The sequence below is a fragment of the Triturus cristatus genome, chromosome 3_2, assembly GCF_964204655.1.
Source record: "Triturus cristatus chromosome 3_2, aTriCri1.1, whole genome shotgun sequence".
NCBI lineage: Eukaryota > Metazoa > Chordata > Amphibia > Caudata > Salamandridae > Triturus > Triturus cristatus.
Genome location: NC_140584.1, coordinates 1125564898 through 1125636986, shown reverse-complemented (window position 1 = coordinate 1125636986; position 72089 = coordinate 1125564898).

Below are 72089 nucleotides of genomic sequence, written 5' to 3'. Positions count from 1 at the left end.
CACTAGTAGTACAGTGCATACACGTACGGGTATGCACTAGTAGTACACGTACCTGTATGTGTACTACTAGTGCGTACCCGTACATGTACTATCTTAGTACACGTACGGGTACACACTAGTAGTACATGTACGGTGCATGCACTAGTAGTACAGTGCGTACATGTACGTGTACGCACTAGTAGTACACGTACCCGTATGTGTACTACAAGTGCGTACCCGTACGTGTACTACCTTAGTACACGTACCGGTATGCACTAGTAGTACACGTAGCTGTATGTGTACTACTAGTGCGTACCCGTACATGTACTATCTTAGTACACGTACGGGTACACACTAGTAGTACATGTACGGTGCATGCACTAGTAGTACAGTGCGTACATGTACGTGTACGCACTAGTAGTACACGTACCCGTATGTGTACTACAAGTGCGTACCCGTACGTGTACTACCTTAGTACACGTATGTGTATGCACTAGTAGTACACATACCCGTACGTGTACTACTAGTGCGTACCCGTACGTGTACTAAGGTAGTACACGTACGGGTATGCACTAGTAGTACACGTACGGTGCATGCACTAGTAGTACAGTGCGTACCCATAAGTGTACTCATTTCACATGCTTACAATGGTAATACAGGCGTACACATGACAGGAAAGGAGGGCTACGAGTCGCATATGGATGTCCATCAAGTACTTGTCATTGCATACTTACATGTGCAGGCCCTAGGTGTGTTAGCCAGTGATATTGCCCAGGTCATCTCATCTAGTTGCACAATTGATGTGTGATGACCTGTGGACACATGTCATGTGTGATGGGGCACTATGTGGCACACATCACCTTGCCACTTGTGTGTCTGTAGTCCAACTGTGTCATGCACAGCAGCAGTGGGATGGCACAGTAATCAACACCCGCACCTGTCTCCTGATGCCAGGGACAGGGACACCCTATCAACTGACAGGTCTCGATCACCGTGCCCCTTTGGGACTATGTCAGGTGTGTGTCATGTGTTCCCATGAGCTTGATGTCAGTGTCCCATCAACTGCATCTGCTGTTGGTGCATCCAACAGGGGTCTGTGTGGAGATGGGCATGGAACACATCTACGCACACCATGCCACATGTGGATTTCCACGGCTGTAGGGTCTGTGTGCATCGTGCATCATATATTCCCAGTCAGACATGTGTGCGTTGTCTCAATGGCTGTGTTTTTTAGTTGTCACGTGTACCCCTTCATCGCAATGTGTTTGATATGTACATTTGACATTCCATGTGACCTGTGCGTGTGCCTTGCAGTCAGCTGTCTGGATGAGATGAAATCCTTCCAATGCAGCTATGTGGATGTGTGTCACTCTGGTGATATCTCTGGCTGTTCACTCAGACTGGCCCAAAGCTCATTTCAGGGCATGTCATGTAGACTTGACAATCAACAGGTGTATCTGGCTTTTTGTAGGAGTGCCAGCAAGCTTGCATATGTGTCCTGGATGTATTGCACACACCCGACTCCATAGTTACCTGATATGTATTAGCAGTGTAGCATGTGCTATGTTCATTGACATTGATGTTGGCCGACTGTGGAAATATGGATTTTTCTGGTCAGTTATGTCCCCTATCTTGGACCCCAACGGTTCTATGCGCATGTTACAAGTACATGTATGTTCCCTCCAGTTCCAGTTATGAAGACGCAAATACATGTGCGTCCACCGTTAACATGTCCTCTTTCAGATCCGCCATGAATGGGCCGGATACTCCATTCCTAAGTACGAAAGGCCACCGGCTTTATATGGTTCACTTATGCCATTTTACAGTCCAGGCAAGTAGGCCCTGATTCTGTCATCAAGCTTTTCTGCCTTCTGCCTCTGAAAGCTCCAGTCTGAGCCTGCATCTGTGACCATGAACTTTGTCTCATCCTCTGCGCGGCTCACAGTGCCTGACATCAGCTTGCTGCCGGCCAAGAACTGTATTTCACCTTCGAAATTATCTGCTCCGTTCCCTGCCCAATGCATTCCTGTCTAGTAGTTTAAGTAAACATTCTGCCAGCTACCGAGCAGAGGCCCGGCTTCTCTGTCTTTATACAAGTAATTCATAGCCCTATTACCATGGAAGACTTCTGCCCTCGCATCTAGTGTAGACACTTAGACGCTTGTACACGCACTAACAGTCAGTATAGTCAGTATAGAATAAGATTCTACTCTAAGAGACCTCTCTTTTGGATAACATAGTTCTTTAAACATAGGATGTTAGATATGATTTGGGATTAGGTTGACTTGACCCTCCAGACATCTGTCGCCACATGTAGAGCTAAATGTCAAGTCCCCTTCACCCCCTAGTCGCACGTCAATCACACGTCATGCTGCTGTGCGCGCATTTCTGCCAAGTATTTCTGCTGACATTGCGAAATTCTTTCATGGAACCACCCTATTATGACATCACATCTGATGACGTACTTTAGTCACACCCAGTTACACCTACTTTTGCTACGTATGTATGTTTTATCCACACTATCAATTGTTACGCCTCTCGCATTTGCTTCACTGTAATGCCTATTGTATAAAAGTAATTACTTATCAATAAATTATGTACTTCACTTCCTGAGCCTCCGTGGTGATGGAACCTGGAGTCCACGATTTCGAAATCGTCCATTGGAATAAAGCCCGTTCCTAACCTCTAATACCACGGATTCTGCCTCTTATTTATTGAGCTATTTTTATTATGTTCTGTATCAAATTAAGTCCCGGTAATTAAATTATTTACCACATGAATGGCGCCCGAATAGGGACACTTTCTCATCTCACGCGCCGGCGGTGCGTTGCAGGCCCGGTCTCCTGCCACAGCTGGACGGACAACAACGCGTACCAGCAGGATTTCCTGTATCTCCCTCCGGTCAAGCGGGGGCGACTGAGGCTGCGATCAACACCCAGACGAGGCGGTGAGAAGTGCGAAGTATCCCGACCAGAGCCTAGCTGAGAGAGCAAGATCCGAGGTATACAGAGGCCCACCAGGTTTCCGATGTCCCGAAGTGTCCGAAGTTTTCGAGTCGAGTCGAGTCCGGTCCAGTTCAGTTCAGTTCCGTTCCGAGGCCTTCCGTTCCGAGCTACCCGGTGAGTACCATTACTGGGGAGGCGTTCTGGCGTGCACATAAGTTGTGCCGATCCAGACGGGTTTGGGTACACAAATCCGGTCTGCACTGTTTTAGCAGTGTATCTGTACTGTTTAGCAGTATATCTAGTATATCAAGTATATAAATTCAGAATAATTCAGTTAATGTCGAGAATTATGTTTTGTGATTAAGTTTTCTTAGATCGTCATCTTCATTGTTGCTCGTTTAAAATGTTAAATGTTAAATGTATTAATACGTCCTGCATATTGTGGTGTGAATGACTGTTCATTATCGTGGTTTATTGTATTAAGTTTGTTCAAGACCAAGTATCAGACCAGCTCTCAATATGCCGCTCTTTTCGAAACTAAGACAGATCACAACTAGAAAAGGGGTACTCGAAGAAGCTGTTCCCATTCCTCCTAGGGACACTCCAGGGTACTTCATGTATCATAAACACGGCTTAGACGCTATATTATTTCTTGACCTATGGGTAGACTACACTAAGGAATTACCAGAAAGTCAGAGGTGGCCCGCAGCTGGGACCTGGGATGCAGATTGCATCGTGAAAGTAGAGGAAGAATTATGGAAAAGGAAAGCCAGACAGTCACAGAAAGACGCCATTGAATTATGGCGTAAAGAATCGTATAGACGGACAGAAAAAGCACGTAGACAGGAAGAGAAGAGTAAAGAGAATTCAAATAAAGTCCGAGAAAATCTATTAATTGAAGAAGGTACACGAGTGAAATCAGAACAAGTAGACAGACAAAGAAATGCCCTTATGAAGGGTATGTATCCCCTTCTGGCCGAGGGATTACCTAAGGCTACTCCGGGGATACCAAAAGACTTGCCACCCCCATTATTTCAAATAAAAGTACATCTTTAGGGGCGTCCTAGAACCGCAGAAGATGTTTTTCTTTCCTCATATTTAGATGACGCAGCTCCCGAGTATGCTAACCCCGCCCCACATAGACCGTCGGCCGGGTTCTACGAATCCTTTCACGCCCGATACTCCAGACGGGGCTACTGGAGGTGCTACCAACATTTTTTCTACGCCACCCAGAGTAAATAAACTTACTTTTCAAGAGTCAGCACATCCACGTACCCCCAAACTCATAAATTCCCGCACGCTTAAGGAACTTCTTATAGATTGTAGATATGACCCTGTGCCCGGCAAAGAGGACGAAATGATCATGGCATCATTACGTATCAGACGAGCCGCGGTGTATTTAGGGAAGTTACCAGGAATGACTGTGCATCTAGATAATATATATCATTATGTCCAAACAGGGCGAGATTCTGAAAGTATTAACAGAGCTATGGAATACCAGAAAGTGGAGATACAGGGGGAACTGTTACGTTTCCTCATAAATTGCGTAATCAGAAATCAAGACCGACCGGGGGTAGATCCGGAAATAATGCAAACTCTTACCAGATGGAGCCAGAATATATCAGAAGGGAGACATGATAGGCAAAAATGTATAATAGCCATGTGCAGAAAGATCCGTAAAGAAATAGAACGCCTACACGAAGAAAGATTAGCGGTAGACCAGTTTGAACAAAACGAGGAGGAGGAAGGATCAGGACCGTCCACAGGACAGTCAGAAACCATAGCCTATGTAGGTAGAGGAAGATCTTGTAATAGTACTAGATGTTTTACTGACCCGATACGTCCGATATGTCCAGATAATAACAGGAATTTCCAAACACCTATAATAAATATGAGGTCCCCCGAGCATTCGTTCCAAGCCGCTGACAAATTACTGCGAGAACGAAGGGGTTATCATTTACTCGATTCTATGGATGAACAAGAATTAGCCAGGTCAGCCGTTCATTGGGTTGACAGTCCCGGAAAATATGGTGATGATACAGTAGCACACACATTTTTGAACCTCACCCCAGATGAACAGCGTTTAGCTGGGATTTATATGATTCAACAACTTCTTATACTATATAAAAGCCAACATTCAGATCCTGGTCCCTTACCTGATATATTGACTGAATTACTCACGAATAGATGGAGAGGTTCAGGTACTAAGTTAATTAAGGAAATACTAGAATCCAGAAAGCAGTACATTCTTTTTGTATGTCCAGAACATGTTTCACTGCCCATCAAGGAAAGACCGATGTATTACATGGACAGACAGAATCCCTTACGAGAAGTACACCCAATAAAGGGCGAGGACAATCAGTTTAAACGTGTATATGTATATACGCCCATATCGAAAATAGAATTGTTAGAAATGAAGAAAGTGGTACCCAGTCATGACAAAGACCCAGCGGGTTTCCACCGAGAAATTAAAGACATGTTACTCATGGGAGAGTATACCTATCCCGACATTATGACAATATTAAAGGTATTAATGCCTGCTGGCATTTATGAAAAACTTAAGGAAAAAAAGTGGGAGGTAGGAGACCAAAAGATAGATTGGACAGCATTAGAAAATGAAGAAAAGGCCCGAGGTCCAGGTTCGGGGCTTGGGGACAAAACTAAAGCACTACCAGGTTTACTAGTACAGGTACTGCCACGTTTATTAACTACGAAAAAGGAAGACTGGGGTGCAATCTCAGCCTGTAAACAAAAGCAAGATGAAGACACTAGTGATTTCTATGCCCGATTCGAAAAATGTTTTGGTATAAATAGTGGTATAAAAGCAAGTAGCGAGTCATACCCACATCTGTTTGTGACAAAATTAGTTGAAAATTCCTTGCCCCAAGTGAAGAATAGAGTATTAAAATTCGAGAGTACCTGGCAAGGTAATACCCCATCACAAATGTTACAAATGTTACAGTATCATTACAATAGAATTAGAGAAGAACAAGAACATGAACAAAGACGCATGAAAAACACAAAAATGAAAATGCTAGTCTCCCAGACAGTTCCAGCTGAAGGTCATAAAAAGGGTACGACACAGTCCGGTGATTCAGCAGGACCTGTAAAAGGGACATGCAACTATTGTAAACAACCAGGTCATTACATACACGATTGCCCAGTCTTGAAGCGTAATATCGCCACAGGTAAAACACAAGAAAGACCACGGCCACCTAGACAGGATCAGAATGAACAAGGAGCATCGCAGCATGCACAGTCCATGCCAGCTCCACAACAGTCTATACAGTTTGTGCCAGCTGCACCAGCGCTGCCGGCTGCTGCCACACAAACCACGACACGACAGCTGTACCAGACCGCACAGTATGACTATCCTGATTATCAACGATACGCATGAACCAGCCTAGAGAGGGAAGTTGACTTACCCCTTATCGAGGTCCCTGTAGACCAAGAAGGACCTTATGTACATAGTGAATTATTAGGTCAAGATAGAAAATTTTTACTTGATACAGGGGCAAGTCGAACAACTATAAAACGTAGTGAAGTTCCAGGGGCACCCCTCTCAGGCTCACAGAATATTTCCCTTGGTTTTTCAGGAAAACCTATTGTTAATGAAGTATCACAGCCTCTTCCACTTACGATAGGACCCTTGACCAGAACTACAGATTTATTGCTTACTAAATCATGTCCAGAAAACTTGTTAGGTATAAAAACACTGAAGGCTCTAGGAGCTATAATATGTTGTTCTCCGGAAGGAGTAAGATTGTTTTTACATGATTTCAAAGGTCACTATGTGTCTCGAGATATGGATTCCCGACTGCAGACTTTACCCACACATTTATGGGCACAAGGCCCTACAGATGTTGGTTGCATGAACATTACACCATATCGAGTCACACTGAAGGCAGGAGTGGTACTACCACGAATGCGACAATATAAGTTACCCCCAGATGCTGTAATGGCTTTACTGCAAATCATTGACGAGCTTATTGGCCAAGGAGTGGTTGTGGAGACCGACTCCAATGTATGTAATTCACCGATAATTCCGATTCTTAAACGAACTGATCCAAAGGCTCCCCCAGTATATCGATTGGTTATTGATCTGCGCGAATTAAATAAATGTATTGTACCACAATACCCCGTAGTTCCAGACATCTCTTCATTACTGACAGCTATTGATTCCGAAGCAACATTCTTTACTGTAATTGATCTCAAGAATGCCTTTTTCAGCGTCCCAATAGATCCAGAAAGTCAATACTTGTTCGGATTCAGTTTAAATGGACGTAGCTTTAAATTCACACGCGCACCTCAAGGATTTACAGAAAGCCCCAGCATCTATAGCCAAGCACTGAAACGAGAACTTGACAGTATACACATGCCAGTCAACACTGCTCTGCTTCAATATGTCGATGATCTGCTGATCACCGCCCGAAGCGAACCTGAATGTGAAAAAGCATCACTGACGGTTTTACAAGTTCTAGCCGCAAAGGGACACAAGGTGTCCCCTTCTAAGCTGCAATTCTGTGTCCAGCGAGTTATTTACCTTGGTCACTCGCTGTCCAAGGAGGGAAGGCAGCTTACACCAGATCGCATCCAGCTAATTGCAAATATGCCAATACCCAAGACACAAAAGGAGGTGCAGGCTTTCATAGGCCTCACTTCATATTGTAGGCAGTGGATCCCTCAGTATGCATTTCTAGCAAAACCACTCATTAAATTAACAACACAGGAGGCAGCCATATCGACTGTCCTCCCTTGGACTCAGGAACACACACTAGCTTTTGAAAGCTTAAAGAAAGCTCTATGCCAAGCACCTGTTTTAGCAACACCATGTTACAGAAAACATTTTACACTCTTTGTTACAGAATGAGAAGGTACTGCCTTGTCAGTACTCACACAGGAACAAGCAGGATCACACAAACCGTGTGCTTATTTTTCTAGTACATTAGATCCCGTAGCTCAGGCTCTGCCTGCGTGCCTGAAATCAGTGGCAGCGACAGCTTTAGCAATCAGACAAAGCGATGCCATAGTGTTAGGACATCTATTGACAGTCCAAGTACCACATGCAGTAGAGGTTCTTGTGAATCGAACGCAAACACAACATTTGACTATAGCGCGACTTACAGGTTACGAATTAACATTGTTTCAGCCACATATAGAAATCAGACGTTGTAGCACATTGAATCCTGCCACACTTTTACCTGTAAACGGAACAGACCCACTAGCTCATGACTGTATTGAAGTTATTACAATAACGACGAAACCCAGACAAGACTTGACAGATGTCCCATTGTCAGATCCAGACCTGACGTTGTATGTAGATGGTTCATGTATGAGAACAGGTACAGGAGAGTTAGTGGCCGCTTATGCAGTCACAACAGACACTGAAATTATTGAAACAAAGTGTATAAATACCTTGTCCGCTCAAGCAGCAGAGCTCATCGCTCTGACACAAGCCTGTATTCAAGCCACAAATAAAAGAGTCAACATATACACTGATTCACGTTATGCATTCGGAGTTGTACATGACTTCGGCGTGCTGTGGCGAGAGAGAGGTTATTTAACTTCTCACGGTGCTCACATTCAGCACGGACCCCTTATTCATGCCTTATTAGATGCAATACATTTACCCACTGCAATATCGATTATGAAATGCAAAGCTCATACGAAAGTTACTGATATCATTTCCCAAGGCAATGATCTAGCTGACAGAACAGCTAAACAGACTGCTCAAACTCAAACATCCGACATGACAAAGACAATAGTCCAGACACCAACACATTGCATGATGGTTAAGGATCCCGCTCTTGATGTAATGGACATACAGACACATGCTACTCCAGACGAAATAAGGAAATGGACTGAATTAGGAGGGATCCAAACGGATCAAGGATGGATGACGAAGGAAAAATCTGTGTGGTTCCTTCCTGATTCAATGGTCCAAGTCATTATTAACACTGTCCATAGTCCAGCACATCTAGGAGAAAAAGCTATGCTGGACAGCATTCAACACATTTGGTTCAACAAACATTTACGAGCAGCAGCCAAACAAAAAGTTCGTACCTGTATGATCTGTTGTCAGTTCAACCCAGGAAAAAGCATTCCCGTAGAGCAGGGTGGATTTCAGCCTCCTGATCACCCTTTTGAAATTCTCCAGATGGATTATATCCAGATGGAACGATGTCGAGGATTCAAATATGTTCTCGTAGTTGTCTGTGCTCTTTCCCGTTGGACAGAGGCATACCCGGTTTCAGATTACACTGCCCCGACTACTGCCAAACAGTTAGTTCGAGAATTCTTCCCACGATACGGTTTACCACGTGCTGTCTACTCAGATAACGGCCAGCCGTTCTCATCCGAACTAATGAAACATGTTTCACTTTTGTTAGGCTATCAGTGGAAATTCCACTGTGTCCGACACCCCGAGGCAGCAGGTCTCGTGGAAAGACATAATCAGACCCTGAAAATTAGATTGTCCAAAATATGCAGGGAGAAAGGTGTCGACTGGGTAGTAGCATTACCAGTTGCACTCTTTTACATGAGAATGGTAGCACACTCTCGAACAGGGCTATCCCCGTATGAGGTGATCTTTGGCAGACCACCAAATATGTGGGGGACGCCTATACCACGTAAAATAACTGATATTGACTGTAATATGCTGACAGACTATTTGGCTTCCTTGATGTCTGCACTACAATCTTGTCGTTCACAGGTAGCTGCAGCCTTTCCTGACAACACTGAGGTGAAACCCCATGACGTAGTTCCGGGGGACCTGGTCTTGGTGAGGAACTTTGATCGAAAGACTCAGCTGGATCCTAGGTGGAGGTCGCCGCAACTGGTCTTGCTCACCACAAGGACAGCCGTGAAGATCGAAGGCAGGAAAGGCTGGGTACATTCAAGTCATATCAAGAAATTTTATGGACTACCATCGGATGTAAAAACCACACCTCGCGTGTCTTCACCCATTGACTCAAAACTTCCTTTGGTTGACTCAAGTAGTCACGAACAATATAAACTAAAACTCAGATCTAACCAGTCGGGCAATTTGATTGTTTAAGTCCTCTCCAAGGTGAAGCGGTTGAATTTGTCTCTGACATGTATCCCTTAGATCTGAATAGAGAAAGAACCCGAAAAATGTTGAAACGACATGCATACTGTAAATCACTGCGTAGTCATTGCACAGTGACGTTATTGATTTTGTTTTTCCTAAGTCTTTTAATAATTACTGCAAGTATATTGTTGCACATATGTTATCCTATTTTTAGACATGTTTATAATGTTACTGCTGAACATTCTTTTAGTGAATTACCTCCGCATGAATTGTCATACAGATTTGCGCTGCGCAATAACACTTTTATTAGTATGTTACATCATTCCCATCAGGTTAGCAATGCTACAAATTGTTGGATATGTGGCTGACTCCCTCCCTATCAGAACTATAAAGGAATTCTACCTCTTTTTCCATACCCGTTCACACACAACGGCTCCTGTGGAGCATGGTTTAGTTTACTTAATTCCCAAGATTCGAACTCCGCAGTTTATCAAGACAACGGGGTATGGGGAAATCTGAACTTAGTTTTACTTAAAGTCTGCCACCCCAACAAGGAGGGACTTCCCAAAAGAACAGGAACTGATCTAGAAAATGAAGTATATGGATTAGGTAATTTTACGCTTAATCTCCTGATCTTGAATGTCGAATCCGAAGCTAATCCAAGTTTGCCCGCCATGTCAGTATTTCCAGTAAAAGGTGAATTATGTGTAAGAAAGAATGGTTCCATACATATGGGCCATAGTAGATGCACCATTGTAATAGAATTCAGTGATCAAGGCAAGTCGACATTTAGAGCTTCCCGCCATTCCTATTTTATATGTGGTCAGACGGCATATGTACGTTTGCCTCTAGACTGGGATGGTACCTGCTACATTGGATTCCTTTTGCCACCTGTTTTTCTAGCTCCTCCTGATTATCACAGAAATACTCATTTAGTACACAATAGAGAAAGGAGAGATCTCCCAATAGTCGATTACACTGAAACAGCATGGGAAAAATACACAGATTTCAATAAAGGTCTCTTTCCCTATATAGGTACCGTTACTAATAGTAAGCTGATACGTAGATTAACTAGAACCCTTAAAGCAGTAGTGAACGAAACTATTTCCGCCTTAGGCAATTTAACAGAAGAGCAGTCTGCTATGCGGATTGTTGTACTTCAAAATCGTCTTGTCCTTGACGTCATCCTGGCCGATAGGGGCGGAGCTTGTAGGGTCATCGGATCAAGTTGTTGCGTATTCATACCAGAAAATTCGCCATCTGTATATAAAGCTATAACGCGCCTTCATAAGATTGTGAGCCAGATACACCAGAATCAAGGCACTTGGACTTGGTCCGGGTGGTTTTGGAGCGTGTTATCAGCCTGGGGATGGAGAGTTCTATCCTTCCTAGGTATTGGCCTTCTCATACTATTCAGTTGCTGCTTATGCCTACAATGTGGACCAGCGATTTGTGGTCTGTGTGCCACATCGTGTATTCCACCACCAAGATTTCGTTCGTCCCAGAAGAAAAAAGAAGAACAAATGATGCTATATGAACAGATCAATGGATTGATGAAGATTGATATCTCTTGACGGGCAAGTAGGGGACAAGGAGGGAATGTGGAAATATGGATTTTTCTGGTCAGTTATGTCCCCTATCTTGGACCCCAACGGTTCTATGCGCATGTTACAAGTACATGTATGTTCCCTCCAGTTCCAGTTATGAAGACGCAAATACATGTGCGTCCACCGTTAACATGTCCTCTTTCAGATCCGCCATGAATGGGCCGGATACTCCATTCCTAAGTACGAAAGGCCACCGGCTTTATATGGTTCACTTATGCCATTTTACAGTCCAGGCAAGTAGGCCCTGATTCTGTCATCAAGCTTTTCTGCCTTCTGCCTCTGAAAGCTCCAGTCTGAGCCTGCATCTGTGACCATGAACTTTGTCTCATCCTCTGCGCGGCTCACAGTGCCTGACATCAGCTTGCTGCCTGCCAAGAACTGTATTTCACCTTCGAAATTATCTGCTCCGTTCCCTGCCCAATGCATTCCTGTCTAGTAGTTTAAGTAAACATTCTGCCAGCTACCGAGCAGAGGCCCGGCTTCTCTGTCTTTATACAAGTAATTCATAGCCCTATTACCATGGAAGACTTCTGCCCTCGCATCTAGTGTAGACACTTAGACGCTTGTACACGCACTAACAGTCAGTATAGTCAGTATAGAATAAGATTCTACTCTAAGAGACCTCTCTTTTGGATAACATAGTTCTTTAAACATAGGATGTTAGATATGATTTGGGATTAGGTTGACTTGACCCTCCAGACATCTGTCGCCACATGTAGAGCTAAATGTCAAGTCCCCTACACCCCCTAGTCGCACGTCAATCACACGTCATGCTGCTGTGCGCGCATTTCTGCCAAGTATTTCTGCTGACATTGCGAAATTCTTTCATGGAACCACCCTATTATGACATCACATCTGATGACGTACTTTAGTCACACCCAGTTACACCTACTTTTGCTACGTATGTATGTTTTATCCACACTATCAATTGTTACGCCTCTCGCATTTGCTTCACTGTAATGCCTATTGTATAAAAGTAATTACTTATCAATAAATTATGTACTTCACTTCCTGAGCCTCCGTGGTGATGGAACCTGGAGTCCACGATTTCGAAATCGTCCATTGGAATAAAGCCCGTTCCTAACCTCTAATACCACGGATTCTGCCTCTTATTTATTGAGCTATTTTTATTATGTTCTGTATCAAATTAAGTCCCGGTAATTAAATTATTTACCACACGACTCTTAATCTTTATTCATCAAAACAATGTCTTGCAGGGCACCACCTGTCCCAAGACTAATGCCAGACTTGGGTGCCATGAGGGAACGTGCCTGCATCCGACGTTACAGATTCACTCAACAGTTGATTGAGGACTTGACCGACAGGCTTGCACCACACCTCCAGCTGACAGCCCTACATTTTTTTGCCACAGGTACCTTTCAATTCACCATAGCTGATGTTGGTGGCATGTCACAGACAATGTTCAGTCGTGTCCTGCGTGATGTTTTAGCAGCCATGTTGGAGCACATTGATGAATTCATCACATTTCCTACTCCTGAGGAGTTGACAGATGCCCTGGGAGGGATGCCCCATGTCATTGGGTCCATTAATGGAACACATGTGGCTTTGGTACCACCACAGGAACAAGCCTATCGCAATAGAAACATTACCACTCGATAAATGCCGTTGTGGTGTGTCTTGCTAACATGCTGATTTCCCATGTCTGTGCACGTTTTCCAGGATCAGCACACGATGCCTACATCATGAGACGTAGCAGGGTGCCACAAATGATGCTGCGGCTGCACAACGAACGAGCATGTCTTGTTGGTGGGTATATTCTGTTTGCCCTGTGTGTTGCATTATCTTTGGCTCTTACGGCATTTCCTGACCCTGTTTTTTACATGATGTTTCCATATATGGGACTCTGGATATCCCAACATGCCATGGCTAATGACACCTCTCCGCAACCCAAGAACAGCTGCAGATGACAGGTACAACGATGCACATGGGCAGACCAGGCGGGTCCCTCCCTTATGCCCCGGAGAAGGTCTGCCGAATCTTCCTTGTGTGCTGCATGCTGCACAACATGGCAGTTGAGAAGGCAGTTCCATTCATCCTGGATCCGGATGAGCAGGAACATCCACCCGTGGAGGATCAAGGGCTTGCTCATGAGGCTAGTGATGATGAGGAGGAGGAGGAGGATATCAGGAGTCAGCTCATACGCAACTTCTTCTCATAATGGTGAGTCACTGGGTATGAGTCTGCAAGCTTGTAGCATTGAGTGGCATGTGTTGCAATATGTGTGTCCAGCTGACTGAATGCAAAGTGACTTAGATGTGTGTTCTGATGTGTCACTAGAGTGATGATGTCATGCCACACAGTTTTGCAGAGAGACATTCTTTGAAATTTGCATGTGTCAAACATTGTTCATGTTTGGTAAATGTCCATGTGTGCGGTGAGAATTGTTTTAGGTGACTTCTTGTGTGTCTATCATTCCCAGGTATTTAGCGCCTGTCCACCTGCTATTCCTCATGAGGATTGCAACATGTGCTGAATCAGCGTTCCTTGCACGGACATGTGGAAATGTCAGTCTTGGTAAGGTTTGCAGCAAGGATTTTTTGTGGTGTTACGGGTTTGGAATGTGTGGGGACTGCTTTTGTGCATGTTGTGGTACCATGCATACATGTCTTCTCACCATGGAGCATATAACATGTAGCATCACTCCCATGACATGATAGTCACCCTTCTTGACAGTCATCTGTAGTGGAGTGTGGCGTCTGATGAAGGCATCAATGTGTGTAAACCTTGCCTCTGAAACGTTGCAGATGCTACGGGTGGACATAGTGGGGGACATCACAACAACAGGCTCCATGAGGAATTGCAGCCTCTCTCCGTGTGCAGCAGGATGTGTTTGGCTCATCCCCTTAACTTGTGTGCCAGTTCATTGGGATTGACATCATCCGTGTTGTGAAGGGGGTGTCCAGCGTATGTCCCACATGTTCTGTCAACTGACCTGTGAGTCTGTTAATATGGATGCATATCCCTTTGTGTGTGTATGTGGAATACAGGTGTTCAGCACAATCCAAAGTGCCTCATCTCTGTCACTGCAGCTCTCTTGACAGTTTGTATGCGTCATCTATGGCATAATTGTCAAAGATTGAGCATCTGTGTGTATGTGTACTTTGGCAACATGCATGCAGTGCTTTATGGCTAATGATCTCTATTGTGCATGAAGTACCTTGTTGGGTATGTATTTGTGCAGCTTGCTCCCCACAATGGGACGTGAACGCCTGCTGATGGTGTGTCTCCTTTGCGCATCTCCGCATTTTGGGGCCTGATCCAGTGGCTGTAATTTTTGGTGATTGTTCATAAATTTTCTCGTAGTGACCCATGAGTGACCTGACACTCCTTCCTTTACATACACCTGCTGCACTGTGCCTTTCAGACCATGTCTATGTGCTACTTTTTGCTTAATTTCTAACCCCTTTTGCCTGCTGCTGCCTCGCCTGCAGCACTGACCCACCGAGTGCCCTGATTCTGCAACCCCCACGCCTCTGAAATGCTCTGCCCTTCCCCCTCCACCCATTCGAAATGCAGGCAGCAGCTTTTCTGTGCCACTGTAGCCCCAGCACCGTGCCAAAGGCAGGTACGTGTGCGCCTGCAACATGCACAGTGCACGACCCTCTAGTCTTTGCATGACCCATGTCACACAACAGGCTCATGCTGCAGCCACTCTCCAAGCAATGTCATCATGACAATCATCCTCCTGCTATCAGGCAACCCCTAAGCACACACACAACACCTTCGCATGCTGAGTGTGCTACTCCAACTGACTACACAGCGCTGCCCAGCCTACAAAACCCTGTCAGAACAACCAGGTAATGTGCCTCCTACTCCACACTCGCTCCGTCCACCAGCACGCCATTGGACTCTGTTACCTCCTCAACACGACAGCCCCACACATCACCTTCATGACAGTAACCTGGACAAAAGCATCCTCAGCACATGACGTCTTCATTGCCATCACACACGGATACAAGACCACCCGCAGGGACGGCAATACCAGTCCCTGGGGATGAATTGCTATTTATTCACAAGTACACCCTCAGAGCCACAAATCCGGGTTTGCAGCAACTCCATGGCAACCCTCAGTGTAACACTCCTCTACAGATCTGCAGGACTACATCCACTATTCCGCTAAGCCATCAACACGTACATCTGCACGCACGCCCTAATCTCCACGGGCTACATGTGGCTGTGTGCCTGTAACTTTTTGCTGGAGGGGAACAACACCACCATCCATCATTGGTCCATCAACATTTGACTCCACGTCTCCGACAAGCAACACACTGCACCACACCCTGCTACCGATCCCCCAAAGATGCTTGATGTAAGTCACCACAGACAAGCTGTGTAGGACACTCAAAACAACACCCCCGCCACACCCTGCAACCTCACGCACTGGATCAGCAACTGATCCAACAATCTTGCCACATTGACGGATTTTCCTGTGAAGCACAACAACAGTTCACACACCTGGGACAAGGCAGATCTACAGGACTCTTACAGACTTAACCGGACTCTTGTGCAAACCTTGCAACACAAAGAGCCATCATTTGCCTTACAGCCCTGGAAAACACCACACACAGCCATCACCATATCATCAGCAAGGACAAGTGGAGATCCTTCAGATAGTGCAGAGACACCCAAACACACGACATCAAGGAGCTCATCAGCATTGTGAGTGAACTGACAGCAGATCTCCATCCAAGACACCCCAGCATTGCAAGGCAGATCACATCCCTTGCAACTTTGTACCACTGCAAGCTCATGGGCATACACGACGGCCTTGGCACACAGACGCAGACAGCACTATTATCTGCAGGACAAACCCCCATCAGTTTATTGTCCCCCATCAGCAGCAATGACACAACCTGGCTCATTGCAACATACACTCTGGCTCTCCATCAGGCCCCTTCCCACACAACATCTAAACCACATCTTTCCACATCGTTGAAGCCCACGTCCTGCGTGTCATGAATGTCTCCTTTGAATTAGCCACATTCCATGGGTGCAGGAGGCAGGCAGAGACCCAGGCCCTTCTTAGACAACGGACAGCAGTACCTCAGGATCTCCTGGTACATCACCCTGCTTCCCTACCCAGGAAATGTCATCAGGAAGACACTCAACAAGCAAATGACAATTTTCCTCCATGCAACCTTCTCCAGGCAACCGGCACCAGACCATCTTCCACAAAAATCACACCACTGCAACCGTCAGCATTGCCACCACCAATGACAACTTTGCCATGCTCAACAATGGTAAGGCCACCACCCTTGACCTCTCAATGGCATTCTACACCATGTGCTAAAACACTGTCAGCTCACACATCTCCAACACTGGTATCCAGAGGAGGGCCCAGGGTTAAATCAAAAAAGTCGCTCACCAGCAAGGCCCAGGGAGTCTGCCTCCACCCTGCAACATGTACTACACTGGGGTCATCTGGCCCATGCCACAGGGCTAATCTCTCAGCGTGACGATCTTCACTGTCTCCATGACCCCCCTGTCCACCATCACATGCGCACACAACCTCATCATCATCTCGTATGCCATTGACACCCAGATGCTCCTCCAACTCACCAAAGACCCAGCCATTGCCAGATCAAAACTTCAAGAAGGTATGAGATCCGTTGAGGAATGGCTGAACATCAGCCACCTGAGGCTGGACTTGGACAGGACAGAAGTCATCATCTGAGGATGTCCCCTTACAGCTGGCTCAACTCCTTGTGTCCCACTGGTCTGTGCACCGCACCAGCACCCAGTGGTCACGCACGCAAGCTGGTGTTCATCATGGACCCATCGCTGACAATTACCATGTAACTCTGTATCTCATACTGCAACACCACCCATATGCTGCAAATGACCCACAGATGGATCCACTCCAAGGCAAGACCGTTCGTCCCCCTAGTCCACGACACCAGCCGGCTCAACTACAGCACCGTCCTCTACGGAGAACAACAGCAAAACTGCAGGAGAAGTTGTCCACATCCTGGGTGCATCTGCACACCTCATCTGCAACATCCCCCACCCCAGCCCCATCACCATCCACCTGAGATAGGTACAATGGCTCACTGTGTGCCGCAGGATCACCTTCAGACTCCTCAACCTCACTCAGGAGGCAGTCCACAACCCCAGACCCAACACCGACCTTGGATGTCTGTCATCCAACACCCCGTTGGCCCAACTTCATGCAGCCCACCTTGCCCTGGCCACCATTCATCACATCCACATAAAAACTGCATGCAGGAGATAGTTCTCCCACCTCGCCAAACAGACCTGGTACTCTCTCCCCGGGCACATCAACATGACCCATGACCTCTACACCTTCATGATACTCTTCCAAATTGGTCTGTCTGAGCAGTATTGCAAGCCCCCCCTCAGCATCTTGAGGCCATCACGGGTGAGTATTGGGCTCCATGTCTGTATTTTGTGATACATTGTGACCCATGTGTGTTCTCGACCGGACTCAGATCCAAGTGTAGGGATGGCTGGAGTTTGTTCCACACTCAAGCATACTTCGACATATCCCCACATGTATGTTGTGTAATCATGCTAAATGACTGTAACATAAAATTTCATGTCTTAATTTTTACTTTAAAGCTCTGGGGCGTGATTTGTGAACAGAAAAAGGTGCTATGTAGGGACCATAGAATCCAAAGTTCACAGGGGGAGATGGGATTCTTGGCATTTGAAGTCATCATAGTCCAGACCACAGAGTCAGGAGCCTCAAAGATTGACAAGGTCAAAATCTTCCATGTGCAGGCGAAGCTGACAGGCTGTGCACGAGTGCGAGTATCAAGAGTCACTGGATCTGTCCACAGTGAGGGTTGGTACTAAAATCCCTGCCCCACAGAATCGCGCAGGGGACCAGTGAGCCCGCTATTCGCCACACCTCAGGAAAGAACTGGGGGTCATCAACATTGGCCCATATACTGAGAGAAACTTAATCGCTGGCCATGTAATTTATCAGAAAGCAAATCATAGCCACCCTGTGAGTTGCGTATAATACGCCACACGTGCCAGGGCGGACCCTTGCGGATAATATTAGCAATACCACGGGCATAGTTGGAGTAGCACGCCACATGTCGTTTTCCCACCCAGTCCATCCGCAACCACACCTGGGTACTCTCTTTGAGATATAGCTCCTGCAGGAAGCAGATGTCCCGGAAGTATCTCTGCAGGTATTGCAGGACGTCACACATTGCACGGATCATCTAGGCTCTGGACATTTCAGGTTAAAACTTTAATTGACAGCATGGGTAATGAGGGTTTAGTGCGGGTTGTTCCTAGCGCCTAATAATCAATCGCCAGCTGTGTTAGCCTGTAACTGCACGCTGAGTGGCTCTAAGGAAAAAACAGGAAGAACATTGAGCAGCCAAGGGGCTGCAAACATCAGCAACATACATGCCGACTCCGCACTTCCCACTATAGCCCTCTAATTGGGTCAAGTTCCCCCAATCCACACTCCTTGCAACACCCAACAGTGAACTAGATGGAGTCTCCAGGGACTCCTTCTGTAAGGGCGATCTTGAGGTCCGGCTCTCTCCCACCCAGTGAACAGCAGGGTGGCTAGAGGGAGCATTCACAAGGGTACCCAGGCCTGCTAGGTAGCTGCATCAGGAATGTCAGATGTCTATGGCCACTACCAGCTCTGCCACCATAGTTAAAGATATGGACGCTAGATCATCACGTGCCCCAGGGGGGCTCCATCTTACCGGAATCAGCAGAACTGGACATGTGGTCCAGCAAGATGATCCTCTCGAATAGATCAAACTGCGGTCAATAGTCAGTCAGACTGTCTCCCTCACACGTCCAGTGAGCTGCTGCACATATGAGAGTCTAAGGCCTAACCTTGGCAGCAGTCCTGGGGTCGAAGAAGGTGTGAGTCTTCCCTAGGTGAAGTATCTGCAGCTTGCCAGAGTAAAGCAGGGAGTACTTGGTGTCATTACATTAAAGGGTACGCTTGACTGGTAGAAAGTCTCTCCTAGCGGCCTTCACCTCCATTGTGAAGTCCGGAAAAATAAACACTTTGTTTCCCTGGTAATGAAGCAGTCATCGCTCACTCACTAGGCTTAAGACTACGTCTTGGTTTCTATACTTTTGTAGGTGGGCTATGATGGGTCGGGCTGGTGATCCTGGGGGGGGCTCTGCCTAAGGGACCTGTGTGCCCACTCCACAGTGAACATAGCAGAGAGTGCCTCCCAAAAGAGCGCTTGTAGTATCTCTTCTACTAAGTCCTCAATTCTGTTGGTCGCTGTTGACTTGAGTATCCCAAGGATTCGAAAGTTGTATACCCTCAAGCGAGTATCCAGGTCCTCATTCTTATTGCGGATACCCTCTAGCACCTTCTCCATGCTCAGGAGCTTCACCCTGTCTGCGGAGGGCCCATCTTCCATCATGTTCATTGTGATTATCCACTTTTTCTTTGAGGCAGTCAAACCTTTCCACAATGAGGTCTATTTTAGTGTAAATGGCAGTTAGGCTCTGCTTCAAGTCTAGGAACATAGAGTGAATATCCGCCTCCGGTAGTGGGCCATCTCCTCTGCTCTGGCCCAGCAAGGAGTCATCAGTAGAGGGGTCCATCGTGCACTCCTGCCTAAGGTTCTCAAAGGATAGTTTAAGCTTGTCATACGTCTGTTCTCCCCATTGTGCACCCAGCTAGGTGCTCCAGGCACTAGCCGTGCCCACCAGTCAGTTGCTGGTCCGGGCTCTCGCCCGTTGCCATGTCCAGCCTCTTTCCCACTCACAGTTGGCAAGGGGGACAAGCAGCCCTCACCCTTCATGCCACGTGAAAACACAGCCCAGTAAGGCGGTCAGTCAAGACTAAAGCAGCATGGCACGAAATGAGAGCCAGTCCCAAGACTCCAGACCCTTCATCATCCCGACTTCTCCAGGGGGCATGAGCAGGCCAATACACCATGTAGTGTTGATAGAAATTAGCAGGGTCACTGATTTGAGCCCATTCTATGCGAGCTCCATCATCTCCAGATAATTGCCAAGTCTGAAGGCCAAGGCCAATCACAAATTTAATGGGATGTGGAGCCAACGGCACCTAGGAGCCTGAAGATGAATGAAGCACAAGAGTCCAAAGCATTCAAGAGGCCGGCAGTACAATGGCCAGCAGGTGGTAGGGCCCACAGTGTTTGTTGCAGTGCTCACTATGCATTTTTAACATACGGAGGTACCTCGGCTATAAACAAGCAAGGTCTCCTGACATGCCATATCTTGGAATACCACCGGACCATCCTGCTTTTTACTCTCCCATCCCTTACTGCGTTTGACTACCTGGGACCAGCTTGGAGGTACTGTCTCATATGTAAATTTCCACTGGTACCTATCAATTTGTGACAAAAGAGCAGGCAGCAGTGTGTATTCAAGTAGCCTGTCCCCAGAGGATCTGGTGAACAGAAGGGAGGAGAAAAAGCTGAGACTAGAGCTTGCAAAGGTTAACAGGGAGCAGGCACTTGTCAAGAATGAAAAGGAGCAGGCTCTTTCAAAACTGGAGAAGGAGCAGAGCCCTGTTGGATTGGAGAGAGAGCAAGTCCTAGAAGAGAAAATGCTGGCAATGGAGGAAAGTAAGATGGCCCATGAGCTTGGCCTCAGTGAGCGGCATTTTAAAGACCTCTAAGTGGGGTCCAGCAACATTATTGGTGGCATCATACCTTCAGTGTCTTCAAATGAGTCCAGATTTCATATCTCAGAAGATAGGGGACTAAAACGTTATTTATTATGTTATTGGTTCATGTTAAATATATAGATGTGTCTGGTAGTATGGTGTTATAAGCAATGTTAATATTCATTTTACGAATAAATATTTATTATGTTTTACTAATGAGTTTGTATTTTATACCTAACTCCTTTAGTGTGCACTACCTTCTCCTATTTGGTTTTGATCAGAGTGGGAACAGTGAATGTTAACTCTTTAGTGTCCAACACCTGTCTCCAAATGGTTTGGATTAGAGTGGGAATAGTAAATGTGCCATCTTTAGTGTTTAACACCATGCCCTAAATGGTTTAGATTGGAGTGGGGACAGCAAATATTAGCCTTTTAGTGTCTAACACCTTGTCCAAAATAGGTTACGTTGAACTAGGAATAGGTAATGTGACCCCTTTAGTGTTTAACACTTCTCCCAAAATGATTCTCATCGCAATTGGCAGGGGAAATATAACCCTTTTAGTGTCCAATACTTTTGTTAATGTTTGTGTATGCAGTAGGGGTAGGTAATATAACTGAATTATTGTCCAAGATTTTCAGAAAAATAATTCACATAGGAGCTAGTTGTGCCATAATAATATTTAGATGGTTTCATGATAGCACCACATAGGGGTCTATTATGATGTAGGGTGTATCGCCACCGCCCGCATGGCAGGGCGATCCGACCTGCATCATACTCCGCCTGCCACCCATTTCCCCCCGCCACATTAGTATGGCGGGGGTACCCCGGCGGATGGAAAGACCATCCGCCGGTTTTCCACCGGCCGACCAGTCGACCGGGCGGAAAAGGGGCTGGATATGGTGGCGGTGCCTGCTAGACACCGCCATCCATATTAGCATGGGCAGCGGTGCAGGCCTTACCATGGCGGAGACCCCGCAATGGAAAGCCAGGCAGAGTCTGCTTTTGGGGGCCCATTGCAGGCCCCCAGGGTATGGGGGTGTGGGGTTCACATGGGGGGGTACCTATGGTATCCCCCTACATTGTCATGGACAAGGTGGCAGGCACTGCACGGTGCCTGTCACCTTGTGCATGACAATGCATAACGTGCATTCTCATCATTCTGGCGGGCGGTGCTGTGAGTACCGCCTACCACAATGCTGGGAATTGAGGATGCCACCGCCACGGTGGCATCCTAATTACCGGTGCGGGACCGCTGCACCACTGGCGGCCGGTCCCAGCACCACTAGGGTGGCAGGTGGACGAAAAGGCCCCATAGTTTGGAATTTGTTTCTTAAAATTATTTAATTTATGTATATTCATTGTTTAACCTATATAATTGTACTTGTACCAAAAAGTTATATCAACAATATTTTAATCTAATTTTAGCACTAAATTAACCATGTAAATAATATTTAAACAGTTTTGTGTTCTGTACGTTTTTCTGTAATTGTTTTACATTTTTTAAAACAATAATGAAAAGTTAAAATATCATAGCCTTTAAATAAACACATTAGTATTAAAAAATATCCATTCACATAATATCAACCACATTAATATCGCCAAAAGAATTCCAAAACAGTTTTTGTTATTGATACTATTAAAAACTTATATTTATAACATCAATATTTTTGATGTTGTTGTATGTATTTTTCTCAGCTGAGAATATAAAACCAATAACGATATTGATTTTTCAATATTTTTGTGAAGCATTAGTCTGGTCATCCATACTGTGTCATTGATCCCCCAGGGCCATTACTTGAACATAGGGGAGGGGGGAGCGCGGTCCCCTCCCTGAGCCTTAATAGGTCCCGGGAACCCTATCCACCGCGGTGACTGCCATGAAATAGGAGATGAGTCTCACGGGCCCCTCCCCCCGAGCCTATTGTGACTCCAGGAATTGATCCCCAGGGGCCTGTATTTCTGTTTTTTCAAACAGCAACTTGGGGGCCACAGGGGGAGCACCGTGCCCCCATGTCCCCTGCAAGTGTCTTGCAGTCTGCAGGAGCCGGCATTGCTCCCACTCAATGGGAGTACCTAGTTTTTGTGGGCTCTCACCAAATTAGAGCAATGTGTTTTTCTGCCTGCGGTACCAGGTGCAGGGAAACGAATGTCTGACAGAATATTAACGGACAGAAAATCGACCTATAAAAATATCGACACAGAAAAATATAAGTCCAAAATATCGAAGTCCAATCTGCATAATGGTAACTACAAAAATATCAAAAAAAAAATTTCGTTGTCAAAAATATTGATGATAAAAATATCATTTAAAAAAAAATGTTTTAATAATAATGTAAAATTAAGTAAATAATACATAAAATTAAAAAGAATATAGTCAAAAATATTAAAACATATTTAAAAATGATAACTAACAGATATAGGGGCCGATTCCGATCCTGTAAAAAGGCCATACGAATAGTCGTACGGAGCGTTTTCTCCGTACGACTCGTACCAGGTAAACTCATTCTACAACCTAGGAAGTACGATTCGTACAGAAAGCCTTTTTCTGTACGAATCGTACAAAAGATCGTACAGCAAAAAAATGCCCACGATTCCGATCCGGAACTGCTTGTAGGCGATGTTCGTACGTATTTCACCAGCGTTTTCCGGCCCAGCAAGTATGATTCGTCCCTACGTCACTCCGTACGGCTCTTTTTTTACTGGAGCCAAACACAGCCGGAAAAGCAGAGTCCGGCGCGAACCGCTACGCCACGGAGCCCCGGTACCACACGTACCCCTAGGCGCAATGACAACAGTGGTACGGACCGTACCCGCGCATGAATGCGTAGGTACCGTGCGTACCATACGTACCCCTACGGCAGCATGACAACAGTGGTACGGACTGTACCCACGCATTAATACGTGGGTACGGTGCGTACCCCTACGGCCCCATGAGTACTCAGGTACGGACCGTACCCCCGCATACATGCGTGGGTACGGTGCGTACCCCTACGGCCCCATGAGTACTCAGGTACGGACCGTACCCACGCATACATGCGTGGGTATGGTCTGTACCACACGTACCCCATTACGGCAGCAGGAAAATTTGGATACAAGGCATACACACGCCAGGAATGTGGGCATAGAGGACTGGCCCAGCATGTCACCTCCAAATTGTTGTGTGTGTAGGTCCTGGCCAGCAGTGTACAGCTCCAAGGGGGTGCGTGGGTGGGTGCAGAGGCCTCCCAGCAGTGTCCAGACATATGAGGGGTGGGTGCAGATGACTCCCAGCAGTGGACAGAGATATGAGGGGTGGGTGCAGAGGACTGCCAGCAGTGCCCAGACATATGAGGGGTGGGTGCAGAGGACTCCCAGCAGTGCCCAGACATATGAGGGGTGGGTGCAGAGGACTCCCAGCAGTGGACAGACATATGAGGGGTGGGTGCATATCACTACCAGCAGTTGACAGACATATGAGGGGTGGGTGCATATCACTACCAGCAGTTGGCAGACATATGAGGGGTGGGTGCAAAGGACTCCCAGCAGTGCCCAGACATATGAGGGGTGGGTGCAGAGGACTCCCAGCAGTGCCAAGACATATGAGGGGTGGGTGCATATCACTACAGCAGTGGACAGACATATAAGGGGTGGGTGCAGAGGACTCCCAGCAGTGCCCAGACATATGAGGGGTGGGTGCAGAGGACTCCCAGCAGTGGACAAACATATGATTGAGGCACAATTCTTAGTCGCTTGGACTACTGTAACGCCTTGCTGCTTGCCTCACCTGCATATTTGATTCAGAGACTTCAACGGATCCAGGCAGCTGCCGCAAAACTCGCCCTTCTGAGACTGCGTTCCTCTTCTAGCACTAGGGCTTTGTCCGAACTACATTGGCTGCCCGTGCATCAGAGAATTTTGTTTAAATCTCTGTGTGTAGCTTTTAAGGCTCTTCATGGCTTTGGCCCTATACCGCTGCAAAATCTTTTCAGATGGTATATTCCAACGCGCATGCTGCGCTCCTCTTCAGCTAGGCTGGCCCTGACTCCTAAAACAACGAGAGCCACCCTGGGAGGTCGTGCCTTCAGCACTGCGGCTGCACGTTTATGGAATAGCCTCCCTGTGGAGCTACGACTGGTTCAGGATCTGACCCTCTTCCGCAGACAGCTGAAAACCTGGCTGTTCCCCAGAGCCTAATTCTCAGCCTCCCCTCCGCTCTTCCTTCACTCTGTCTTTCAGCGCCAGGATGCCCGTAGGGTTGCAGTGTGCTTTACAAATATAAATACATACATACATACATGAGGGGTGGGTGCAGTGGTCTCCCAGCAGTGCCCAGACATATGAGGGGTGGGTGCAGAGGACTCCCAGCTGTGGACAGACATATGAGGGTGGGTACAGAGGACTCCCAGCAGTGCCCAGACATATGAGGGGTGGGTGCAGAGGACTCCCAGCAGTGCCCAGATATATGAGGGGTGGGTGCAGAGGACTCCCAGCAGTGTACAGACATATGAAGGGTGGGTGCATATCACTACCAGCAGTGGACAGACATATGAGGGGTGGGTGCAGAGGACTACCAGCGGTGGACAGACATATGAGGGGTGGGTGCAGAGGACTCCCGGCAGTGCCCAGACATATGAGGGGTGGGTGCAGAGGACTCCCAGCAGTGCCCAGACATATGAGGGGTGGGTGCATATCACTACCAGCAGTTGACAGACATATGAGGGGTGGGTGCAGAGGACTCCCAGCAGTGTCCTGACATATGAGGGGTGGGTTCAGAGGAGTCCCAGCAGTGTCCAGACATATGAGGGGTGGGTGCAGAGGACTACCAGCAGTGCCCCACTCCCAGGAGGATGGATGTCATTCACACACTGCATGACACACCACATGTGGGTGTGAGGACATACAACACATGCATACCCACCCATGGCGGTTCCCCCCACAATACACACCCTGATTTCATGCCAACAGACTGTATAGTCATGAAAATGCATACCAAAATAAGTTAGCCAAGGGGAACACACACTGTCACGCACCTCACAAGAGTGATAGGAATCCAGGTGCTGGTCCAGCCACCCAGATGTTGTCTCTCATGTAAGGAATAGGGTTTACTGCGACTAGATACAATGCCCACAATTGTGAGTCAGTTGCCCAAATACCCTGCATTACACGTGCCATTTCTGTGTTAGGCCATGATTACACACATGTATAGTCCTGAAAAGGGGCAATTGGTCCCTGATGCCATTCCTACATACACAAAACACAAGTACAGTGATTGGCAAGGATGGCACAGACGATTCAGCAGGAGACATCAGTTAGCATGCATGGCCATTGTTGAAGGGATCCGTCACCAACAAAGGATATGTTGACACAGGTCAGCACAACAATTCTGCAACTGTTTGCAGGGAACATGTCAGGTGCCACAGAGGAAGGAACACTCCTTGGGACAATGTCTCACAATCCAAAGGAACACACACTACCAATTAATATTTTCAGAGACATTGTGATGGCACACAGATACCATGGTCCACCTCATGACCATCATACTAAAACATTTCTCAGAATCCTAACACATTACCAGAACACCAACTTCATGGGCCTCATCACCAACATCAAGTACCTGAAATGCAATAGTGTTGAAACTAAATGAAAAGGCTTTATTCAGCACACCAAAAAAAAATTGTAAGAAGACACTATTTACAAAGGGCAATGGCCAGTCCATAGTTCGAGTCCAAGGGTGGGCGTATGCGACTGTGTCCACCCCTACCTTGCCTGCACAAAGTCACCTCAAGGTTTGTCGACCGGGGGGGGCATCATCAGTGGGAGTACCAGGCACCGCAGGGACAGGAGTGGGTTGGGTAGGTGTGGTGGGTGCAGGGCTGGACGTATCCACCACAGGGGGTGGGGCAGCGCCAAATGTGGTGGTAAGCAGCTCGCTGCGCACTGCTGCCAGGGTGTCCAGAGGAATCCTTGCACCAGAAGGACACCAGGGCCAACGGAGGGAGGGGTGTCCGAGGGATGGGGTGCAGTGCTCTCGGGGGAGGTGGTGGACATGGGGGCGAACTCAACTCCCCTGGCCGGAGACTTCCTCAACCGCTTGCGGGGCGGTGTCACAGTGGCGCTGAGGGACAGACTAGCCATGTAGGTCTCTTTGGGTGACATTTTGGCAGGGGAGCTAAGGGGAGTGGATTTGGAGGAAGTGGGTCGTGAGGACTGCAGACTCTGACTTTGGCTGCATGTCTGCCGTTTGCCCCCAGACCCTGTGGGTGTGACTACATCCCCCTGAGTGTGCGTGCCAGGAGGTGTGCGCTGTGCCTTAGTTGGGGGTGTGCTGGATGTGTCTGTTGTGGTGTGTGCCTGTGACTGTCTGTGTGTGCTTTATACAGGCATGGGAGAGGGCAGTGTGGATGGATCCGGGCTGGGGGGGACGGAGCGCCTCAGGAGAGACACTGCTTCCGTCAGTGATGAGTCCATGGACCGCAGAAACCTGCGTTGCTCAGTCATCGTTGATGACATGCCCTCCACGAACGACACCAACTGTGTGAGCAGTCTAGTGTGTTCATGGAGGACATGCAGCATCGATGCCTGACCAACCTGCAACTGGTGCAGTGTGTCCACAGACTCTTCACTGAGGGCAACAGGGGTGACAGGGGCAGGGGCTGCGGTGCCTGGTCCGAAGGAGACACGGTGGGACCCTGCACGGACAGAAGGGACAGGAGCAACTGGGAGGGAGGAGATGGCAATGGAGGAGGCGGGTACAGATGGTGGGATGCTGCCAGATGTTGTTGCATCCTCTGCCTCCTCAAGGATGTCAGCCTGGGACCTGTCGGTGTCGTACATGCTCTCGCCTCCGGACAGGTCCTCTGACTGACTCCCTTCGCCCTTCGTACCACTGTCTCCTGCTGACTTTACAGCACTGGTGGCACCGTCGCTGGGTCCCTCTTCAAGGTCCTTACAGGTGTCTCCCTCGCTTGTGGATGATGATGCTGTGGGCAAGAAGAAGAAACCAGAAAGCATCAGTCACCTGAATACATCTGACACATGAGCACAAGAACAATTGGTCACAGTGCATATCAGGCAATGCATCATGAGTAACAGCTGGATTACTCCGCACATATGTAAGCCCTGTACTGCCCAGTTGGTAGACCCACCATGCCACTTTGACACCAGGAAACTCAATACACAAAAGGCCACAACTTGAATGAGAAATACACTGAGAAGCTAGTGTCTGTGAACCGGTGAGCACAGCAATACAATGAAGTCATGACACCTCTTGTTTACCCTGAAATAAACAGGAGTGGTGCACTCAAGGTAAACTAACACACCGCAATACTCAAGGTGTCACCACACTCAGAGACCTGTAAGTCCCTTGGAACACAAAACAAAGAAATGTTGGTACCTTGGGACTCACAATACTTTAACCAATCTACATGTTTGGGATGTGCCAGTTGGCCATTTCGTGAAAAGAACACTGATGTGCCTGCATGCAAGATGTTGCACAAGGCAGTGCACACAAAAGTACATTGACACTGTCATTGAAGAAGCTGGCACCTTTTCGGAGGAGCCACTGTTAGAAATAGATGGTGTTGCAGAAAGTACATATACATGGGCCCACGGAGGTCTTGACGTCTTGACACTCGTTAGTTTGTATCACCGACAACTAATAAGTTTCACAAAATCAAGACCACCGTGGGAACATGTATATGGAGAATCTGCAACACCATTTATTTATAACAGTGGCTTCTTTGAAAAGGTGCCAGCTTATTCCATGACAGTGTCAATGTACTTTTGTGTGCACTGCCTTGTGCGATATATTGCATGCAGGCACATTAGTGTTCTTAACACAAATCATTACATTTCCACATGTGAAACATGAACAACTGTTGACAAGTGCTGTGAGTGCCAAGGTACAATTCATGAAGAGAAACAACTTGAATCATGTCAGTTGTCACCAGGTCCTCCATCACCTGATTACACAGTTGGCTACACATATGACCTACTGCCTGTCATCTGGAGTGGCACACATGTCCACACCCAGGACAATGCATAAGCTAATGGGCCTGCAGTTGGGTGGTAAAAACACCAGCTGTACTGTGGGGACACCCTCATGGCAAGCCAGAATGTACACACAGATGTCAGCAAACAAAGTCTAAACTGCGTTGCATCTGAACCACACACGTGGCAAAAATGTATGAGCAGGATTCTTGTTGGTAAAAAAATTACACAGGCTGCAAAGCACGTACATTAAGCACTGGCCAGCATCACAGGGGCACTGCCCAGTGTATTTTAGTCCAGGCAACTCTCACACACAAGTCAGACCTGGCAATGAAAAATCAGAGTTGCAAATGTATGCCTCTTCCGCACCCCCCCCCCAATACCTGAGTCAATGTGATTTATACAGATCAAGAAGTAACACCTCCTATTCAGGGTTACAACAACTGTGCTTGAAAAATTGCTTCATTGACACCACATCAGTTCGTGGGGCTGCCAACACATATTTGTGACAAACAACCATCAACAGATTCCACACAGGCACTGCCCAGTGTGAGTATGCACAAGCAAAATGGTGTATCCCTGTCCAGTGGACACATGTAGCACACATTAACAAAATCCAAACTAGGCCAGGGAACAATGCCACAGAGGCAGACCTATGCAGCACACACAGATAATGTGCACAGTGTTGGATGACACACATGATTAGGAGGCCAGGGTGTCTCAGGGGACTGTAGTGGGCACACTGCTCCATGGTCCTGGAATGAGCTGACTGTACCATGTCCAACCGTCAGGGCACTATGCATATCTCACACTCATGCACATCATGTCTGAGGCCACAACATTGCTCTTGCATGCTGCAAGGGTATCCAGTTAAAATCTCACACTCCTATGTTGAGACTCGGCATCAGTGACAACAACTATGGACCCCCTACATAGTGAACAGGTCATGGCACAGGCAAGGTACCAACACAAGTCACAGACCACCCTCCCTCAAGATGCAGAAAGCAATGTGCACTTAGATGTACTGGCACCCTAGATGACCATGTGCAAATGTGATTACACACACACCAGGGGACACATGTCAAGGAGAGGAAGGGATAAAAAAGATCCCCAGGTGACATTTGGGAACAGAAAATGCACTGCACATATGAACTCTGTAGTGTATTCATGCAAAATAGCACTTCCTAAAGCTGGCGACACATAACACAACGAAAAGCCATGTACCTACCCCCTCCTTGCTGCAGTCTCTCCTCTAACTGCCTATCGAGGTCAGGGAAAACCACCGCCAGGACACGTTTCATGTGGTGGGTCAGGTGTCGGTGGCCGCCGTGGGGGCGAGGTGGAGAGAGCTCGAGCTGGACCCGGGCGATCCACCGGGTCCAGCACTGGATGTCCTGCCACCTCTTGTGAACCTGGGCAAACTGCCGATCACGCCCCCCCACAGTCCTCACAGCCCTGACGACGTTGGTCCAGATGACCCCCTTCTCGTAGGCAGTTACCTGTCAGGATGACAAAGTGACACAACATCAATACAGCTGTTCCATGTCCCAGAGACACACATTAGAACATCTTTGAAATGTTGAACAGGGCATAGGATGCTGACATGAATAGCCTCATTCACAACATGCAATTGGCCTGTGTGCAAGCACCAATGCAGTACATGGCATTGAAAGTCTACAGGTGGCATGAGGGGTGCAAAACATTCAATGAACATGCCACACACTGTGTAGCACATGCAACAGCAGGCTGATGGGCAGCACGTACCATGCAGTCACATTTCCCACTCCACTGACGCACCCTCAGCAAACTAGACAGACACACCCAGCCACTGATCACTGGCCTGTCATTGACAACAGCGGATACAACCCTCACTCTGCACATGTGCCATTTGCCAGGGGGGAGTCACAGGTGTCGTGCTAGCTCTGCAAGTCAGACACAAAGCACGGCTCACTTGTCGACCACTGGTACCAGTGCCTACACGTACGTGTACAAGTACGTGTACTCACTGGTAGTACTTGTACTACCTGTGCCTACACGTACGTGTACAAATACGTGTACACACTAGTTGTAAACATACGTGTATGTGTACAAGTATGTGTACTCACTGGTAGTACACGTACGTGTACAAGTACGTGTACACACTAGTTGTTCACGTACGTGTACTACCAGCGCCTACACGTACGTGTACAAGTACGTGTACGCACTGGTAGTACACATACGTGTAGGCACTGGTAGTACATGTACGTGTACTACCTGTGCCTACACGTACATGTACAAGTATGTGTACGCACTGGTAGTACACATACGTGTACTACCAGTGCCTACACGTACGTGTACAAGTACGTGTATGCACTGTACGCACTGGTAGTACACGTACGTGTACTACCAGTGCCTACACGTACGTGTACAAGTAGTGCGTACATGTACTTGTACACGTACGTGTAGGCACTGGTAGTACACGTACGTGTACGCACTGGTAGTACATGTATGTGTACTACCAGTGTGTACAGTGCATACACGTACTTGTACGCACTGGTAGTACACGTACGTGTACTACCAGTGTGTACACGTACTTGTACACGTACGTGTGCACACTAGTTGTACACGTATGTGTACTACTAGTGCATACACGTACTTGTACACGTACATGTACGCACTAGTTGTACACGTACGTGTACTACCAGTGCGTACACGTACTTGTACACGTACATGTGTGCACCAGTTGTACACGTACATGTACTACCAGTGCATACACGTACTTGTACACGTACGTGTACGCACTAGTTGTACACATACGTGTACTACTAGTGTGTACACGTACTTGTACATGCACGTGCACGCACTGGTAGTACACACACGTGTACTACCAGTGCCTACACGTATGTGTACAAATACGTGTACGCACTAGTTGTACACGTACGTGTACAAGTACGTATATGCACTACTCATACACGTACATGTAGGCACTGGTAGTACACGTACGTGTACTACCAGTGCCTACACGTATATGTACACATACGTGTATGCACTAGTTGTACACGTACGTGTACTACCAGTGCCTACACATACGTGTACAAGTACGTGTACGCACTGGTAGTACATATACATGTACTACCAGGGCACGATGTGGCACACATCACCTTGACACTTGCCACATGTGTGTCTCTAGTCCAACTGTGTCATGAATAGCAGCAGTGGGTGGCACAGTCATCAACACCCGCACCTGTCTCCTGATGCCAGGGACAGGGACACTTTATCAACTGACCTGTCACGATCAGCATGCCTACACGTACGTGTACAAATAGTGTGTACACGTACTTGTACACATACGTGTAGGCACTGGTAGTGCACGTACGTGTAGGCACTGGTAGTACACGTATGTGTACTACCAGTGCGTACACGTACGCACTGGTAGTACACATACGTGTACTACCAATGCGTACACGTACTTGTAAACGTACGTGTGCACACTAGTTGTACACGTATGTGTACTACTAGTGCGTACACGTACTTGTACACGTACGTGTACGCACTAGTTGTACATGTACGTGTACTACCAGTGCGTACACATACTTGTACACGTACGTGTGTGCACTAGTTGTACATGTACGTGTACTACTAGTGGGTACACGTACTTGTACATGTACGTGTATGCACTAGTTGTACACGTACGTGTACTACTAGTGCGTACACGTACTTGTACATGCACGTGTACGCACTGGTAGTGCACATACGTGTACTACCAGTGCCTACACGTACGTGTACAAGTACGTGTACGCACTAGTTGTACACGTACGTGTACAAGTACGTGTACGCACTACTTGTACACGTACATGTAGGCACTTGTAGTACACGTACGTGTACTTCCAGTGCCTACACATACGTGTACACGTACATGTATGCACTAGTTGTACACGTACGTTTACTACCAGTGCCTACACGTACGTGTACAAGTACGTGTACGCACTGGTAGTACATGTACGTGTACTACCAGTGCGTACACGTACAGGTACGCATTTCACACGCTTACAATGGTAATAGAGCCGTACACATGCCAGGAATGGAGGGCTATGAGTCGCACATGGATGTCCATCAAGTACTTGTCATTGCATACTTTCATGTGCAGGCCCTAGGTGTGTTAGCCAGTGATATTGAACATGTCCTCTCATCTTGTTGCACAATTGATGTGTTCTGACCTGTGGACACATGTCATGTGTGATGGGGCACAATGTGGCACACATCACCTTGACACTTGCCACATGTGTGTCTGTAGTCCAACTGTGTCATGCATAGCAGCAGTGGGTGGCACAGTCATCAACACCCGCACCTGTCTCCTGATGCCAGGGTTAGGGACACTTTATCAACTGACCTGTCACAATCAGCGTGCCCCTTTGGGACTATGTCGGGTGTGTGTCATGTGTTCCCATGAGCTTCATGTCAGTGTCCCGTCAACGGCATCTGCTGTTGTTGCATCCAACAGGGGTCTGTGTGGAGATGGGCATGTAACACATCTACGCACACCATGCCACATGTGGATTCCCAAGGCTGTAGGGTCTGTGTGCATGGGACAACATATATTTTCAGTCATACATGTGTTTGTTGTCTCAATGGCTGTGTCTTTGTGTTGTCATGTGTACCCCTTTCATCGCACTGTGTTTGATATGTACATTTGACATTCCATGTGACCTGTGCGTGTGCCTTGCAGTCAGCTGTCTGGATGAGATGACATCCTTCAAATGCAGCTATGTGGTCACTCCGGTTATATTTGTGGCTCTTCACTCAGACTGGCCCCCAAATCATTTCAGGGCATGTCATGTTGACTTGACAATCAACAGGTGTATCAGGCTTTTTGTAGGAGTGCCAGCAAGCTGCCATCTGTGTCCTGGATGTATTGCACACACCCGACTCCATAGTTACCTGATGTGTATTAGCAGTGTAGCATGTGCTATTTTCATTGACATTGATGTTTGCCGACTCTCAATCTTCATTCTTCAAAACTATGTTTTGCAGGTCACCACCTGTCCCAAGACTAATGCCAGACTTGGGTGCCATGAGGGAACGTGCCTGCATCTGCCGTTACAGATTCACTCAACAGTTGATTGAGGACCTGACAAACAAGCTGGCACCACACCTCCAACCGCAACACAGGTAGCCTACTGGACTGACCCCCAAGATGAAGGTGATGGCAGCCTTACATTTTTTTGCCACAGGTATGTTTCAATTGACCATAGCTGATGTGGGTGGGATGTCCCAGACTATGTTCAGCCGTGTCCTGCCTGATGTTTTAGCAGCCATGTTGGAGCACCTTGATGAATTCATCAAATTTCCGACTCCAAAGGGGTTGAGGGATGTCAAGGGGAATTTCTATGCCCTGGGTGGGATGCCCCATGTAATTGTGTCCATTGATGGTACACATGTGGCTTTTGTACCACCACAGGCATAGGAACAAGCCTATCGTAACCGCAAACATTACCACTCGATAAATGCCCTTGTGGTGTGTCTTGCTAACATGGTGATTTCACATGTCTGTGCACGTTTCCAGGATCAGCACACGATGCCTACATCATGAGGTGTAGCAGGGTGCCACAAATGATGCTGCGGCTGCACAACAAACGAGCATGTCTTTTTGGTGGGTATAGTCTTTTTGTCCTATGTGTTGCTGTATCTTTGTCTCTTATGGCATCTCGTGACCCACTTATTTACACAATGTTTCCATGTCGGGGACTCTGGCTATCCCAACATGCCATGGCTGCTGACACCTCTCCGCAACCCAAGAACAGCTGTAGATCACCGGTACAACGATGCACACAGCCAGACCAAGCGATTGATTGAGAGGACGTTTGGACTGCTGAAGAGCCAATTCCGGTGCCTGGACAAGACAGGCGGGTCCCTCCCTTATGCCCCGGAGAAGTTCTACAAAATCTTCATTGTGTGCTGCATGCTGTACAACATGGCAGTTGAGAAGGCAGTGCCACTCATCCTGGATCCAGATGAGCAGGAGCATCCACCCGTGGAGGATCAAGGGCTTGGTCACGAGGCTAGTGATGAGGAGGAGGAGGGGGATGATATCCGGAGTCAGCTCATACGCAACTTCTTCTCATAATGGTGAGTCACTGGCTATGAGTGTGCAAGCTTGTAGCATTGATTGTCATGTGTTGCAATGTGTGTGTCCAGCTGACTGAATGCAAAGTGACTTGTGCTGAATCAGCGTTCCATGCACGGACATGTGGAAATGTCAGTTTGGGTAAGTATTGCAGCACGGCTTTTTGGTGGTGGTACAGGTTGGGAATGTGTGGTGACTGCTTCTGTGCATCTTGTGGTACCATGCATACATGTCTTCTCACCATGGAGCATATGACATGTAGCATCACTCCCATGACATGATAGTCATCCTTCTTGACAGTCATCTGTAGTGGAATATGGCGTCTGATGAAGGCATCAATGTGTGTGTACCTTGGCTCTGAAACATTGCAGATGCTACGGGTGGACATAGTGGGGGACATCACAACAACATGCTCTATGGGGAATTGCAGCCTCTCCGTGTGCAGCAGGATGTCTTTTGCTCATCCCCTTACCTTGTGTGCCAGTTCATTGGGATTGAGATCATCCGTGTTGTGAAGGGGGGGCCCAGCGTATGTCCCACATGTTCTGTCAACTGACCTGTGAGTCTGTTAATATGGAGGCATATCCCTTTGTGTGTGTATGTGGAATAAAGGTGTTCAGCACAATCCAAAGTGCCTCATCTCGGTCACTGCAGAGCTCTTACCAGTTTCCATGTGTCATCTATGGCAGAATTGACAAAGATTGAGCATATGAGTGTATGTGTACTTTGGCAACATGCATGCAGTGCTTCATGGCTAATGATCTCTATTGTGCATTAAGTACCTGGTTGTGTATGTATTTGTGCAGGTTGCTGCCCACAACGGGACATGAATGCCTGCTGATGGTGTGTCTCCTTTGCGCATCTCCACATTTTGTTGCCTGACACAGTGGCTGTAATTTATGGTGATTGATCATACACTTTCTGGGAGTGATCCATGAGTGAGCTGACACTCCTTCCTTGACATACACCTGTTGCACTGTGCCTTGCAGACCTCCTTGTCTTTGTGTGTTGACTTTTGCATGATTTCTAACTCCTTCCACCTGCTGCTGCCTCACCTGTGGCCCCGCCACTCCGAGTGCCCTGATTCTGCAACCCCCACGCCTCAAAAATGCTCAGACATTCCCCCTCCATCCATTTGAAATGCAGCCAGCAGCTTTTCTGTGCCACTGTAGCCCCAGCGCCGTGCCAAAGGCTGGACCGTCTGCGCCTGCAACATGCACAATGCACGACCCACTAGTCTTTGCATGACCCACGTCACACAACAAGCTCATGCTGCAGCCACTCTCCAAGCAATGTCCTCGTGACAATCATCCTCCTGCCATCAGGCAACCCCTAAGCACACACACGACAACCTCCCATGCTGAGTGTGCTACTCCTACTGCCTACACAGCGCTGCCCAGCCTACCAGACCCTGTCAGTACAACCAGGTTATGTGCCTCCTACTCCACACACACTCCATCCACCAGCACGCCTCCTCAACACTACAGCCCCACACATCACATTCATGACAGTAACCTGGACAAAAGCATCCTCAGCACAAGACGTCTTCATTGCCATCTCAGACGGATCCAAGATCACCCGCAGGGACGCCAACACCAATCCTGGGAGCTGAATTGCTAATTATTCACAAGTACGCCCTCAGAGTCACAAGTCCGGGTTAGCAGCAACTCCCTAGCAAACCTCGGAGTAACACTCATCTACAAATCTGCAAGCCTACATCCACAATTGCGCTAAGCCATCAACACGTACATCTGCACGCAGGCCCTCACCTCCACAGGCTAAATGTGGCTGTGGGCCAGTAACTTCTTGCTGGAGGGGACACACACCACCATCCATCATTGGTCCATCAACATTTGAATCCAACAAGCAACACAGTGCCACACACCCCGCTACCGATCCCTCAAAGATGCTTATGTAAGTCTCCACAGACAAGCTGTGTGGGACACTCAAAACAACACCACCGCCACACCTAGCAAACTCACACACTAGATCAGCAACTGATCCAACAATCTTGCCACATTGACGGACTTTCCTGTGAGGCACAACAACAGTTAAGGCACCTGGGACAAGGCAGACCTACTGGACTCCTACAGACCTAGCCGGACTCTTGTGCAAACCTTGCAACACAAAGAGACATAATTTTCCTTACAGCCCTGGCAAACACTACACACAGCCATCACCATATCATCAGCAAGGACAAGTGGAGAGATCCTTCAGATAGTGCCGAGACACCCAAACACACTACATCAAGGAGCTCATCAGCATTGTGAGTGAACTGACAGCAGATCTCCATCCAAGACACCCCACCCTTGCAAGGCAGATCCCATCCCTTGCAACTTTGTACCACTGCAAGCTCATGGCCATACACAACAGCCTTGGCACACAGAGGCAGACAGCACTATTATCCATTGGACAAACCCCCCTCAGGTCATGGACTCCCGTCAGCAGCAAGTACACAACCGGGATCATGTGCACCATCCACTCTGGCTCTCCATCAGGCCCCTTCCCACACAAAATCTCAACCACATCATTCGCCATCCTTGAAGCCCACGTCCTGTGCGTCATGAATGTCTCCTTTGAATTAGCCACATTCCATGGCTGCAGGAGGCATGCAGAGCCCCAGGCCCTTCTTACACAACGGACGGCAGTACCGCAAGATCACCCTACTTCCCTACCCAGCAAATGTCACCAGGAAGACACTCAACAAGCAACTGACCAATTTCCTACATGCAACCAGCTCCAGCCAACCGGCACCAGACCGTTTTACACAGTAATCACACCACTGCAACCATCATCATTGCCACCACCAACGACTACTTTGCCCTGCTCGACATTGGTGAGGCCACCACCCTTGACCTCTCAACGGCATTCTACACCATGTGCTACCACACTGTCAGCTCACACATCTCCAACACTGGTATCCAGAGGAGGGCCCAGGATTCAATCAGGAAGTAGCTCACCTGCAAGACCCAGGGAGTCTGCCTCCACCCTGCAACATATAGTACACTGGGGTCATCTGCCCCATGCCACAGGGCTCTTCTCTCAGCGTGACGATCTTCGATGTCTCAATGACCCCCCTCTCCACCATCACATGCGCACACAACCTCATCATCATCTGGTATGCCATTGACACCCAGCTGCTCCTCAAACTCACCAAGGAGCCAGCCATTGCCAGATCCAAACTTCAAGAAGGCATGAGATCCGTTGAAGAATGGCTGAACATCAGCCATCTGAGGCAGGACTTGGACAGGACAGGGGTCATCATCTGAGGATTGTCCCCTTATGGCTGGTTCAACTCCTTACATCCCACTGGTCTGTGCACCGCACCAGCACCCAGTGGCCACGCAAACAAGCTGGTGTTCATCAAGGACCCATCGCTCACAATTAACATGCAGCTCACCAACATCTGTACCTCATGCTGCAACACCCTCCACATGCTGCTGATGACCCCCAGATAGATCGACTCCAAGGCAAGACAGACCGTCCCACTGGGCCAGGACACCAGCCGGCTCAAATACAGCACCGGCCTCTACAGAGGACAACAGCAAACATGCAGGAGAACTTATCCACATCCAGGGTGCATCCTCACACCTCATCTGCAACATCCCCCACCCCAGCCACATCACCGTCCACCTGAGAGAGGTACAATGGCTCACTGTGTGCTGCAGGATCACCTTCAGACTCCTCAACCACCCTCAGGAAGCAGTCCACAACCCCAGACCCAAACCGACCTTGGACGTGTGTCATCCAACACCCTGTTGGCCCTACTCCATGCAGCCCACCTTGCCCTGGCCACCATTCATCACATCCACATAACATCTGCATGCAGGAGATAGTTCTCCCACCTCGCAAAACAGACCTGGTACTGCCTCCCCGGGCACATCAACATGACCCATGTCCTCTACACCTTCATGTAACTCTTCCAAATTGGTCTGTCAGAGCAATATAGCAAGCCCCCCCTCAGCAGCTTGAAGCCATCACGGGTGAGTGTTGGGCTCCATGTCTGTATTTTGTGATACGTTGAGAGCCATGTGTGTCCTCGACCGGACTCAGATCCAAGTGTATGGATGGCTGGAGTTAGTTCCACACTCAGGCATACTTTGACATATCCCCACACATATGTTGTGGACTCATGCTAAATGACTGCAACATGGAATTTCAATTATTAATTTTTTAATATCGAGCTCTGGGGCGTGATTTGTGCACAGAAAATGGGGAAATGCAGGGACCATAGAATCCAAAGTTCACAGGGGGAGATGGGATCCTTGCCATTTGAAGTCATCAGTGTCCAGCCCACAGTGTTTGGCATCATTGGTCAGACTGTCACCAGCAAGTCCATGTGGCAGATGATGTCAATCAATGAGGTGATGCTGTCGCACATGAAGGCCAGGTGCCAGGTCAGGTGACCTGGGAGATGTGGATGGTCCGCTGCCTCTCACGGTCTTTTCCGTGGACGACCAACCTTCCTCCGATGCAGGCCTTGACGATGTTTGGGACGCTCCGTTGGACGAATCCTCTTCCTCGTCCCTCCCTGTGGCTGGTGCTGGTCTGCGCCTGGTGTCACAGGGAGGGTTGCCCATGTTGTCGGCGATCCGACGGAGTGAATGGCTTATGTCCCTTTGCACCGCCAGGAGCTCAGCCAGTCTTGCCTCCATCCGTCCTTGGTGTTGTTGTTGACTGGTGTGTTGCTCAGTCTGCTGGTTTTTGATCTCTGTGAGGGTCACCACTACCTGGCTGATCTCCAAGATGTTGCGGATGTGTGACATACCGGTCCCTTCAGCTGGCTGGTCAGGTTCTCGCCTCCGCCTGCCTCCACTCCCACCCCCCCTGCCCACACGAGCCGGGTCTGCTGTTGTGGGCACATCGGGTCGACGGGACCCCTGAGGGATGGCAGTGGCGGTGTTGTCTGCCTCCTCCTGGGTGCCCTCCGCAGCTTGTCCCTCCTGGTCAGACTGGCTCTGTTCACTGCGGGCAGGGCTCCTGGGTGTCTCCTGTGATGTGGCAGGAATGGGGGTGGTGGTTGGCACAGATGTTCCTGAACCAGGTGCTGCAGGGACTTGGACACCAGAGGGTCCAGGTCGGTCGGGGTCATCCATGGAGTGTTGAGAGGCGTCGCTGCTGGTGGGATCCGGTTCCTCCCGAGCCTGTGACTGTGATTCTTCCCCCCCATTGTTGGGGGGATGTTCATCACGTTGCCCTGTGTGTGAGAGAGACAATGTTAATGCTGTTTCATGCAACATGCATGTTTCATACACATTCAAGTTGGCACTGTTCCTCCAGGTAGTTGTATGTGCCTAGCATTCTCCTCAATGTTCACTTGTATATGGGTATGTTGCGGGGGACAGATTGATATGTTCTCCTGAGTCTTTGACATGTCCATTTGTGGCTTGGGTGATTCTTCGGCTATGTATTGGTCTTGTTGTGTTACATGTCCACTGTGGCAGTGGGTAAATCCATTGCCTGTCCTGGTGGTGTCTGCTTGTGTAAGGGGTGTGTGTGACAGGGCCTGCTGGTGGGTGTAGTGTGATTTTGCACTGGGGCTCCCAGGTGATGTAGCTATCCCCCCATGGTCACAGGAGGGCCTTGTGCTGCCTACACCAGGGCCAAGTATGAGCTATCTTGTCAGTACTTTCCCAATCCCTGGGCATTGCGCATGGTGCATGGGTATGTAGCTGGGCCATATGGGATGAGGCCAATTGTGTCTGATTTGGAATTCAAACATGTGTTTTGGTGCACCCACCCTCCCAGCATACCGGACATCCATTCTTGGGTTGGTGCTTCGTGTAGCATGGGACATAGCATGGCCTTGCTTTCTCAATGGGGCATACACATGTTATTGGCATTCACATTGTTTGTGACTGTGGTTCTGGCGGGTGAGGGCTTGGGGTAGTTGCGTGCATTTGGTGTAGTTGGGTGTGGATGCCATTAACCCCATGTTACGTAAGTTGTTTATGTACTCACAAGCCTCTGGAGGTCCTACGAGTCCATTCGCAATGGGGGTACGGTGTGTACATACACGCTGGGGGTACACACCGTACATACGCGATGGGGGCACGCACCGTACATTCACACTGGGGGTACGATGCCCCTTGGCTTTGTCCTTTGCCTCTCTAGCCTGGTCTGCCTGTGTCTCCCTCCCGCCGCTGCGCCTGTTAATATCGCGGCGCCGCACGGCCACCAGCTGCTGCGTGTGCCCCTTGCCTGCCCTCTGCCTCGCTGCTGCCTCGTCTGCCGGCTGCCGGCTGCCGCCGCTGCGGTTGTTTTTGCCCTTGTTTTGACGTTATTTTGTGCCTGCTTGGTTTAACTCTCTTTTTTTCCCTTGTTTTATCATTTATTTGTGCCTGTTTTGTTGTAATTTCATTTTCCCTTGCCCTTGTTTTGACGTTATTTTGTGCCTGCTTGGCTTAACTCTCTTTTTTCCCTTGTTTTATCGCTTATTTGTGCCTGTTTTGTTGTAAATTCATTTTCCCCGTGTTTGCTTTCCTTCCTTGTTGTCCGCCTACCTCGCCGCCCTCCGCCCTCCCTTCCCGCCACCGCCGCTTGTCCCCGCCCCTTTTTGTCTTCTGTAACCCTCCCCGCTCCCGCCTCCCAGCTGCTCCGCCCACCCGCGCACTTGGCCTTAAATGGCGACCGTGCGACGCAGGTGAGTGTGACCCACTTGTGGGACACCCCCGCGCCGCACGGCCACCAGCTGCTGCGTGTGCCCCTTGCCTGCCCTCTGCCTCGCTGCTGCCTCGTCTGCCGGCTGCCGGCTGCCGCCGCTGCGGTTGTTTTTGCCCTTGTTTTGTCGTTATTTTGTGCCTGCTTGGTTTAACTCTCTTTTTTTCCCTTGTTTTATCGTTTATTTGTGCCTGTTTTGTTGTAATTTCATTTTCCCTTGCCCTTGTTTTGACGTTATTTTGTGCCTGCTTGGTTTAACTCTCTTTTTTCCCTTGTTTTATCGCTTATTTGTGCCTGTTTTGTTGTAATTTCATTTTCCCCGTGTTTGCTTTCCTTCCTTGTTGTCCGCCTACCTCGCCGCCCTCCACCCTCCCTTCCCGCCACCGCCGCTTGTCCCCGCCCCTTTTTGTCTTCTGTAACCCTCCCCGCTCCCGCCTCCCAGCTGCTCCGCCCACCCGCGCACTTGGCCTTAAATGGCGACCGTGCGACGCAGGTGAGTGTGACCCACTTGTGGGACACCCCCGCGCCGCATGGCCACCAGCTGCTGCGTGTGCCCCTTGCCTGCCCTCTGCCTCGCTGCTGCCTCGTCTGCCGGCTGCCGGCTGCCGCCGCTGCGGTTGTTTTTGCCCTTGTTTTGACGTTATTTTGTGCCTGCTTGGTTTAACTCTCTTTTTTTCCCTTGTTTTATCGTTTATTTGTGCCTGTTTTGTTGTAATTTCATTTTCCCTTGCCCTTGTTTTGACGTTATTTTGTGCCTGCTTGGTTTAACTCTCTTTTTTCCCTTGTTTTATCGCTTATTTGTGCCTGTTTTGTTGTAAATTCATTTTCCCCGTGTTTGCTTTCCTTCCTTGTTGTCCGCCTACCTCGCCGCCCTCCGCCCTCCCTTCCCGCCACCGCCGCTTGTCCCCGCCCCTTTTTGTCTTCTGTAACCCTCCCCGCTCCCGCCTCCCAGCTGCTCCGCCCACCCGCGCACTTGGCCTTAAATGGCGACCGTGCGACGCAGGTGAGTGTGACCCACTTGTGGGACACCCCCGCGCCGCACGGGCACCAGCTGCTGCGTGTGCCCCTTGCCTGCCCTCTGCCTCGCTGCTGCCTCGTCTGCCGGCTGCCGGCTGCCGCCGCTGCGGTTGTTTTTGCCCTTGTTTTGTCGTTATTTTGTGCCTGCTTGGTTTAACTCTCTTTTTTTCCCTTGTTTTATCGTTTATTTGTGCCTGTTTTGTTGTAATTTCATTTTCCCTTGCCCTTGTTTTGACGTTATTTTGTGCCTGCTTGGTTTAACTCTCTTTTTTCCCTTGTTTTATCGCTTATTTGTGCCTGTTTTGTTGTAATTTCATTTTCCCCGTGTTTGCTTTCCTTCCTTGTTGTCCGCCTACCTCGCCGCCCTCCACCCTCCCTTCCCGCCACCGCCGCTTGTCCCCGCCCCTTTTTGTCTTCTGTAACCCTCCCCGCTCCCGCCTCCCAGCTGCTCCGCCCACCCGCGCACTTGGCCTTAAATGGCGACCGTGCGACGCAGGTGAGTGTGACCCACTTGTGGGACACCCCCGCGCCGCATGGCCACCAGCTGCTGCGTGTGCCCCTTGCCTGCCCTCTGCCTCGCTGCTGCCTCGTCTGCCGGCTGCCGGCTGCCGCCGCTGCGGTTGTTTTTGCCCTTGTTTTGACGTTATTTTGTGCCTGCTTGGTTTAACTCTCTTTTTTTCCCTTGTTTTATCGTTTATTTGTGCCTGTTTTGTTGTAATTTCATTTTCCCTTGCCCTTGTTTTGACGTTATTTTGTGCCTGCTTGGTTTAACTCTCTTTTTTCCCTTGTTTTATCGCTTATTTGTGCCTGTTTTGTTGTAATTTCATTTTCCCCGTGTTTGCTTTCCTTCCTTGTTGTCCGCCTACCTCGCCGCCCTCCGCCCTCCCTTCCCGCCACCGCCGCTTGTCCCCGCCCCTTTTTGTCTTCTGTAACCCTCCCCGCTCCCGCCTCCCAGCTGCTCTGCCCACCCGCGCACTTCGCCTTAAATGGCGACCGTGCGAACGCGCAGCGGCCACGCGCAGCGGGTGCGCCGATTGTGCGCCGAAGGCGCGCCAAAGGCAAGCCCGTCTGCGCCCGTCCGCGACCGGATCGCGTCCAGCGCCAGGACCCCTGGCCCCCGAAGACCCCGACCTACCCGCCTGACGTACTCCGCCGCCACCCTCATCGCTCTCAACACCGGCCGACTCCCAGAATGCCACCAAGCCACACCACGACGCACCCACGGACCTTTCAGCTGCCACGCCTGCAAGTTCTCCTGCATCCAGACCAGCCCCGCACCAGCACCCGCCATGTCGAACACCAGCAGCACCCACCTCAAGTGCATCCTGCTCAACACCCGCTCCGTCCACAGACACGCCATCGAACTCTGGAACCTCCTAGACGCCACAGCCCCTGACGTTGCCTTCCTCACGGAGACCTGGATGAACCCCTCTTCAGCTCCCGACATCGCCATCGCTATCCCAGAGGGCTACAAGATCGTCCGGAGGGACCGAAATGCCCACCAGATGGGAGGAGGCATCGCCATCATCCACAGGAACACCATCCGTCTCACGACCAGCACCGACAACACCCTGACCAGCGCCGAACACCTGCATTTCCAGATCCACACCAACCCGAACACCACCCTCAGAGGCACCCTGATCTACCGACCCCCTGGACCACGCACGCAATTCAGCGAGGACATCGCCGACTTCGTCAGCCCGCATGCCCTCCCCTCCGCTGACTACATCCTCCTGGGAGACCTCAACTTCCATCTGGAGAACAACAACGACCACAACACCAGCACCCTGCTCGACAACCTGGCCAACCTGGGACTCAAGCAACTGGTGTCCACCCCCACCCACCTCGCCGGACACACACTCGACGCCATCTTCTCATCCAGCACAGACGTCGACTTCAGCCACGCCACAGAGCTTCAATGGACGGACCACAGCTGCGTCCACTTCACCTTCAAGAGAACGACGACCCACCATCACCAGCAACAGGCCGCCCGCAGAAGCTGGAACAAGATCACAGCAGACCAGCTCGCCACCTCCCTGAGCCAGCACCCTCCTGCCAGCTCAGCGAACCCCAGCCAGGCCGCCGACAACCTCGCGAAGTGGATCAGCAACTGCGCGGACGAACTCGCCCCGCTGAGGACCCCGCCTAGCAGACCCGGCAGCAAGAAGGCCCCATGGTTCACCGACGAACTCAAGAGCTCCAAGAAGAACTGCCGAGCCCTCGAGAAAGTCTGGAAAAGGGAACCGACACCGGACAACAGGACCTCCTACAAACTTGCCACCCGGAAACACCACCAGCTGATCCGCGCCGCCAAGAAAACAGCATTCAAGGACCGGTTGGACAACAACGCACACAACTGCAAGGAACTCTTCAACATCGTGAAAGAGCTTTCCAACCCCAGCGCAGGAAACAACGACATCACCCCATTGCAAGACCTCTGCAACTCCCTCGCCTCATACTTCCACAACAAGATCACGGACATACACAGTAGCTTCAACAACCAACCAACGCACACCATGACCGACCAACCACCCCCCCCCACCACCACCCTCCACGCCTGGACCCCGATCAGCACCGAAGACACCATCCGCACGATGAACTCCATCCACTCCGGATCACCGACCGACCCCTGCCCTCACCACGTCTTCAACAAGGCCGACGCTGTCATCGCACCCCACCTGCGAGACATCATCAACACATCCTTCGACACCACCATCTTCCCTGAGAGCTGGAAACACGCCGAACTCAGCGCTCTACTCAAGAAACCAACAGCAGACCCCACCGACCTCAAGAATTACCGCCCCATCTCGCTTCTCCCGTTTCCAGCCAAAGTCATCGAGAAGACCGTCAACAAGCAGATGGCCGCCTTCCTCGAGACGAACGGATCCCTCGACCCCTCACAGTCCGGCTTCCGAGCCAACCACAGCACCGAGACCGCCCTCATCGCCGCCTCCGATGACATCCGAGCCCTGATGGACAATGGAGAAACAGCGGCCCTCATCCTCCTAGACCTCTCCGCGGCATTCGACACGGTCTGCCACCGCACCCTAGTACGGCGCCTCAGCAACATCGGAATCCAGGACAAGGCGCTGGAATGGATCATCTCCTTCCTCGACGGAAGAACACAGAGAGTCCGCCTACCACCGTACAAGTCAGAGGCCTCCGAAGTCATCTGCGGCGTCCCCCAAGGATCATCTCTGAGCCCCACCCTCTTCAACGTCTACATGAGCCCCCTCGCGGCCATCGTACGCAAACACAACCTCAGCATAATCTCCTACGCCGACGACACCCAGCTGATCCTCTCCCTGACCAACGACCCCGCCGCCGCCAGAGCCAACCTGCACGAAGGGATGAAAGAGGTAGCCGAGTGGATGACGTCCAGCCGCCTGAAACTGAACTCGGACAAGACGGAGGTCCTCATCCTGGGCTCCTCACCCTCCGCCTGGGACGACACCTGGTGGCCTCCCGCCCTGGGCACCGCACCCAAACCGACGGACCATGCACGAAACCTGGGCTTCATCCTGGACTCCTCCCTCTCCATGACCAGGCAGGTCAACAACGTCTCCTCGGCGTGCTTCAACATCCTACGCATGCTACGGAAGATCTTCTGGTGGATCCCCACAGAGACCAGGAAGACCGTCACCCAGGCCCTCGTCACCAGCCGACTGGACTACGGTAACGCCCTCTACGCCGGTACCACCGCCAAGCTCCAGAAGAGACTCCAGAGGATCCAGAACGCCTCAGCCAAACTCATCCTCGACATCCCACGATCCAGCCACATCTCCGGACATCTGAGAGACCTTCACTGGCTCCCCGTCAACAAGAGAATCACCTTCCGCCTCCTCACCCACGCACACAAAGCCCTACACGACCAAGGCCCGAGCTACCTCAACAGCCGAGTCAACTTCTACGCTCCCAAACGCCACCTCCGATCAGCCAACCACGCCCTCGCCGCCGTCCCCCGCATCCGAAGAGCGACTACAGGAGGAAGGTCCTTCTCCTACCTGGCCGCCAAGACCTGGAACTCCCTCCCGACCGACTTGCGCCTGACCCAAGACCACCTCTCCTTCAGGAAGAAGCTGAAGACCTGGCTGTTCGAGCAGTAGCGGCACCCCCCCCCCCCCCAGCGCCTTGAGACCCTACGGGTATGTAGCGCGCTTTATAAGTGATTGATTGATTGATTGATTGGCCGCGGCTTGGAGGGGACTACATTACCCAGGAGCACCTGCTTCCAAGCCCGGAGGCTCCCGCCCACCACCCGCACCTGGAGGAGACTACAAAGAGCACCTGACCCTCGGCGGAGCGGGGATCAACCTTGTACTGACTTCACTGGCGTGGAGACTTGTGTCCTGTCTCTCTGCCCCTTGGCGGTGTCCTTTGCCTCTCCAGCCTGGTCTGCCTGTGTCTCCCTCCCGCCGCTGCGCCTGTTAATATCGTGGCCGCGGCTTGGAGGGGACTACATTACCCAGGAGCACCTGCTTCCAAGCCCGGAGGCTCCCGCCCACCACCCGCACCTTGAGAAGACTACAAAGAGCACCTGAACCCCCGCGTCGCGGGACCGCGCGCGGGCGGCACCGGGCTAAGCCCGGGCAAAGGGCGGGCCGTCTGAGGCCGTCCAAGGAGGGAGGAGGTCGGGCCGTGCCACCCCTCTAACGTGCATGTACTGACGCTAATCATTTAACCAATAATGAAGGCACTGTGCTCCGGCAAAATGACTTTTATGTAGTGTGTGTGGGACCCGGATCATTGTGGTGTAACTACGAGCTTGTTTTCCGTAAACTGTATGCTTGTTGCCATTTAGCTTGTGCTATCCCTTATGCCGTTGGGCTACTATCATGGGCAAAAGTAAAGCCGTAGAGGGAGGCCAGATGAGTACTAGCAAAAAGGGCAAAAAGTCCAAGAAGAGTATCCACGCCGCTATGAATTGCGTTTTGACCAGAATAGAGGAGATTGTTAACGACTGTGAGGACACGCTGGTTGACGAGCAGGCGGGGAGTCAGATAATCAAAACCGCCCCAAAGTCTAATAGCACAATTCCATCTATGTTTCATACCCAGCGCTTGACCAAACAACAAAGGTCTAACTCCGTCCCAACCATTACTATTCCTGATCTGCAACCTACTCCTTTACAGCCCATGGTCACCATGAACGCCTCTGAAGTGGTCTCAGTTATTCCGGACTCTGCCCTTCAACCCTTATTATGTTCTAATAGGTTTGCCTCCCTCGACCCTGACTTACTTCACCCCACTAGCCCTGCAGCCAAGCCTATAGCTGACCCTGTGACATATATCAGGTCTGATGTTGATAACTTAGTAGCGCTCTTCGGCAGAATTGAGAGATTAGAGGAGCTGGTGGCTGATTTTAGCAAGAGGGTGGAGTTTCTCACTATGAGCAGGGCTCCTTCCTCGATCCCCCCTGTTCTTCCACCACCCCCTGGGGTAGCCCTCCCTATGATGAAGTCTGATTTACCCAAGTTAATTCCCCCGAAAACTAATGCTGACCATGTATATGTGGGAGTTCACAACGAGGATAATAACAATAGAGTATATGGCCATTCCAAGCCACATGTAGATACGATGGGACGCTTTGAGCCACCAAGCGTACCTATTGTAAATCCTTCTTCTAGACGCACCTTTAGTTCTCTTCTGCCTCGTAATAACAATTTAACACTCTACACTTCACGTCACCCGGCCACCTCCCACCCCGCGTATGCCAACTCCCCTGTTTTCATGACTCACGCTCCAAAATTGACATCACGAGGCGTTGTTGAAAACAGTGAATCCTTACAAAATAAAGTTATACATTGGTTGAGACATGTAAGAGGATGTGGATCAATCATTAGAGAGGACATCACACGGGTAAGGAGGCTTTCACGGGTGGATGCTAGCACTGATTGTGTAGAGATTCTTTTTGGGGATCCTGTCTTAGCAGAAAACCTACTCTTGCTCGAGTATAGGACTTCACCTCCTGCTCACTCTTCAATCCAGATCCGCAGGCTTCCTGTTTGGACTCACCAGAGGGAGGGAGAGGACTCTGGCTTAAGACAAGTAGACTGACTACCCAACATACACATAAGATCTCCCTCATACCCACTTACACCTCATTCTGATGTGGGCTTAGCTTCGAATATCACCCCAGCTCCCTACCCGCTCTTAAATGACTTGGGCGAAACTGTTGTTAGTCTGGCAGCTGATGAGGGGTGTCAAGCTAATATGTCGGTGGACATGGGGACCTCCTTAATGCCCATCCCCTCGGGTGTCATCAAGTTTCTATCGTGGAACATCGCAGGGTTAAGGAGGAACCTCATAGATCCTTTTTGGAGCGATTTTATTGAGAAGTTCGATGTCATCCTCTTTCAGGAAACCTGGAGTTTGGCCCCCCTGCATAGATCAGGGTTTACTACCTTCTTTGTTCCAGCAACTAGGTCCACACGAGGACGGCCCTCTGGGGGTCTCTTAATTTGGGTTAATATCAGCTTGAACTGGGCAGTTAAGAGGCATGTCACTACATCTTATGACCTCTTGCATATTTCTATCAAAGGGGTAGACAATCAACTTCCCCTTGAAATATTTAACATGTATGCTAGAGGTACCCCTGGTGGACAAGCAACCCCCACTGTTTCAGCTCTTGAGTCTGAACTTTCAGCAATTTCTTCCAAGGTGGATGTCATAGTTGCCGGGGACCTAAATTGTACTTTTGAGCCCCTGAGCAGCGATGACATCCTGGGTATCGGCGATGCTGGTTCTAAGCAGGGTATACCTCAACTTACTCTTCCGCCATTGAAGAAATGGACTAAGAGAGCTGTACAAATCAACGCTCTTACTTTGGAGTTTAACTTGAGGGCCACAAATGGACGAACCCAATCAGATGGCTCGGGTGCCCCTACATTTACGAGAACTGGTACCCCCTGACGCATTGATTATATCCTGTTGGGCACAGAACTCTGGCCGGATCTCATTGATATGGAAGTTGCCTACCGGCCTGAGAGCGATCACAGTCCTCTGTTCATGCAACTTAGGCGAGGGCTGGTTACTACTTCTATTGAGCCCTCAATCGAACAAAGGATTGGGGCTAGAGAGATCGTCCCTACCAATTGTAACAGACGCCTCAAGTGGCCAAGGGTGGTAAAGCGAGAGACGGATCTCCGCAAAATCAGAAGCTTAGTTGAAGAAGGCATTGCAGCTTTGGACATGCCCATGGGCTGTCTTTCGCAGGCTCTCCCCCCTAAAGATTTCCTAGAAGCCTACCACCAGACGGTAGCTAGGGTTGGGAACTTCTTTGTGATGCAGGAAAAGGGGGATCAAAAGCGACCGCCCCCAAAAGCGGAAAACCCTTGGTTCTCACAGGACTGTAGGGAAAAGAGACAGTCTCTATCTCGAGCCATTAAATCCAAGGAACAGCCAGCCATTACCAATGCCCGGAAAATGTATTATAATGCCATAAGGAAGGCAAAGCGTCTGTGGGAAGAAACTCACTGGCAGGACTTAAAGGCCGCAGCCCTACTGAAAGACTCATCCTCTTTCTGGAACATCAGTACCAGAGGCGGGGCCGATCCAATCCCGAACCATATAACAGGGACCCAATGGCACTCACACTTTTCAAATCTTTACTCATTCAGGGAAATAGTGGGCCCCGAGGAGCAGATTCCGGAATTGGAGTATTCGGCATCCCCGGAGTCGGAGGCCGATTTTGGTTTAATTGAGGTCCTCTCTGCAATTAATACGATTGCCCCGGGAAAGGCAGCTGGACCCGATGGTCTCCCAGGTGACCTATCGCTTCATGAAAAAGACCTCTGGGCAGAATTTATTCTTCGGATTCTAAAAAATATAGCTCTAGGATGCCCAATCCCGGACTCCTGGAAGGGAGCGGAGGTGGTGGCTATCTATAAGAAAGGGGACAGGGGGGGGACCCTGCCAACTACAGACCGATTAGTTTAATCGATGTAATCCAAAAAGTGGTTGGCAGAGTCCTCTTGACTAGGATTAAGGCCTGGATAGATGAGGAGGACATCCTGAGTCATCTCCAAGCGGGTTTTAGGGAAGGAGTTGGTACTATCGACCAGGTCTTCAGATTCTGTACCATATATGGAAATCTGTGGTCATTGAAAAAGGCAGCCTCTACTTGGCATTTATCGATTTAAAAACAGCCTTTGACCTAGTCCCACGATTTGGGCATCCCTCCCCTAATCCTGGACCTTCTCAAACGCCTCCACGTAGGCAACTTTGCCAAAGTTAGGTGGGGACACCAGGGCCAGCTTACAGAGAGGATTTCTGTCGAGAAAGGGGTGCGCCAGGGTTGTGTCTTGGCCCGACCCTGTTTTCTCTCTATATAAATGGTGTGGCAGACTATTTGAGAGGCGACATGGTCGATGCACCAACCCTGTAAGGGGAAAAAATATCCACCCTGCTTTTTGCCGATGACACTCTGTTGATCTCAAAAAGCCCTATGCGCTTGCAAAGATTGTTGGCCCGTTTTTCCCAGTTTTGTGACATCATCGGTTTGAAAATAAATACATCAAAAGCCAAGCTGATGGCACTATCTCCCTCAAAAAACTTTAGGAACAACATCAAGCTTAACGGTACCACACTCGAGCTAGTGGAGGCTTTTGATTATCTTGGAGTGAGGGTGAACAACAAGCTTAAATGGGCCCCCCATCTCTCGAAAATGCTCCTTGCCCATAAAAGAGCCTCAGGGGCAATATCGAAACATCAGAGGCTCTCTTATAGCAGGCCAATAGCGGTGGCTGTCAGGGTTTACGAGGGGAAGGCTCTATCAGCAGCCCTCTACGGGGCGGAACTGTGGGGATTCGAAAACCTAACAGAGCTACTTAGATCTGAGAACAATTTCTTTAGAGACTTAGTCTCGCTCCCCCTGTCCACCCCGCTTGTTCCACTCCGTAGTGACCTTGGCAGACAAAACATCAGTAATGTGGCTAGGTTGCGCCCTATATTATACTGGTCAAGGATTAGAAGGTCCCCCGAACTTCACCACTATGCTTCCGCCCTGGACGAGTTATTAAATCTGGGAGCAGAACACAAGATCCCTTGGGTATCAAATTTGAAAAAACTACTCCAGAAGATAGGTCTGGAAGAGGTTTGGACGAGCCAGGTCCCTCCACCCAAACTAACGATAAAAAAGATCTATTGGGATTGGGTCACAGCCGATACCTTAAGAAATCAGGAGGGTGCGCTCACTGTGAATTTTCTGGACATGAAACCTGCTCTCAGTTTGGAGTCCTTTTTGGACCTTATTGAATCCCCTGAAGATAGATCACTATATCTCAAATTGAGATATGGTACACTTCCACTTCATGAGTTTCAATCTAGCTGGAGCAAGGCAATCACAAACTCAAAAGGCTGCCCAGGCTGTGCCTCGCCCATAGAGTCTATCGGCCATTTTATGTTCGCCTGCCAGGCGTACAGGCAACCTAGACTAAGGTGGCTGAAACCGGTCTGTAAAAATTTGGGTGTTAGGTGTGCCAGGGTGGCACTGCGCATTCTGACCCACGAAACATCTGTCCCTAGTGTAATCTGTGGGACAGCCAAATACCTGGGCTGGGCTTGGAGGATAAGACGTAGGTTACTCAAGGCGCACTAATTACAAGCAAATCACCCACCTCCTTGACCCTGTAGGACTATTACTGTTTATAATAATACCCAATGGGGATATGTGAAAATGTCATGTGTATATATATGCTGTTTTTTTATCTTTTTTTTAATTATATAAGGAACAAAGTCATTTGTTGTAGTGGGTTTTAAACTGTTTTTATATGTACTGTGCTACACTTTTAGGATATTTTTTATATATGTCGAATAAAGTACTACAACAACAACTTAAAAAAATAGTACAATACTTAACAAAAAATATAGAACACAAACATATAAAATACATACTAAAATACATACCACTAATATAAATATCGATATTATTAACATCGATAATTTTACTTTCGATATTACGAACATCGATATTTGCAACATCGATATTTCTTACCATAAGTTCGATATTCTGGTTGTCGATATTCTTGATGTCGATATTCTGTCCCTACGATATTTAAAACTCGATATATATGTACTTCGATATTTAAAAATCTATATTTTGACTGTTCACCCAGGGAAACAAAAGCCTTCTCCCACCTTGTGAGAGCGAATATGCCTGTCTCTACCCGAGCTCTAGCAAGCAGGGAAGGCATGTCTGCTCCTGAGTGGCAGAAGCTTTCAAAATGCTCTCGCCAGGTGGGAGCAAACAAATGATTTACTGCTCGACCACTTGCGGGCAAGGAAAATATTGTGCCCTGTGGTGGGCTCTACAGGGGACAGCAATTGATCTGGCATTAGGGAATGGGGTTTTCGGGGCCTTTGACGGCTCAGGGAGGGGAGCTGCATGATCCCCTCCCCTTTTTTGTGTAATTTGGCTCTGGGAGATGGGGTCCCCATGGTCTTGGAACACTCTTGAAGGGGGGCTGTGCAACCCCCTCCCTTAGTTTATACATTAGCCCTGGGGGGTGGAACCTCTGGGGCCTAACTGACCCACGGGTACAGGACTTAATCAGTCTTGAATGGAGGGGGTTAAGCTTAGCATTGGAGCCTACGCTTTTTAAACAAAATTGCTGCAGATTGGCAGATCCTCCTTAAATTAACACAATATAACATTTTGGCCCTAGACGGACCCCATCACCACCTGGCCTAGGGGTCCGGATATCCCTACCCTGCCCCCTTATGATTTTCTAAAACTTTTTATCTATTATGCTTGGGACTCAGTCCTATGATAGCTTCTGTCACATCCTTGTTGATATGGTGGCAGCCAATCAGATCTCAGCATGCGATCTTTTGGCCCCCAGATCCTTTGCAGTGTGATATAGACAATGTTTTTGACCATCAATTGTTCCAAAACTACTAAATGGATTTACACCAAATCACAAAAAACACAGTTTTTGGACATGATGTAGGTTTCTGGCAAATTCAATGTTAATCCATTCAGCCATTTGGGCTGTAGCTGTGTCTAAAGATCTATCGAAAATGAATGGATAAAACGTATTTTGGGACCCCTTCTTTTTCTTGGCCTGCACTAGACGGATCACCCAAAAACCTTCCAGATAGGAGTTGAAGTGGATGAACTTTTTGGGCGAAACGTTTCATGGAGATTTTCCAGACAGTGCCAAAGTTATTATAAGAACAAAAAATGATTTTCTTTTGTTAAAAAAGGCCCTAACTCTAACTCCCCAGTGGCAACCCTTACACGGTAATATATTTGACCACACCTGTATTATAATAAAATAAAGACAGTAGACAAGATAAGAGCTGTGCATTTATTTGCATGGCTGCCACCAACGGATTTTGGCTCAAAAATTATTCAATTGAATTTACCACTATATAGGTGCCGATTCCGATCCATTAAAAAGTTTCCCCGTACGAATCGTATCCGGATTTTTTTCCGTACGAATCGTACAAGTCCCGTACAAACTGGCAAGTACGATTCGTATGTGAAAAAGACCATACGAATTGCATTGGGTAAATTCCCCGACACGTCCTCGGGTCGGGATAAGTGTCCGACACGTCCCCGGACAGTTTTACGTACGAATCGGAAAACTGAAGTCTGAGCACGCAAGTACGATCCGTCCCGTGCGTCCGAATGTACAACCGTATGGAAAAAAGACCGTCCGGAGCGAACTTCTATAGCAACCATGGAGACGTTTAAACATGTGCCCGCATACGTGCCGAACATTCCCCAGGCCCCCCCCGTATGTGCGCGCCGTACCCCCAGCCCCCCCCGTATGTACGCGCCATACCCCCAGCCCCCCGTATGTACGTGCCGTATCCCCAGCCCCCCGTATGTACGCGCCGTACCCCCAGCCCCCCGTGGATGGACGTGCCGTACCCCAAGCCCCCCCCGGAGGTACGGTGCATAACCCCACCCCACCCGTGTATGTACGGAGCATGCCCCCACCCCACCCGTGTATGTACGGAGCGTACCCCCACCCCTGTATGTACGGAGCGTACCCCCACCCCACCCGTGTATGTACGAAGCGTACCCCCACCCCCACCCGTGTATGTATGGAGCGTACCCCCACCCCCCGCATAGCGCTGGGGGTCCGCACCGTACATACGGGGGTGGGGGTACGCTCCGTACATACGGGGTGGGGGGTACGGCGCGTACATACGGGGGGCTGGGGGTACGGCGCGTACATAGGGGGGACTGGGGGTATGGCACGTACATACGGGGGGGCTTGGGGTACGGCTCGCCCATCCGCGGGGGGGACTGGGGGTACCACACGTACATACGAGGGGGGCTGGGAGTACGGCGCGGACATACCGGTGGGGCTGGGGGTATGGCGCGTACATACAGGGGGTCTGGGGGTACGACGCGTACATACGGGGGGGCTGGGGGTACGGCGCGTACCGGGCCCCCTTTTCCTCACGCTTCGCAGCGTACTTAGCTTTTCCAGGACTTTTTGGGTGCCGTAAAAATATTGCCGTCCGGATTGCTGTCGGTACGAATCGTACTTGCTGGTACGTAAAAAGCTGCCTAACTCCGTACGAATGTCGCGTATGCGCTGTCCCGGATCACATTCGTATGTATTTTTCAGTCGGTCGGTGTTTTTTCCGATTCGTATGGAAATGGTGTTTCCGTACGAATCGTACTTGCATGTTTGTACGGTCTTTTTCCCGGGTACGAGTCGGACGGAGAAAACGCTCCGTCTGACGATTCGTACAGGGTTTTTGCCAGGATCGGAATCGGCACCATAATGTCACCTTGAAGAAATAAAAATATCAATAAAAGAAACAAAATGTTTTTTAAAGAGTATACAAATCTTTTAAAAAGATGTTAAACTACACTTATTTGTTGGCTCCACCACCTCAATCCTGAGCAGGTCCTGCCCGCAGTCCGTGACCTAGCGTTGAGTACATGCCACCTCGGTGAGGTGGCATATCCTTCTTCACACTTGCCCCCACCACTCCTGAAATGTTGCTCGTTCTTTCCATAAAGGTATTTTAACATGAGACGAGCATCCTACCCAAAAATGGCCACCAATGTTCCTAATGTTAAACTGGTAAATGCTGCAATTCGCCATATTGCAATGTGGTGGAATGCCAGCATATGTATGTGGACTGCGGAAACAAACAACTCTACTCATCCTGATTTTGTCAGTCAAGATGCGACGTTCTGTTCGCCAAGTGTTTTCGTGACTTACTTAGGAGTGCTTATGACTTGTGAGTCGTGATCAAAAGAAATAGTTTTCCGCGCTCGAACAAGAAGTGCTCCTAATCAGGAACACTGCAATTCAGGGGCCTCAACGATTCTGCTCGATTGCCTTAGAAAACTCCAGCTGCCAACATTTCAAAAATCACTGTCTTATTTTCTAATAATAAATCCCTTAATACTTTTGGTGGGCAAGCAAGCAAGATGTATTTGTATTTTGTATTTAAGGGGGAAAAAAATCAAAGTAATACAAGAACTTCGCTCTAGCATCACAAACAGCAGTAAAATTGCAGGTAAATATAGTTTATTGTTTCAGAGACGCGATAAAATGTACAGAGGGACTTCTTCTTGAGTAATCTCCTAAAAAGGGTGAAGCATTTTGTAGGGTGACTATCATTTGAAGGGGTGACAGGAGTTGTTTCAAATGTTTGCCATTTACGTTTCAGCCCATCCTTGTGCTGGTAGTGTTAAAATTTAAAGATGGGTGAAGTTGGGGATGTGGAAGATTTCACAACTTTGGGGCATATTTACAACTATGTGGTGCTGCAAGGAGCTGCCATCAATTTAGCAGTGCATCCCTGTGTCATTTAAAAAATGCAAGGATGCGGCATATTGACAAGATTCCCATTAGCTGGCCTAAAAAAAAGCTGCCTAGCGCCATCGCAGGCACCATGGTGCAAGGGTGCCTGTGTTGCAGGGATGAGTGTGTTTGTATAGGGGACACCTTTTTGCACAAAAACAAACATTAATGGTGTTTTGAACTTTCAATGCAGCACACAGAGAAAGAGCAAAAACCAACAAGCAATAAAAGTATTTCTCCTCATTGCGCCACTCTAATGTCTCCTTTTTCTTTTTTTTACAGTTTCTATAAATCTGGGGCAGCAACACCAATTGCATACCCCTTTGTCGTAGAAACCTTCAGCGAGGTGGCCCATATTTACAGGGTGATGCTAAGCCACCTTGTAAATATGGAGCAGGGCATTGCACCACCGGCGCATCGGTGAAAGTGACACTCCGGTGGCTCAATGCCTCTGCAAATATGCCCTTTTGTCCTTTTCATTTTCTGAAACACAAATCCTACAAAAGAATGGAGGCAAAGTTTGGGCTCTGCACTGCACCAGTCACTATCTCACTATTGAGCCACATGCATGCTACTCAGCTTATTTTTCATTTGAGATCTAATTTATTTGCTTCTTCATGCTGTGGTCAGTCAAAAGGAAGGACTTCCAAAAGCACAAAAGATTGAGCATGAGTGAGCAATCTCTATTGTGTTTCTTTTGGAGAAACACACTCCCCTGCAGCCTGATATCATATTCAATTTGGGTAGTACTTCGAGCTGCAATGAATGTTCAATTACTTACCAATAACTTTAATTTACTGCAAGTCTAAGCTTTCTTGTCACAATCCTATCATGTGAGGTCAGAATTCACGTTTGATATAGGTGCTACATTCTCGCTTCATTTATGTTTTTTTAACCAGATCTCACTCATCAGTAAGGGTGGGCGTAGTTCGCGAAGTATCACTTCGCGAAGCTACGCAAAGTGCAGTTCGCACTACGCGAGCTTCGCGTAGCACTTCGCGAACTGCGTAGTAACATGTTCGCACTGTGCAAGATGTTGTTTTCAATGATTGCACAGTGCGGACAAGCAACCGGCACTGTGCAATCATTGAAAATGGCATCTTGCACAGTGCGAGCTGTAGTTTTCTGCTGCTCGAGGAGATTTTTACTCGAGCGGCAGCTTTCTCAACGCGAACTGGTAGTTTCTCATCGCGAGCGGTCGCGAGAACACGCGACCCCTCGCAATGAGAAACCTGACCTCCTCGCGTTGGGAATCTCGCCGGGAGGTTTATTTTCCTTGTTCGCGATCGCCAACTTGATGTTGCTGATCGCGAACAAGGAAAAAGTCTCGCCGGGATGTCATTTTGCTTGCTCGCGGTCACCAACTTGACGTTGAGGACCGCGAGCAAGCAAAAAATGACCGCAGCACTACGCAAGACTACGCTACGCGTGTTCGCACTGTGCTACGTGCAATTCGCGTAGTGCGAAGTAGCGCGAACTTCGCAAACTTCGCGAGCGTAGCATAGTGCATTGCCCAGGCCTACTCATCAGGTGCAACTTCCTGCTGGTCACCAAGACCGTCCTGTTGATAGCAAGCAAGAGACACTGGGAGGAAGAAATCGAAGGAATGAGGTTGGAGAACCCAAAGCAAATACAGCCTCTTGGGTCCCTTGAAAGCAGGAGCTTACAATGCCTATCCAAGACAAAGACTACCTATTCCATGCACCAGTACTGATCCTGTTCCACGAAACTATTGCTAGGGAATTGAAAAAACATGGACAACAATATCAGAACTTAAGAGCGGTAGAGAAAAAAAACCAGAAGTCTGCTAAACAGACCACAGGAACCAACTACTTAATGCCACATTCGACACATAGAATTTTGCGGATAAAATGAGGGAAGGTGCCACTTCCAGCTGTTTATATGAAAATTCTTGACTTTTGAGAGAAATCATTGACCATTGCTACACCTGAAAAGATCAACCGGTCTTGCTGGAACTAAACCTATGATCTGAACATAATGAGATTTGAGAGAGCTGAGGTATTTGCCATTGAACCTGTCTGCCATTGTACACCAGCCAAAAATTGGAAAGCAAGCATGTCTGGCATTGGCCAATAAGGGACAGCAGAGGCTGCTCTCAGCAAAATACACCATTAGAAGCCTAAACTAATGGCAAAAAGATTTAAATGACCTAAATTCACCAATAGAAAAGTGTAACAAGATCCACACAAAGAACAGAAAACAGAAAAGCACGACAGTAGCTAAACACAGAGCCAGCGGTGCGACAGAATCATAGTCCAGGAAACAAGGACTGCCCCATAAGATTTAGTTGGAGATTTGGACCCAGCCTGCAGTCCAACCAAGGATCCAATGAAAAACAAACCAGAAACAAAGCAAAAATAAAAGCTCTCTCAGTAAAGCGAACTTAAAGTGTACGGGAAGTACAGAAAAGACTGAAGTGTGGCCAACAAATGGATAAATACATATAGTCATGCCACCTCAGTCCTGGACCCTTAGTAGTGTGCCGTAAGGTGCTCTGTTGACCCTCAGCTGTAGCCTTTAGGGCAGAAGCGATGCAGCGTGATGCATCTCCTCGCCGTTCTGAATCAGAACTGCCACTGCATGATGCATGTCCTAAGCAGAACCCTGCATTGCAGCCCAGATCTCATCGGAACTGCCCGATGTGTGATGCATCCCTGACACAGGACTTCGCATCACAATTCTCCGTCAACTGCATCCTCACCAACAACGCAGGCCCTTGCATCACAAGCCTCATCAACAGCTGTATCGAAGCCATTGCTTCATGATGCATCCTTGATGCAGGACCTCACATGTCTGGCCACAGCTCATCGAGACTGTTGCTACACGACACATCCTCAACGTGGGACCTCGCTCTGCGTCGCAAACCAGGATTTAAGGTACTTTGTTCAGCGATCCTAACTTGTTCCCTGTATCCTGCCTGTGCTCCATCACGGATGGCCTGGACTTGTGACTGCATACTGGTCGGGCATGACCAGATTACCCTGTTAGAGCTTTGTGCTCTTAAGCACTTTTTTCACCGAAATTTTTCAAATTGCATATCTCCGATTGTACTGGGTGGATTTTTGTCATTTTGCTCTCACAATATTTATTGCATTTTACTCTATTTTTCTAAATTTTGTGGGATTTGTCTTGTGTTGTGTTTTCACTTTATTACTGCTATAAGTGCTGAATTAATACTTTACACATTGCCTCTAAGTTAAACCTGACTGCTTTTGTGCCAAGCTACCAAAGAGTTGCTTACATGTTAATTTGGTGTTTGCTAGTGTTTCACCCTGACAAGAATTGTGGTTGCTGCTTGAGTAGGGTTTCACCCCCTCAAGCTGTAACCAAGGGCCTGATTCACAGAATTAACTTAAGACAAAATCCTAAACTTACTACTTTGTGGTATTCACAGAATGCACTTACTACTTTTGGTATTCACAGAATGCACTTACTACTTTTGGTATTCACAGAATGGATTTACGACTACTAACTTTACGTTCGCACTCGGGCCGGAAACTCCGGCCCAGAGGCGGGGCTAAAGTTAGTAGTCGTAAATCCATTCTGTGAATACCAAAAGTAGTAAGTGCATTCTGTGAATACCAAAAGTAGTAAGTGCATTCTGTGAATACCACAAAGATGTAAGTTTAGGATTTTGTCTTAAGTTAATTCTGTGAATCGGGCCCCAAGTTTCCTGAAAAGGCTAACAGCCAACTATGCCTAGTCATGTGACCCAAGAAATAGACTGCAGGCACCAAATGATTGTGATAAATAAATTCCAGCTATCTGAAAGTGTAATTTTCAGAATTGTGACTACAATCAATCAATCAAATCTTTATTTTGCATTCTAAAACAAAATGCATAAAAGAACACTAGAATGCAATTGGAAAAAAGACATCGACTGAAACACAAATAGTATATAATCCCCAACAAAGCAATACATTACTGTGCATAATCATAAAAACAATTTCATATTATTTCTAAAAATCAAATGATTTGCGCGGACAAATGGCATATTTTAAATAGCTACTGACTTCAAAACACACCAGGGGAGTGGATCACATGGCTATAGCGTAAACTGCAGGTCTGTGCTGATAAGAACCATTTAATTTTAAACTTGATATTTAAAATGTACACCTAGGAGACACTAAGGGGCCGATTCCGATCCTGGAAAAATTTTCCCCGTACGAATCGTATCCGGATTTTTTTCCATCCGAATCGTACAAGTACCGTACAGACTGCAAAGCACGATTCGTATGGGAAAAAGTCCATACGAATCGCATTGGGAAAATTCCCCAACACGTCCTGGGGTCGGAAAAAGTGTCCGACACGTCCCCGAACGATTTTCCGCACGAATTGGAAAACTGAAGTCCGAGCGCGCAAGTACGATCCGTCCCGTGCGTCCGATTGTACAACCGTATGGAAAAAACACAGTACGGAGCGAACTGCAATAGCAACCATGGAGACATGTGCCCGCATACACGTAGCGCTGGGGGTCCGCACCATACATACATGGGTGGGGGTACGCTCTGTACATACACTGGTGGGGGTACGCTCCGTATATACACTGGTGGGGTGGGGGTACGCTCCGTACATACACGGGTGGGGGTACGCTCCGTACATACACTGGTGGGGTGGGGGTACGCTCCGTACATACACGGGTGGGGTGGGGGTACGCTCCGTACATACACTGGTGGGGGTACGCTCCGTACATACACTGGTGGGGTGGGGTATGCTCCGTACATACACTCGTGGGGGTACGCTCTGTACATCCACTGGTGGGGTGGGGGTACGCTCCGTACATACACTGGTGGGGGTACGCTCTGTACATACACTGGTGGGGTGGGAGTATGCTCCGTACATACACGGGTGGGGTGGGGGTACGCTCCGTACATACACTGGTGGGGGTACGCTCGGTACATACACTGGTGGGGTGGGGGTACGCTCCATACATACACAATTGGGGGGTACGGTGCGTCCATCCGCGGGGGGCTGGGGGTACGGTGCGTCCATCCGCGGCCTGGGGGGGTGTTCGGCGCATACATACGGGGGGCTGGGGGGTGTTCGGCGCGTACATACAGGGGGCTGGGGGGTGTTCGGCGCGTACATACTGGGGGTTGGGGGGTGTTCGGCGCGTAAATACGGGGGCTGGGGGGGGTTCAGCGCGTACTTACAGGGGCTGGGGAGGTGTTCGGCACGTACATACGGGGGCTGGGGGGGGTTCGGCGCGTACTTACGGGGGCTGGGGTGGGTTCGGCGCGTACCGGGCCCCCAATTCCGCTCACATCGCGACGTACTTCGCTTTTCCGGCACTTTTTGGGTGCCGTAAAAATATTGCCGTCCGGACTGCTGTTGGTACGAATCGTACTTCCTGGTTCGTGAAACGGAGCCTGAATGCGTCCCGACGTCACGTCGGCGCTGTCCCGGATCACATTGGTATGTGTTTTTACAGTCGGTCGGTGTTTTTTCTGATTCGTACGGAAATGGTGTTTCCGTACGAATCGTACTTGCATGTTTGTAAGGTTTTTTTCCCGGGTACGAGTCGGACGGAGAAAACGCTCCGACCGACGGTTCGTACCCGTTTTTCCAGGATCGGAATCGGCACCATAATATTTATAAAAAAAGATTAAATGTGTCAGAGTCTGAGGAGAAACCTTGTTACAGGGACAAATTAAAGTAGATTCTGAGACATATTTCCCAACGGGGAAACACAACTGCTCCTAATAGTGCCTAACTGAAAACTTGGTTAGCAATAACCATTCCCAGGCACTTTTTAGGGCTCCAAGCCATCACAAGTTTGGATCATAACATTGGGCCTGAATACAATGCCGGTTGGACTCTCGTCCAAACGGCACTGTGGTGAAAGCAGGACCACCCAACTAGAAGTCGTCAGACCAGCTGCCTGCATTACAATGTGATCGCCTTCACGGTGATCACAATGAGTGTATTTTGCACTGCGGCATGTGCTGAGGGATTGCAGCACATGCAGTACACATTTAAAACACCCCTGCAGTATGTGGCAGGCACCATGTGGTGCCTGTCACATGGTGCAGGGATGTTTTGGGGGACACCATAGGTGCCCCCCAGACCACATAGCGGAGGGCCAGTGGGAAGGGAGCCTTGCTAGGGGCCACCAAAGTCACTTTCTGCCTGCCTTTTCATGGCAAGTAACCGCCATGAAAGCACAGGTGGAAAGGGACATCATAATCCCTACAGTGGTGCTTGAGCAAGCACTGCCATCTTTGCATGGAATAGGAGTCCAACCGCCGCCCTGACGGGATCCTTGATCCTGACGAGACACTTCGGTCTTTCCCCCCAGGCGGTCGTCTGAGCTCCGACCACCTGCATCCTAATGCGGCGGTCCGATGAAATGGGCTGGATGGTGGTGGGACCGCCACCAACGGCCTTGACAGTGGTGGTCCCATCGCCATCATAATAAGGCCCATAATCTCTATAAGCATTTTTTAAATATTTTTCCTCTTCCCAGTTTGCCCTATGAAAAAAGCATAAACGATTTTTTGATCCTTTCAGCATCTCCTTTAACTATCAAGTGTGGGGAAGTGAACAACTAGGGTCCAGCCAATGCTTCCACAGTATTCTTAATGTAACTTAGCCATTTGATTTTATGACCACACCACGGGATAATGACCATATGGTTAACATTGGCCTGTTCATTTAACTGATGAAATATCCAGAAAAGCAGCGGGGCTACGAGATGAAATCCCCAATTTATGAGAGATCCAAATCCTCATGTATGCAGAAGTGCGGCCACATGGTGGGAGTCTAAACAGACGTCTATAGAAGCGATTTTTCTCCTATTGCATTTTTTGCACATTTTTGATAACCCCAGATAGCTGCCCCCTAAGATAACACTGGAACATACAGGTGTTCATACATTTCAAGACAACACAGGTTTGTTTCCCACTTTTCTGGCTAGGTCAAAAACTGCCCCCACAGATTGATAACAAAGGAGACACTTGGGTGACATACAAGATAACCAGGAGCTTTCTGTATCAAAGGGCACCCCTATATATGATAAATCATATCGCAAAAACAGTTTTCCCTTAATAGTGATTTGCTTAACATTGTGTTGTTGGCTGCCAAAGGCTATATAATGAGTTTAATAGGGATTTGTTTCAAGATCCAGCCATAAACCTAATAAATTTATCGATGAGGCTTTTCAAACCATTGAGCGTGCGGGCAGTTAAGGTGGCATCATCTGCATGTAGCAGTGCAGAAACAGACTTGGGTCCCACCTTTTGGAAGTCTTTACTGTTGGCGATCAGAAAATAACTTAACCTGTTAGTATAAAGAAAAAATAATATGAGGGCAAGGAAACAGCCTAGGCGAATGCTTCTGGCTAGCCCAAAAGGTTCAGTATACTCCCCCACAAGCCCATACCTCACAAAGGCAGCCACTTTGAAGGCTCCCTAAGATATTTAGAAGAGGTTCTGGTAGGTTAATATGTATCAGGATGCCCCATAGCTTTGATTGGTTGACCAGGCCAGAGGCAGTACTAAGATCCCTAAAAGAAAGGTATGGCATTGTTTTTTTTGGTTACAGTGTTGTTAGATCTGTAAGTCTTAGGGTGGTCTTCCCCCAAACCTTTTGCCTTCATCCTCCATTTTTGCTGATCTCCTTTTTGCTGGCCTTAGGACTCTGTGTACTTTACCACTGTTACCACTACTAAAGTCCCTAGTAACATGATACTACATGTACACAGGGCATGTCAATCAATCAATCATTTGTAAAGCGCACTACATACCTGCGAGGGTCTCAAGGCGCTGGGGGGGGGTACTACTGATCGAACAGCCAGGTCTTGAGTATCCTCCTGAATGTCAGCAGGTCTTGGGTCTGTCGTAGGCTCAGTGGGAGGGTGTTCCATGTCTTGGCTGCGAGGTGGGAGAAGGATCTCCCACCAGTGGTTGTTCTTCGGATGCGCGGGACGGTGGCGAGTGAGAGGTCGGTGAAGCAAAGCTGGCGGTTGGGGATGTAGAAGGAGAGCCGTCTCTTGAGGTAGGCTGGGCCGGTCTTGTGGAGTGCTTTGTGTGCGTGGATGAGGAGCTTGAAGGATATCCTATTGTTGACGGGGAGCCAGGGCAGGTTTCTCAAGTGGGGGGTGATGTGGCCGTGTCGTGGTATGTCGAGGATCAGTCGTGCCGAGGCGTTTTGGATGCGTTGTAGTCGTTTGATGAGCTTGGTTGGGGCTCCCGCATAGAGGGCGTTTCCGTAGTCGAGTCTGCTGCTGACGAGGGCCTGGGTGACTGTCTTTCTTGTATCTGTCGGGATCCATCTGTAGATCTTTTGCGGAGCATGCGGAGAGTGTTGAAGCAGGAGGAGGAGACGGCGTTGACTTGCTTGGTCATTGAGAGCATTGAGTCGAGGATGATTACTAGGTTGCGTGCGTTGTCGGTGGGTGTCGGGGCTGCCACCAGTGCCTTCGGCCACCAGGAGTCGTCCCAGGCTGAAGGGTTAAGGATTAGGACCTCCATCTTGTCCGAGTTCAGCTTCAGACGGCTGATCTTCATCCAGTCGGCGACGGCCTTCATTCCTTCATGGAGGTTGGGTTTGGCGGTGATGGGGTCCTTGGTGAGGGAGAGGATCAGTTGAGTGTCATCGGCGTAAGAGATTATGTTGAGGTCGTGCTGTCGGGCGACGTGTGCGAGCAGGGCCATGTAAATGTTGAACAGTGTCGGGCTGAGGGAGGATCCCTGGGGTACGCCGCAGATGATCTCTGAGGCTTTAGAATGGAATTGGGGGAGGTGGACGCTCTCGGTTCTGCCGGAGAGGAAGGAGGTGGTCCATTCCAGAGCCTTGTCTCGGATCCCTGTAGCGTGGAGGCGTGCGCGTAGTGTGCGGTGGCAGACGGTGTTGAAGGCGGCGGAGAGGACAAGGAGGATGAGTGCTGCGGTCTCACCGTTGTCCAGCAGGGTCCTGATGTCATCGGTGGCGGCGATGAGGGCAGTCTCGGGTTTGGAATGGGTCTGACGGAGAGCCGGAGTGGATTGTGCTCATGGCCTTGATGGTGTCATCGATGCTCACGCTGGCCCAGGCTAGCAGGGGGTCGTGGTCGATGGTGTGCGGAGGGTCTGTTGGGGCTGTCTGGTTGTTAAAGCTGTCGTGGATGTCTGCTATCTTGCGGTGAAAGAAGGTGGCGAGGGAGTCTCACAGGGCTTCCGACGGTGGGATGTCGTTGGTGTTGGAGCTGGAGCTGGGGTTGGAGAGTTCCTTCACGATGTTGAAGAGCTCCTTGCTATTGTGTGCGTTGTTGTCGAGGCGGTCTTTGAAGGAGGTCCTCTTGGCCGCCCTGATGAGGTGGTGGTGGTTGTGGATGGTGTCCTTGTGTGCTGCGTGGCTGTCCGGAGTTTTTCACTGTGCCATTCCTTCTCTAGTTTCCGGCAGGCTTGCTTGGAGGCAAGGAGTTCTGGGGTGAACCAGCTGGCCCTCTTGCTGGTGTCTCTGTGGGGGGGTTTCTTCAGCAGGCGAGGGTGTTGGCGCAGTCCTTGATCCAGCGTCTGAGGCTGTGGGCAGCATCATCTGTGTTGGAGGGTTCGGTGGGTGGGCTGAGAGCGAGGTTTGCATGTAGTTGGTCAACGGTGATTTTGCTTCAGCAGTGGCGGGGGATCTGTTGGGTGTGGTGGTGTGTGGATGGTTTCTGGAAGGCAAAGTGGATGCAGCGGTGGTCAGTCCAGAGGAGTTTGGTGGTGTGGCTGACAGAGACGTGCGGGCTTGAGGAGAAGACAGGGTCGAGCGTGTGGCCGGCGGAGTGGGTGGGCATTGTGACGTGTTGCTTCAGTCCAAGGTTGGTGAGGTTGTCGATCAGGGTTGTGGAGTTGTTGTCGTTGTTGTTCTCAAGGTGAAAGTTCAGGTCTCCGAGGAGGATGTAGTTGGTGGAGGTCAGGGCGTGCGTGCTGATTAAGTCGGCAATGGAGTCGCTGAACTGGGGACAGGGTCCGGGGGGCGGTAGACGAGGGTGCCTCTGAGGGTGGAGTTAGGGTCTCTGTGGATCTGGAAGTGCATGTGTTCGGCAGTGCTGAGCGCGTCGTCGGTGCTAGTCGAGACCCTGATGCTGTTCTTGTGGACGATGGCGATTCCTCCTCCAACTCTGCTGGTGCGGTCTCTGTGGGTGATCTTGTAGCCGTCTGGGATGGCTATGGCGATGTCGGGTGCGGAGGAGTCATTCAGCCAGGTCTCTGTCAGGAAGGCAATGTCCGGGGATGTTGTGCAGGTCCCAGAGCTCGATGGCGTGTTAGCGTGCGGAGCGGGTGTTCAGTAGTATGCATCGGAGGTGGTTGGGGTCTTTCTTGGTGGGTGGTTCGTCGGGTCTGAGGTTGGTGTAGCTGCAGTTCCGGCAGGTGAAGGGACCGTGTGTGCGTTTCGGGGCGGCCTTGAAACAGGTGTGGGAGGTCCGGAGTTGAGAGCGTGCAGAGTGCTGGCATCGTAGTGGCGGCGGTCATCGTCGCGGGTGCGGGGACCAGGGACCAGGGGTTCTGGAGCTGGGCGCGGTCCAGGCACGGTTGGGCGCAGATGGGCTTGCCTTAGGCGAGCCTTCGGCGCACCAGCGGCGCAAGTCTGCTGCGCGGCCGCGCAGCACCCGGCACATATGTGGAGGTGGGAGGGAGGAGCAGTTGGGAGGCCGGAGGTGGAGCAGCGAATGGGCTGTGGGCAGTCAGGGGGGCGGGGCCGCAGGGGACGCAGTGGCGGGGACAGTGAGGGACGATGAAGGGAACAGAATGCAAAAGGCCACAAAAAACGAGGGAAAACGAGTGGCATAGAAGGCAAAAAGGGCATAAAATCAAGGTAAAACGAGTGTCATAGAAGGCAAGAGGGCACAGAAATACAGGGAAAAAACGAGTGGCACAGAAGGCAAAAAGGGCACAGAAATACAGGGAAAAAACGAGTGTCACAGAAGGCAAACAGGGCACAAGAATACAGGGGCAGCTGAGAAACAGAAGGCAAAAATGGGTGGAGAGGCACAGGGGCAGCAAGAGGTACAGAAGGAAAAACCGGGCAGAGACACAGAGGCAGCAAGGGGTACAGAAGGAAAAACCGGGCAGAGACACGGGGGCAGCGAGGGGTACAGAAAGAAAAACCGGGCTGAGAGACACGGGGACAGCGAGGGGAACAGAGGGAAGAAAACGGACACGGACCACGAACAGGCAGCGGGGAAGACAGAACAACAGCAGTCACAGACACAACAATGAAATACAGGCAATACAATAAAACAATAGAGCGGAAGACGAATAAACCTACGGCCTACCACTGGCCACCAGGGATGAGGTGCAGGTGGTAGCCAGCGAGTGGTGGAGGGCCTCGAACTTCCTCAGCAGCAGCGGCTGCTGGGGCAGGGACACACAGGCAGTGCTGTGCGGAGGGGGAGCGACCTACCTGGTGGAGTCAAGGGTTGCATGTACATTAAATACTACTAGTGCACCTGCAGCACTTTTTGTGCCACCCTCATAAGTAGCCCTTTGAACATGTCTTAGGCCTGCCAATGCAGCCTGTGTGTTCAGTTTAATCTACCATTTCGACCTGGAAATAAAAACCTTTTGCCAGGTTCAAACCTACATTTTTAATTCATATAGGTTATCCCTAGGGCAGAGCGCAATGTATTTAATGGTTGGACATGTAAGATTTATATTTCCTGATAGTGAAAAACTCCTAAATTCCTTTTCTCAATTCCAAAGCTTACCTCTCCCAGGATAACATTGGAGTTACCTTATTACATTTTATAATCTCTAAATTTCAAACAGCAACAGGTGACCAGCTCATGTTTGATGCCTGTGGAATTGTGATGAAATCTCCTCTCTTATGGTAAAGTCGGATTTTAAATTACAAATTTCAAAAGCCTACTTTAAGAAAGCTGACATTTTCCTTCCTTAGCCACTTTGTGCCTGCAGCCTCTGGGTCACATGACTGGGTGTAGCTGACAGTTGGGATTTGTGTATTCCTCCTAGCTAGCGACACACAATAGAGGGATAGGTGTGCCTGGATGGGCCATCACTTGCAGGACGGAGGGTAGAGCCGGGCTCAGCCCTACTTACACCTAAATAGGCTGTGTCCTGCCTCCACACAAAGGACTGCATACCTCCTGAAGTTAGTCTAAGCGTGTGCTCGTCAAAGGGAAACCTCTAGATTCTTCTTCCACTTCAAAGGAGGCACCTGGTATAAATATTGGACCTTAGACACCAATTGTCAGTACACCTCTGGACTTGCAGAAGAAGGACTGCCACTGTGTTGAAATGCTACCATGAAAGACTACTGCCTGCTATCATGACATGTTGCCTGCTGCCCTCTTCACTGGGTGAGAAGGACTGGACCAACAGCCTGTACCCAGGACCACCAGAGTAACTCCAAGGGCTAGTCTCTTGTAAACAGCAACTGTGGGATCTACCCAGCCAAGTGGAGCTATCCCAGGCCTAGAAGTGGGCCTGAAGGTGCTCTGCCAGCCAGTCTGTGGATCCAGCAGAACTGACACATTTATTTTGATGCACAGCGCAACCCAGGGCATGAGTGACACATAGCCTCTGCTGCAAGGATTGTCCCAGTGTAAAGACTCCACTTTGATGTCGCAGTTGTCAAACGGACAGCTACAGTGCAACACATTACCATTAATGCAGGCGCTTGCATTGAAAATCTCTCATCATCCGCAGCCTCAACGATGACACAGGTTCTTGCATCACAGCCTAGCAGCTTCTCGGAACCAACACATTGCCTTAGTTGCACGGACTCCAGACTTGGCATCGTAAGCCTTCGTCGACAGGATCCTCGACAGCGACGCAGGACCTTGCATCAAAGCTGTGCAGCTCCTAACAGCATTCCTGGTGCAACCCAAGCTCCATCGTGGTTGTCCTGAACTTGTGATTTGTTCCGATCTTCTGCAACAGTATATCCTGAGTTGGCGCTTTGTGCTTTTTGGCACTATATTCACAGAAATCTTTAAGATTACATATGTCTAGTTCTACTGATTCGATTTCTGTTGTTTTCGTGTTGTTTTATTCATTAAAATCTGTTTCCTTGTTTCTAAATCTGGTGTGACATCCTTTTGTCGTGAATTTTCACTGTGTTACTGTTTGAAGTGTTGCTCTAAGTTAAACATGACTGCTCTGTGCCAAGCTATCGAGGGGTTGAGCACAAATTAATTTGGGGTTTGATTGTGCCTTACCCTGGCTAGTAGTGTGTATCCTACTTGTGTAGGGTTTCATGCCCCCTCAACCAGTAAACCTATTTCTTACAAGTGTGATTTTCAATTATCAGGCAGAAGTTCAAACATTGCTCTTGGGTCCCCAATCCTGCTCCAAATCCAAACTGCACCGTATTAATCATCTTTCTCATTCACCCAAGCCTCTTTTCTATGAAGAATAATACATCCCATGATTTTGGTGTCTGATTGGCTTATAGCACTTAGGGTGTTGTTTATAATATATATATATATTAGTTGTCTGCCGTGAATTTGGAAGGGTGATGCTCACTGCAGCATTCAAAAAGTTAGTTAAAATAGGCCCCCAAAGTTCAGTGTTCGATTTATGCATGTCCATAGGGACCCCATCAGATCCCGGGGCCTTAGGAGATGGAGTTGCATTGGTGGCCTTCACAACCTCCTCAAGTTAAAAATGCACATTTAACATCAAGGTTGTAGGAGCCTCTAGTGCATCATTATCCCCATCTGTGCCCAAGGAATAGATGTGACTGATGTGCTCTACCCAACTTTTTCAACTAATACTTGTGCCTTGCCCGCTTTGGTTATCAGGACCACTTTTATTAGTGTTTACAATGTTCCAAAGGGTGCCTGAATCTAATTGCAGGCTTTAATAAAATTGTGCAGGTTTTTTCCCTTTCTTTCTGCTTTCCACAACCTAAGACCTAGCTGATAAGTGACTCTAGCCCTGACAATATTGCCTTGGTTGCTTGGGACGCCATTCAGGCACAACCAAACCTGTTTCTAGCTGTTCTACAGTCTTTACTGAACCAGCTTGGGGAAGGCTTTTCTTGATTGAGACAGAGCCTAGAACAGCTCTCTTGATAGAGCTATTAATTTAAATAAAGTGTACATAATAGATTGGGGAGGACAGTCAAAAGTCAGCAGGCAGTTATTAATTATAACAAAACTGAAGCAGTAATGGAAAAAAGCAGGGATGGAAAATCTTATTCTTAATCATTTGTCAGTGTTTTCCAAGTTCTTTATCCCCTACTCTGCAGACAATTCCTTGTTTGCTGGAAGGAACATTAGGGTGCTGATTCCAATCCTGTAAAACCCGGGTACGATTCGTCGTACGGAGCGTATTCTCCATACGACTCGTACCCGGGAAATCCACCGTACAATCCAGCAAGTACGATTCGTACAGAAATAGCATTTCCGTACGAATCGTACAAAACACCATACGGCTAAAAAATACCTACGAGTCTGATCCTGGACAGCGCGTACGCGACGTCCGTACGGAGTCAGGCAGCGTTTTACGGACCAGCAAGTACGATTCGTCCCTACGTCACTCCGCACAGCTATTTGTTTACGGCAGCCAAAAAAAGCCAGAAAAATGAGTCCGACTCGAAAACGGAGCCCCGGTACATGACGGACAGCCATGGACCCCATCCTACGTGTCATCCCAGCCCTCTTAGCCTACGACCTGGTGCACCCGAACCCGACGCATACGCCGCAGAAGGTGAGAACAACACCCAGGGGCCAAGGGGGGGTGAGGGGCAGGAAACATACCCCATGCCCAAATTAAAACCTACAATATTGAGGACATACATTACCTCCAGGGTCTGGTCACTCTAGGGGGCATGTCCACCAATCCCTGCGTCACGCAACAACAGAAGTGGACGTGTACGCGTACCCCTACGGCAACACTACAATAGTGATATGCACCGTACTCACACACCCATAGCGTGGGTACCATCCGTAGCACTATATTAGTGGTGCCGCGGGGGTACGCGTGGTACGGACCGTACACACGCCCTCAGAGCGTGTGTACGGTCCGTATCACCATTGTAGTGATGCCGTAGGGGTACGTGTGGTACGGACCGTACACACGCCCTCAGAGCATGTGTACGGTCCATATCACCATTGTAGTGGTGCCATACGGGTACGCGTGGTACGGACCGTACACACGCCCTCAGAGCGTGTGTACGGTCCGTAACACCATTGTAGTGGTGCGGTAGGGGTACGCGTGGTACAGACCGTACAAACGCCCTCAGAGTGTGTGTACGGTCCGTATCACCATTGTAGTGGTGCCGCAGGGGTATGCGTGGTACGGATCGTACACACGCCCTCAGAGCGTGTGTACTGTCCGTAACACCATTGTAGTGGTGCCGTAGGGGTACGCGTGGTGCGGACCGTACACACGCCCTCAGAGCGTATGTAC